General features: G+C 42.9%; 4 protein-coding genes across 6 annotated transcripts; 2 read left to right on the forward strand and 2 right to left on the reverse strand.

The window, feature by feature from the left end:
• Window positions 1-17,039: 17,039 nt before the first annotated feature.
• On the reverse strand, window positions 17,040-20,868 carry GPR83 (G protein-coupled receptor 83). Its single transcript, XM_009817461.2, has 4 exons — window positions 20,482-20,868; window positions 19,607-19,732; window positions 18,475-18,608; window positions 17,040-17,664 (listed from the first exon to the last, which is right to left on the reverse strand). Exons 1-4 carry the CDS (start codon window positions 20,866-20,868, stop codon window positions 17,040-17,042), a joined length of 1,272 nt encoding a protein of 423 aa, XP_009815763.2.
• A 3,899-nt stretch (window positions 20,869-24,767) lies between these two features.
• MRE11 (MRE11 homolog, double strand break repair nuclease) lies at window positions 24,768-45,502 on the reverse strand. Of its 2 annotated transcripts, XM_059825924.1 has the most exons (19): window positions 45,477-45,502; window positions 44,827-44,959; window positions 43,763-43,923; window positions 43,043-43,130; window positions 41,964-42,105; window positions 40,146-40,260; window positions 38,903-39,088; window positions 38,255-38,426; window positions 37,445-37,525; window positions 36,791-36,917; window positions 34,818-34,921; window positions 32,818-32,991; window positions 31,558-31,620; window positions 30,382-30,598; window positions 29,351-29,434; window positions 28,261-28,316; window positions 27,736-27,803; window positions 27,271-27,349; window positions 24,768-26,206 (listed from the first exon to the last, which is right to left on the reverse strand). In XM_059825924.1, the coding sequence occupies exons 1-19, from the start codon at window positions 45,494-45,496 to the stop codon at window positions 26,156-26,158; spliced, it is 2,121 nt and encodes a 706-aa protein (XP_059681907.1). In that variant the 5' UTR covers window positions 45,497-45,502; the 3' UTR covers window positions 24,768-26,155. The 2 variants fall into 2 exon arrangements, with proteins under 2 accessions (XP_059681907.1, XP_059681974.1); XM_059825991.1 differs by lacking the exon at window positions 29,351-29,434.
• Window positions 45,503-46,428: 926 nt separating this feature from the next.
• ANKRD49 (ankyrin repeat domain 49) lies at window positions 46,429-49,257 on the forward strand. 2 transcript variants are annotated; one of them, XM_059826149.1, is made up of 3 exons: window positions 46,429-46,469; window positions 47,195-47,465; window positions 48,306-49,257. In XM_059826149.1, the coding sequence occupies exons 2-3, from the start codon at window positions 47,208-47,210 to the stop codon at window positions 48,762-48,764; spliced, it is 717 nt and encodes a 238-aa protein (XP_059682132.1). In that variant the 5' UTR covers window positions 46,429-46,469; window positions 47,195-47,207; the 3' UTR covers window positions 48,765-49,257. The 2 variants fall into 2 exon arrangements, with proteins under 2 accessions (XP_059682132.1, XP_009807155.1); XM_009808853.2 differs by lacking the exon at window positions 46,429-46,469 and having other exon boundaries at window positions 46,861-47,465.
• Window positions 49,258-68,026: 18,769 nt separating this feature from the next.
• Window positions 68,027-69,310, forward strand: FUT4 (fucosyltransferase 4). The gene has a single exon (XM_059823895.1). It carries the CDS (start codon window positions 68,027-68,029, stop codon window positions 69,308-69,310), a length of 1,284 nt encoding a protein of 427 aa, XP_059679878.1.
• Window positions 69,311-71,078: the final 1,768 nt, after the last annotated feature.

Here is a 71,078-nt window from a genome sequence, read left to right on the forward strand (position 1 = left end):
GGGGGCTTCATACGACCTCGCAACTCACAAATGACATATTTGAAGTGACAGTAGGTCAGAGACAGCAGGATGTCACTAGAAGCTCATCTTAATTCTTCTGCTATAACCTAAAAAGAACCATGAAAGAAAACAATAAACAGGAGAAAGCCTGAGGCAGTGGGTCAGGTGGAACTAGCCATCAGTGACTGCTTGACTTTAGCTCTTCATCTCCGTGTCTGAGGTAACAGTGAGACAAGTCTCATCTCTCCCGAGAGACCCACCGGTTACAAATATTCCCTGAGCTGTTTGGCTGTCACCACTTTGGCCCTTTGGTGAAGGTAAGCAGTTCAGTAGTCATTAAATTCCCAGTTAATTTGCCCCATTTGTGGTTCTGTGGTATTCTCTTCCAAGAAGGTTCAACCAAGAAGCCCTCTCTAGAGGAGAGGTCAGCTGGGACATATGGTGCAGCAGGGGAGGGACTGACAGTTTACAGGCAGGTAAAAAACCAAAGGGAATGTAATGAAATTGTCTGTCATTTAAGAGCAACTGAAATTCCTTCCCCCTGCATGGCCCTCGAGTGCCTTTCAGGAGGGACTTGTTCACTGCAGAAACCTTGAACCTGCTTGTCCCTGTTGCAGCAAAAGTCTTAGGGACACTCTGCACATGCTCAAGAACTGTGCAGGATACGGCCTTTTCTTTAAGGAGGAAGCTCCACTGAGGAAGACTTACAGCAGGATCTGGGAGCCGCTATCAGCTTGTAATACTAGAGATAAACCTTTGAAGACATGTTGTATTTTGCAAAAAAACCCACCCCAAAACAGGGCTTTTATATTTCAAAGAAGACAAGGTCACCTGGACTGTTCTCATGCCCCTTGAGGTTAATGTTGTTAAGCTGCTGAAGCAACCTCTGCAGGGAGATGACAACCATTTGGAGAACAATAAAGGAGGCCTGGGAGATATTCTGGCGCATTCCTATTTGAAAAGCTCAAATTGTTCTCCCTATTACTTCGAAGATGAAATTTGGTATAGACTCAGGAACAGGCTTTGTGCAAGGGCTGTCTGTGTTTTTAAGCCTTTTTAAAAGACTGTACTTTTCTTGTGCACAGGAAGGTCGGGGAAGCAGATGAAGAAATTCTATGGGGAAAAACCAGCCTTTGCTGGATTAGGGCAAAATGACTGCAATAAAGAGAAGGAAGAATGGAGAACTGGCTTGGAATGAGAAGCCAAAACTTGGGAGAAGACAATGCTTGCAGAAGAAGATGGAAAAGGTGTGACCCCTTCCAAGGTCTGGGAGAGTCCTAAGTCTCATCATTTCTCTGCTGTTACCAAACATTCAAATCCATAGGTAAAACTTCCCATTCTTGCCATGTTTGTTAGCTACACATGAAGGACATCATCCTACCGTTGTTGTCAGTTAGATGGATTAGAAGAGGTGATTCTAATGAATCAATGTTTCCAGCCTTTCTGAGAATATATCCAGGCATCAATAAAATGACACACAAAAGAATTTTTACTTATTTCTTTGCATGTTTTTGAACCATGTTTCTCTCAGACTCTCGGTTCCAGGCATCCTGAATATAAGATGCATTTGCTCTTCTCTCTCTGTCTCAGTTTCCATTTTATAAAATAGGGGTGATAACACCACTTCACCAGATGAGGGCATTCTAAAAAACTGTTAAGTGTCAGAATATGCAAATATTTCCTCAATGTCATTGAGTGCTACAAAAAGCACTCTGAAGAAAGTGCACTGAAGAAATTAATTCCCTATTCAGAGCAGGGTTTGAAAAGGATACCTGCCCATAGTTGATAGAGACGAGAAAGAAAATATTAAATAACCGCTTTTGAGCACTGTCCTCCTGTAAACCAGATAAGCAGGACATAATGAAAAACTAACATGTAATCCCATAACTGAAAGTTGTGTCATTTATGTACACAATGGGAAGCAAAATTAAGAGTAAAATGGTAGTTTCACTTTGTAATTACTGTTCTTTTAAAAGCTGTGTTTATTATAATGTTATGCAAAGTTGTCTTTCCATCAGCATCGGAGAAATATTGACTCCAGAGAAACATAATGAGAGAAATGTTCATTTATCAAACCTTGTGTTAAAGCAATGGGGAACTGTAACAGAGCATGAGATTTCAAGCAGGCTACAGTTGCCGTAAACATATTTGAATTTTAAGCTGAGATATAAGTTCCTCTATGGCAATTTTCCAAAAGTTTTAATCCATGAGGCTTTTCTCAAAATACATCAGCATTGTTATAAACCCAGCCAGTTTTAGTACATGTTTCATAAGTGAATTGAAAAAACCCCTCTGTTTTTAAAATTCCATATATTTAAGTAGATAAGACATTTTTTCAGCCATGTAAAAACAGGAAATAGAAGGTGAAAGGTGACTTTTTCTTTTATGTAATATTCTTCTGAAACGAGTCCAGAGGGGTCCAAGGCCAACCGGTCTAGAGAAACATGACAGCAGGTTCATTATCGTCTTTGGAGGAATATGCTATTTGCGTATTTTGCTCTGTAGGTATCAGAAGATCAACCAGCCAGCATGGGCTATGATATGCTGCAGACACAGGCACAGATGCACAGAAATGCAAATTTAAAAAGTTATGAAGTCAATAAGCCTAACATTTTACTGATTTTAGTTCCAGTGTGTTTTATGATACCCACATCTCCTTTCTCCAGCTTGTCAATTTGGGGATTAATCCACATATTGTGAAGAGTTAAGACACTTGCTCCCAGTTGTACAACGCAAGTCTGTGGGTCCAGAGGAGGTCCAGAGGACTGTGTATGTGCTAGCGGTGGTGAGCAGACCCTTCCCACGCAGTCTGGTTCTCCTGCAGGATAGTTGCCCTGGAAGTCATGGTGCTGAGGCTCTCCAAAGGGGAGAAACTCATGGGAAGGAAAGAAAAGGGCTGGGTGCAGACCATTCAAAACAACACCTCAGCCCTTCAGATTTGCTTTCCTTCCTGCAGCTGGATGCTTCTGGGGAGCGTTGGTCTGTTGTAAGGGTGAATGCTGCCTAAAGTAATGTGGTGAAACCTGAAACTCCATCTGTGGTTCCTCCAGGAACATCCGCAACATCATGGTTTTCACATGGCAGGTAAAATCCTGGCATTTGTTTAACTATTATTTCCTAAGGGATTTCTTGAAGTGTTTTGAGGATTGTTATCCTTGCACACAAATGGTTTCTTTATTGTTTTATCTTTGCCCTGTGAAGTGACTAACACTTAGTCACCTCTCAGGAGATTATCCGGTTTGGCAAGTGTGCAGCCCACAGAGTTATTTGATCTAGCTAGTACAACGATGAGGTACCAAGACTATCACATTTGGAAATGCAGATGGTGGCAAAGCTGTCCAAAAGTTAGTTATTTCTCTCAGATTTCCTCTAGAGGGAGATGCTCTTTGAGAAAGAACTGAGCAGGGTTGGGGATGAGGCAGAATTTGGAAAACAAAGTGCGCTCTTTAGAGGAACATAATAGTGAAGATGATACCAGACAGCTTGAGGAAGCAGAGATCTTCTGGACATCGTTGCAACTGTAAGACAATCACATCGCAGCCAATGCTGGATGGCTGAGAGAGAAGTTATCAAAGCATTGGATTGGAATTTGGCTGGTTTTTCCTTATAATAGAATATTTTACTGAATATACTAAATTACTAGTATAAGTTAAAAAAGTCATTATTCTATCAAACACTAAAAAAGTATATTTCTGAAGTGCCACAATGTAATGAGAAGAACAAACCTATTATGGCTTTATATCATTAATTAGTCACACATTCATTTGCTTAAAAACATTTTCGTGTTATCAACCCTCCCCTGAAGGACTGTGACACAGAACTCACATTATAACACTTGTATTGTTTTAGGCAGTAAAGTTTGCATCCTCTCTTTTGTTTCTTCAGGTTTTTTTATGTGAGTTGCCTTCCCTGTTTACAAACTCTTTCTATCATTGAGATTAACCAAACACCTTCATGTAAATGAAATTCCTCGCCTGCGAATGAACTCCCACCTGACTCAGGTACCCGCTGAATTAGTCCTCTAAAGTCAGAGCCTCGCTTCCCCACATAGACCAGGGAAAGTGGTAGGTGCCTTTGAAGACATTTCAATGGGCAACCAGTCCAGGGACAAAAATAGCCTGGGGTCACTGTGTTTGTGCTACATTTTTACGTGCTTTGGCTCTTGCACACTTAAAAACTTCAAGCACCTAAAGCAAGGGAAGTGAAATCTCTCAACCAGCAACAAAAGAATTGGAGTTTTTGTTTGCTTTTTCCCTCTTATTCGTGCTAAATTGGGATGAGGGAATTACAAGGTGCTGCACAGTTCAGAACAACACCTCTGTGCCAGGAGTCTGAGCTGCAGGATGAGAAACAGACCCGAGGGCTACTTGTTTGTTTGACATCTAGGAATGTGTTCGCACTGCCGGATAGGAGTGCCAGGGACCCAGCTGTCCTCGTTGTTCAAATGTTAGCTCATTCCTGAGCCCTGCCTCGGGCTTTCTCCAAGACAAATTCTGGGCAAGCCTCTGGGAACAGTTCACTTCAAGAGCAGCTCCCAAAAGGCAGTAGGGATGAGACCATACCAATCTGGTTCCCACCACCCTTCATGTCCCTCCAACATATCCCATCAAGTTTTGCACCTTCAGAGACTCCGAGGGCATGCTTTGAGGACATCCGATACATGTCCTTAGTTTTATGTTGTTAAAAACTATTCTGGTAGCTTCTGGGAAACCCATCACATTATAGTGCTTTCAGCTGAAAAGCATACAAAAAATGTAATTATGTCTTAATACCCCCATATCCCTGTGACCCTAGGGGCTCAGAGTCACGGACTCTGTACCATGACATAGCTGGTCTGCTCTAGATGGAGCTACCCCTACACACTGTGGAAACAAGTGACTTGACACCTTAGAGCCAGGAATCACTTGTAGACATTCAATTATTTAGTTGGATAGGCACACTTGCCTAATCCTAAAAAGCCCTGCCTGCCAGCCACAGCCTGCAGAGAAAAGGTACACCTAAGATGTGGCTGGGAGACTGATCTGAAGGAGGTGGAAATCTCCATGCATTTGTTTTGTAGATGAAGGCAATTTTTCTTCTGGTCAGGACATTGCCGAGATGACCAGGTTCATCCCTGCCTCTCTAAGCATCATTAAAAGGCTTTGAGCCTAAGGCAAAAGGTGGGAGGTTTGACCCCACCGTGACTCACAGTGGCTCACAGAAATCCCTTCAAGCCTGCAAACCAGAGGACAGGCTGTGGGGTACACGATTCCCAGAAGAAGAAATGATGGACCAAAGAATTTCTCTGTTTCTGTTTCTTTAATGCCAGCCCAAACCTGTTTCCCAGCCCACCGTGTCCTCCCTGGGAAGGAGCAAGAGCTGCCCTTCTGCTGGGCTGTGCAGGATGGGGAAAACAGGGGAGAATCCCATCCTCATTCCCCTTCAGTGGTATAAGGAAGATCAGGAAATAAGAAAGCAAGCTACCCAGCCATGACGTACCAGAGACAGAGGCTGTGGGAAGGTACGAGCTCTCTCAGCCAAGCCTCCGAGAGCTGTTATTCCCTGTGGGTGCCTCCGCGGGTGCAGACTGTCACAGCCTGGTGGCTTCGACACAAGGCTGGCAGACTGCGTCAGCAGCAGAGCTGGCTACGCTCTCTCACCAGCACTCAGGAGATTTATGAATAAGGCAGTCGTGAATAATCGTTTTTCCCAGTCTCCTGGGAAACTGCTATTCTAAAGCTCTGTCTATGTGTCCATGTACAGTTTCTAGGTCAGTCTATTTAGAGGGATAAGACATCCCTGAAGCTCTTTAAATGTTTTTCCATTTTATAGTAGCTGTTTATTGCTTCCTTTTAAGTCCATGAAGGTCTAATTTTAGTGGGAATACCTGCCCGTGGCCCTGTGACAGCTGTGCTTGCAGCACACAAGTACAGAAAACAGCTGAAAATCACCTGGGAAGTCCACACATGGGTCATGACTCAGTGCTGTGCAGATGTATCTACTCACATCCAAGAGCTGTATAGCTTCAACCAACTGCTGCATGGGCTCACAGCTCAGTAGCTTCACTGCACAAATGTAGCCTGCATCTTGGAGCAAGCTGGGCAGTCTCTGCTTTCACAGAGCAGGCAAGTCTGTAGCTGGCAAAGATGTTAGGGTATCGCACTGCGGTCCATTAATGACTTCTGTGCAGGACATAGCCAGACTGTTTTAATCATGGTCTATGCAAAATACATCAAAAAAACCATCTTGAAGTTTTACATTCAATATGCGAATGTTTAAGACTCTCAGTAATTAAACGATGGGGATGAGTAACTGCTCTCTCTTTGTGGTACCAAAATGTAGACAATGTTATCAACCTTTCTTAAATGCTTTGAGCTCCAGAGTTAAAAACCGTGTTTGTATTAGCTAGGAGTGGCTAGATAAATACCTTCATTACGGAAATTAGAAGGAGGTTTATACTTATCAGAAAACTGTGATTTTGAAATCTCTGGAACCCCCAGTATTTTTCCCATAAAAGCAGCGGAAGTAAAGCTAGTTTGGAGATGGTGCTGATACCCTTGGAAAATGCCTGTGAGACAATGGTATTAACGTTCCTGAAGCTCCAGGAAATTACTATATTTTTAGTAGCCCTCTTCTCATCTCCATTAACTGAGAGGAGAACATATTCATCCCCATTCAGCCCAGGGGTGGGCTGTCCTGCAGTCAGAGACAATACCAACCAAAGCTGAAGTTCATTTCTTCCGTGCAGGAGATGTCTGACATCTTTTCCTTGGGTGATGATCTCAGCATGCTTCAAGGAGTCTTGGCTTCCTCTTACATGTTATAGCAAGAGGCTTTGATTGTGCTATGCGCTGTCAGTTTTGCCTGTACTCTATGAAATATCCCTCTAATGGATGCAGATACAATGCTTCAGCTATTCCTTGCTTTCCTTTGGATGAGACAGTCTCTGACTTGGCTTGCTGCTAATTATGGCAAGCATAGCAAAGCATGTGTGAAGAAAAACCCCTCCATTTTTCTCCACTGAGGAGCTGGCCCTTGCTGTTTTTTGGCTGCAACAGAAATTTCCCTGTCACAAAAAAACCCCACGTAGTGGAATAAAGAAAGTTGTGGATTTTTACTGCTGAGCACCACAATGTCTGATAGCAGTGGCAGCTCGTGCTCTACTGCTAAAGACTTTGAGACTGACACAGAACTGGCCTGCTTCCCATAAAACTATTGCTAGTGCATGTTAAATACTATGATGAAGAGTCTGGAGAAGGTTTGAGTTCAAGGATTTAATTGGGGAGACACTGAGTGGGGCCCTGCAGTTTTGCACTCTTCAGTACTGCAGTGGTTGATGGACTACTGAGCACAAGTCATTTGAGACGTGGCCTTAACTCTAGTATAAGGACAATTGCAAAATGAAAACCACACTTAGGAGGGAGAAATTAAATGGGGAATAGTCAGCTAGGCATTAGGAGAAGATTTAAACTCACCAAATTATCTCTGATGCTTTTGCAATCCCAACTCCCCCATCCAAAGCCCCCATCACTCTGGACTACCACAGGAGGAATGCCAGGTGTAAGGCATGGGAGATGGCTCACCTGTTCCACTTGGGACAGGGCAGGGAGTACCTGAAATGTTCTGTTTCAGGCATCACTTTTCAGGAAAAATGCATGCAGGAAGTAAAATCATAGGAAGTAGAATCATAGAATCATGGAATGGTTTGGGTTGGAAAGGACCTTTAAAGATCATCTGTTCCACTCCCTCTGCCATGGGCAGGGACATCTTTCACTAGACCAGGTTGCTCAAAGCTCCATCCAACCTGACCTTGAACGATCCCAATGATAAGACATCCACAACTTCTCTGGGCAACCTGTTCCAGTGACTCACCACACTCATCATGTCTTCCTTATGTCTAATCTAAATCACCCCTCTTTCAGTTTAAAACCATTGCCCTTTGTCCTGTCGCTACAGGCCCTGGTAGTAAGTCTCTCTCAGTGTTTCTTACAAGTCCCCTTTAAGTACTGAAAGGCCACAATAAGGCCTCCCTGGAGCCTTCTCTTCTCCAGGTTGAACAACCTCAACTCTCTCAGCCTTTCTTCATAGGAGAGGTGTTCCATCCCTCTGATCATTTTGATGTCCCTCCTCTGGACCTGCTTGAACAGGTCCATGTCTTTCTTATGCTGGGGGACCCAGAGCTGGATGCAGTACTGCAGGTGGGGTCTCACAAGAGCAGAGTAGAGGGGGAAGAATCACCTCCCTTGACTGTCTGGCCACCCTTCTTTTTATGTAGCCCAGGATACGATTGGCTTTCTGGGCTGCATGTACATGTTGCTGGCTCATGTCCAATTTCACATCCACCAGTATCCCCAAGTCCTTCTCCACAGGGCTGTTCACCATCACTTCATTCCCCAGACTGTATTGATACCAGGGGTTGCCCCAACCCAGGTGCAGGACCTTGTACTTGGCCTTGTTGAACCTCATGAGGTTCACATGGGCCCACTCCTCAAGCCTGTCAAGGTCCCTCATGGATGGCATCCCTTCCCTCAAGTGAATCAGCCGCACCACTCAGCTTGGTGTCGTCTGCAAACGTGCTGAGGGTGCACTCAACCCCACTGTCTATGTCACTGATGAAGATACCAAATAGTATTGGTCCCAGTACCAATTCTTGTGGCATCTGCTGAATGCTGAGAAGATACATGTCAGCATCATATTATCACCTACTTGTTCATTCCATGCTGAAGTGAATGAAAATTAGTGGCATTTGGGTTTCTAAATCAGTTTTTGTGCTTTTGAAAATCCTACACTTCTCTGTTCCCAAGAGGCAAACCCACAAGGGTTGTTACTGCTTAACAGAACTGTATTGAACATTTTATTCAGCCTAAACTTTAGGCTTAAAATGCCCCTGAGAGTCCTTTTTAATATCTATGTTTGTCTTTTCTGATTCAAATGCTTAGTTATCGTATCTCTGTCTTTCTCAGTCTTGAAATGATGGCAACTAGCTCCTCTCCTTTGCATTTTTTAGCTACTTTTCTACTATAACACCTTTTTTAAGAGAGATTTTCCCTACCTGCTAAGAATCTGTAAGCAAAGTGCTGGTGTAAAAAACACAGCACCAGCCTTCCAAACAGTGCAGCTGCAGGCGACGCGGTTGGACCCCAACACGGGGTATACTAGAGAAGGCATATATGCGAGGTACCAAGTGAATAGTGTGTCACAGAGATAAAAAACAACTGTTATAGAAATAAATAATAATAAATTATACATTATTCTCAATAATAAATCTTTTCCAATTGTCTTGTCCTGTCTCTACAGTCCCACAGTTACTCTATCTACACTCCAGGGCAGTTGTCTTCAGGGAGATGAACTGTTTTTTTTCAAGCCCAGGAAAGCCAAAGGCACCAGACACTAGCAGTGCATACAGCAAAACCCAGCAAAAGGGCAATGCGTGGCTAATCCAGCAGCTGCACCAGCACCAAGGGCTTCTCAGACAAAACCAATCATTCACAGGTCTTGGTGAGGCATTGCCCCCTTCCTCCCCTCAGGCCAGACATAGGGTAAGGGGTCGCAGGGCTGCAGGGAACAGATTTGTGGTCCTCCTGTCCATCTTACATTTACATCTGGGGATAACTGCAGCATTTCAGCTGGCAAAGTTCTGGATCTGCCCTACAGGAGTCACACATTGTGGTTTCAGTCTCCATCATGACTAGATATGCTTTTATGACACACTGGAAATGACACGTAAAAGCCAGCACTGAGTGACCACTGGATGCTCAGCACTGGCATCAGCTGGTGCCCCTGGGATTCATAGGAAAGAGTAGTGTCAGTAAGCAATTCCCTTTCCCTTCCTTCCATCCCTGTCCTGTTTTTACAGGGAAATCCCAGGTGGAGTTTATATTTCATCAGTCAAAACCAAAGTAGAAACAACGGATCTACAGGCAATTTAGTGATTTTTCATAACAATTAAGCTTAGAAGGCTTGGAGGCTTAGAAAATGGCATCTGCAAGGGGAAGCTGGAAGAGCTCTGATTTTTGTAGAAGAGAGTGGGGAGAAGTAAGAAAAGTCTTCTCAAAAGAAAAAATAGTGAAGGACAGCTCTTCACAAAGGACATGAAAAAGAACCCAAATTCATTTGCAAAACTGACAATTCAGCTTAAATGCTCAGGAAAGGCTTTACTTGCAAAGCTGCAAAGCCCTGGACTGAGGCTACAGTTTATCTTCACAACACTGATGCTAGAAAGTGTCACAATACCAGTCGTGGTGCCATGGACCACAGGCCTGGGGACAAGACCCTCAAGGGAGGGAGGGAGGGAAAGAGGGAAGGAATGAAAGCTGGAAGCTAAAAACCTCACCTGACATCAACCAGTGCAAGAAAGGCTTCAAGGATTTGTTTTCCCCTGAGTGCTATTCAGAATAGCACAAGATGCCAAATACAGCCTGGCATTGCCTGTTCCCTTTCAAGGTCTCTGCATAATTCTACATGGAGAAAATGAATAAAACACTAGGTACATTGTTAGAAACAGGGAATTAATATTCATGAATTCATAGAACTTGTAAGTTAATTTTCATAGGCCTGTTATCTTACAATATTTTTCAAGGAAATAGAAAAATAAGAAAACAGTATTGTCAATACGAATAATTTCACTTTTGGATAGAAAAAACACAGCGCTCTTTAAATCGTGAACATTGCAGAGGCAACCACTCAAGGTTTTGGAGATGCCAGCATTAACTTTACCTATGTGACCTTAATCGAGTTCCCTTATTCATATGCCAGATGATGCATTCTCTAAATGCAATTCATTTTTCCACAAAATTCCTGTGCTCAGGCTATGTGGATCTCCTGCAATGAGTAACTCTTCAGCGCCTTGCGTGCTCTTTGTAGACACCACTCTGCCATGTTCGCATTCTGCCCCAGAGGCACATGTGTGAAAGCTCCAGAGGAAACAACTGAGCCGGGTTTAAAAAAATGACCTACACTGATAACCAAGGACATGACTGATAGCAGTCAAACTGGTGAACTCTGGGGAACACACTACCCCAGGGCCAGAGAGCTATGCTCTGGTAAAGCTGTGAGCAGAAGACCTGTGGTGTGATGACAGGAGGATGGCCACAAGGTCACAGCACATCACCTGTGCCATTGCTCTTCCTTCACCCCAACAGGAGGACAGTCTGTATCTATAAAGACGCTGAAAAGGAGGGAAAAAACCAGCAGGCATTGCCTAAGATTCATGGAAGAAGAAGCAGGCAAGATCTTGAGGGAAAAGATAACAATAATAATTGTTGACTCTTAAAGAGTATAAAACACCCATCCAGAATCTAGTTCATTGTTGTCAACAAAAAGAAACCCAAAAGACGTAACGAGGAGTCAGTAGCCAGCATCCCTTGAGCTCTGTGCCACACGGGAGTCAGCCTGGCCAGGCTGCCCGGACAGACATACACAGGTCTTGGTGATTCTGAGGACGGGGGTGTGAGAGTGGGAGTGGGGAAAGTTGACTTGCTTAGAAAGTCAGATAAAACAAGATGACCTCCCCTTTCCACAACACCTCCCGTTTAGCTCTGATTCATTATATTGCCAGAGGGGAAAGAAAAGCCTCCCGACAGCATGATCCTTACCATGCTCCAGAGCAACCAGTCCCTTCCCACACCGAAGTCCCCCACAGACTTGCTCTTGCAGATATGTTTTCCAAGGCTAGCTACTAAACCACCTGTTTCAAATCCCTGCACAAGACCAAAATTCAAAAGGTAGCAAAAAGTCCAGCTGCAGCAGGCAAACACACACAAAAGGGAAAATGAACGAAGGTCATGTCCACCCTGTACACATATCTCATTTTATCATCACTCAGACCATCCCTTCACATCCACTGAGGCTGCATCTGAATGCAGCTTACACACCAATGGCTGTATTCACATTTTAAAAGAACCCTCTGGTCTGCAAGAGAGCTGGGATAGAATGAAAAAATACCCATGAAGCCTGGATGACCCATTTAAATTGCCCAGGACGTGATGTTTTTAGAATATTTTGCATCGTACTGCACTTTGTGTGCTCAGAGCACAACGCCCACTGATTTCAGCAGCACCGGTGAATGCAAAATGTTTCTCCAGAATCCCAAACCAGATATGAAGGAAATGAAAAATAGCTAATTAGGAAATGCTCATCAGAAATTGCCATGTACCATGATAAGTACATTGTAGCACAGTGTATTACGTATGGCTTTCAAGGGCACCGTTTCTAGTGCTTTAACCGTGTCCTTCTCTTGCACGCTTCTGTCCTGTTCTCTCTAAAACTTGTACTTCTGCTGGCCATGGGCCACTAGTTCATGCCTGGACTGGCTGTTAAGGCTCGCTGTCCAGTCTGCCTCTTCTTTTCTTTTTACAAGGTCCACCCCTCCGGTTCTCTGTAATTAAATCAAACAGCTTCAGCACTTCTTACAGCTCCTCTGTGCCCAGATCCAGGACTGGGCAGAGCCTGGAGAAGAAAGACTTTCCACCCGGCGCAGGGGTGCAGGATGCAGGAGCTCTGCTCAGACCCACCTGGAGCATCTGACTGCACATTTGAGGATTTTGTCTGCTGGAGTTACAGCAAGGTTTGACATACGTAGCTGTTTGAAGGATGATAACTGCACCCAAAGGTGATGAATCTTAAGATGTTACCTTCAGCTTCAGAAAAAATATCTTACTGAGTTCAGACCATGAGACCCTGGTCCCAGACAAAGCTACATGCAAGGATCTAGCTGCATATATACGTGCTTGAAAACAACTGCACCACATTCATTGAAAGGGAAAAAAAGACCTCCGATATAAAATATGGCTCAGTCCAAATGGTTCTGGCTTGGCAAAGCTGTATTGAAGTGTTGGGTAGGCAGAGCATCACCTGAGGCTCACCTCTGCTGCCAGTCTGTCCATCAGCTCCAATCGACCATTTACCTTCAACATCCCTCACGCCAAAAGCTCCCTCAGATGGAGCTCCCAGTACATCCAGCAAGGCCAGTAGGACCAAGGTCCATACACCAGTCATAGCGATTTCCCACGAGTCCCCAGCATGATGGGATGACGGCTGATGCAAGAGCTGTCATGGCAGTGAGTCCTTCTCCGGCAGGGAATCTGAGAGACTTTTTGCCCTCGAAGTTTTAGGCCCTTTGGTGCCTGATCAGTCTTGTGCCTGGGGGATGCGCAGAGTGTAAACTCCTGCCTGTGTTTGATGATGATGAGTATCGCAAATCAAAGATACCATTCAGACAAAACTCTGAAAACACTCTGAAAGCAATGATTTATGGGCAAGAAAGAAACTTTGGACATCTAACTCAACCCAGTCGTCGTCAGACAACAAAGAGAATAATCAAAATTGAAGTACGTATTTGTGCTTGAGTCTTTGAAGCTACAGACTCACTGGAAAAAAAGAAAAAAATAAAAGACCTGACAGAAAAAAATAAAGCATTAAAGCATAAAAAGATGAATCCAAAGCGCAAAAGAAAATTTTTCCCTCTCCTCTTTGATAAGACTGACAACAGCAGGATCATACTTTGAAAATGTTTTGCTTTAGTTTTCTGAGGAGAGTCGTCCAGCCCCGTGCTCACTCCGCTCTCCCCAGCCGCAGGTGATGCTGACAGGACAGAGCCACGGTAGTGGTGGTCTGGCAGAAGCCAGGAGAGGCACGTGGCCATGCATGGGAGTGGAGAAGCTTTGAAAGATCAGAGCGGAAGGTCAAGCTACTAGCAAAATCTAACTTTCAGAAGTAGATTTCCAGGCAGACTTCTTCTCAAGTTGTTCGTGACCAGAGAAAGTATCCTGCAAAATATTGGATACTATAAGAAGATTTGAAACGTTGCATTTCTCTAAGGGCAGACTCTTAAAAAAACCCCCAAACCCACAAGTAAACAGCGTTTTCCTTTCCTGAAGCCAGGTGACTCTATAGGTAAACCCAACCGTAGCCTTGACCTTTTACTTCCCTGAGTGAAGAAAGGGTGCTTTTGGGAAGGGTCTCTTGGTCTGCTCTCACTCTCCTATTTTTGCCCCAGACAGGGAAGTGCTTCTGTTCATTACTAGCTTAAGCTGAGTAAAGCCATTCCAGAAATCCAAGTAAAAAAAAAAATTATTAATGAATACAAAGTAACAGATGTGTAGCCTTCAAAATGTTCAACATTTACAAAACCTGTGACAAAATCAAGGTGGGAAGATGGCGTTGACTCCCTGTATCTTCTTTCTTCACGCCATCCCCTTCACTTGCGTCCTGTCTCCGAGTCTCTTCTTCCTCCCGCTGCCATCACATGCTCCCTCCCCTCTCAGCTTCCTCCTCACCGCTCTTCTCCATCCTCTTTGCTACCAGTGAATGAACACTTGCTGCTAGAAACCGCAGGTAAACACAGACTGTTTTCTATGAAGAAACCAAACATAGCACCTAATTTGTTGCTTTATCCCTTGCCCATATGTGCATGCACACATTTGTCCTCTCCTGCGGAAATATTTTAGTATCTGGGAGAAATGTTTAAATGGTTAAAAAGTGATAAGGATGACTACAAGGAGTTATGAGGGACTCCGAAATTGAATTGGAGCTGCATAATTACAGGGAAGGAACAGGGAAAGGGAAAAATGAAAGGATAACATCCACTGAACGGACATTGGAAGAGATGGGCTAAGTTCCCAAACTCTCATGAAGAGAGTTTTCCAACACTACCAGACCTCTCTCTCTTGTAGAACAGAAATTGGTTGAGGTCCCTGCTTCTCTCACGTGCTTTGGCATGTCAATTTAAATCTTCTTATACTGAACACATAGGTCAGATCTTGTGCAACTGAAATCAGGGGATGGGTCTGATTTATAGCAGTTCAGAGTGTGCACAAGGTTACTGAGGTTCTAAAAATACCCCATCACTGCTTTCCTCTTTGAAGTGCTTAGTATTAGATTTTTAGGTACTCATAATACCCAAAGGTTTATTTCCTGGTAAAGAGTTGGGATCTGCTGTCACTGGACTGTGAAGCGTGGTTCACAGGTTTGGGATCTCGAGGAGAGGGGAGGGGAGGGGAGGGGAGGGGAGGGGAGGGGAGGGGAGGGGAGGGGAGGAGAGGAGAGGAGAGGAGAGGAGAGGAGAGGAGAGGAGAGGAGAGGAGAGGAGAGGAGAGGAGAGGAGAGGAGAGGAGAGGAGAGGAGAGGAGAGGAGAGGAGAGGAGAGGAGAGGAGAGGAGAGGAGAGGAGAGGAGAGGAGAGGAGACTATTTCAGTTGGAAGGGACCTACAAGGATCATCCAGTCCAACTGCCTGACCACTTCAGGGCTGACGTGTTGCAAATTTTAAAGGAGGAAATGGGACTTGGCTTAAGGGGTCAAAGCAGGCAGGAGAAAAGGTTTGATTCTGCATATCACTGATACAAAGTACTCTGATTCATGGGGCCTTGATAAAGGGTAGTAAAATAGCACTGGGTTCAAAGTGAGAGACTGATCACACCTTGTGAAAGGACAGGCTAGCTGCAAGGAGTGGTAGGCATTTCAGTCTCTTTAAATACTCAGGTGTGAAGGACCTACACAAGGCTTAAAATTATTTGAGAAATGTAAGTTTATTACAGGACACTGGGAAAAACAGTTTATTTTTTTTTTTTTTTCCATCTATAGTCATTTATATAAGGAAGATTTTTCTTGCTTCACTGCTGGCTGCTGCAAGCTGAATGTGGAATAGGGCACCCTGGTGTGACATTCAAGCTAATTTCCATAGCACATGGATAGTTATTGCTTTCCTGTGAAATACAAGGTACAGTTTTTGGAATGCCCATTTTTTTCGTTATTCAAAATCAGATTTTCTTCTGCTAAGAACATTAAGTTCTGCAAACTACTCCAGACAGCTGCAGTCACATGAATTTTCTTAACCACCCCAAGAAGGACACATCTCGTTCATCTTTAAATGCACCAAAATTGTGCAATCACCAGAGGATATCTTGCAGAGAAATGTTCCACTTTTATTACTTGCTATCAGAGATACAATCCGTTCTCTCAAAGCAGTTCCTTTATGAACTGATCCCAGAGAACTAACATCTTAGTTGGGATGAAATGTCCCAAATGTCTGATCTGAGAAGTACCCAGGTGCTTTACAGGATAAGAAAGCAACATTCAAAGGCAAATCAAAAAGTCAAACTGTGGGATCCTTTAAATGCCACTTGACAATAACACAAAGATGCTCTGATCAAAAGGTCCTAGTCCAAACTCAGAGTGGTGTTTAATTACCCATTCCCCAACTGTGGATGGTATGCCCAACATTCTCCAAAGTAGCTTCTTGGGGTTTAGTTCTCTATTTGAAGAAAAGCTTTCTGAATATTCATGACTTTATCTTAGGAAAGCAAAATTCTCTGTGATTTAGCACTGGCGGCAGATGTGGAGCTAACAGGTTGGTGTTCGCCATATACTCATGCAAAGAATAGGCATCCATTTTTCTTCAACTCTACCTCAGAAAAAGTGTCTGTGATGTAAGAGACTCCTCTATTTATCAGTGTCCATCTTACCCTCCACTTCTCTGAGGGTATTTCCACGAAAAAATGGACTTGTGAAATATATCTGTTCATTCATTCTGAACAGATCTTGACTTTTCAGACCCCAGTTCAGAAGGGATGCCTTCCTACCCACTTGCGCTGGATCTAAGCCAGCAACCCAAAGGTCTACCTCTCAACCATTTCCATGTTGCTACAAAGAGACTTAGAAAAGGGGGAGGGAGGCCTGATGTGATTAGACTGTTGCTTTAGTGTTTAAGTACCAGCAAAACATACACGCAGCCCCAGTGGTAAAAAAGCTTAGTCACGCAGATAACAGCGATATACGTGCAGAGAATCCCGTCCTGCAAGCCGATCCAAAGTCAACTTGACAAAGACAAAGAGAGTTCCTTCCTGGGAAGAGTTTGCTTTCTCCCCTTTAGGGGCTCCACACCATTATCATCAGCCTGCATCAAACACGCAGCTCTTTCATACTGCCTCCTGCAGAACCTCCTTCTTGGTTTTATCACGCGTGGTTGCACGGTCCCTAAGTAGACCAGGGCGCCGCATCTTCCCACCATTTTAGCTCTAGCCAAATCTATGTACGGTCCTTATAGATTTTCCAAGGCCACCATTTAGCTCACAGCTACTATTGGCTCAACTGCAGAGATGTCCGTCTTTCCTGACTGGATGTTAGAGGCTGATGGAAGGACATGGGAGGCCTGCAACCTCTTGAAGTTGCCGTTTTCTGGCCAAGCCAGTTGGTAGGATGGGACTGTGGAAGGAAGCCTCTGTTCTGCGGGCCCAGCGGGTTTTCTGCACATGTTGAGCAAAGCCTTCAGTTCTGATCGGAAGCTGTCATTGAGCCAGCAGTAGATGAAGGGGTTGTAGCAGGTGCTGCTCATTGCGAACCAGTGAAAGGCGAAGTACAGGGCATTGTTGGTGTGGATGGTCTGGCTGGAGAGGAGGACGACGTAGCAATTCAAGGGGAACCAGCAGACTGCAAAGAGGATGACAACAAGCATCAGCATCTTTATGGTCTTCTTATTCTTTTTGCGAAGAGCGAAGTACTGCTCAGTGGTGACGTCCCCGATGACGTTGCGCAGCCAGAGTTTCTTGGCCACTGTCACGTAGGCAGCAGAGATGATCAGAAGGGGCAGGACATAGAGCAAAATGAAGGTTGTTAAGTCGAGGTACTTCCAAAAGAGGTCAGCAGGCTCGGGGAAATCTGGCAGACACAGGCACCGGGTAACCTCCTCACTGCAAGTGGAGATACCGGACAGGGTTGAGAGCGCATACGGCCGGGCACCGCAGGAGAAGTACATCAGAAACAAGGGGGGAGGAGGGAGAGGGCTCATGCCATAAAGCCTGGAGGCAGACCCTTCGTTTATGCACGTGTCACAGTTAAGCGGAGCTCTGCTGTCCAGGGATTTGAGCCACAGAGCAGCCTGTGAGCAATGCGGTGATAATTTCTCGTGGGCATCCATGACCTTATGATAATTCTATGAATTTCATCAACTACAAAATTTCCAGCTGCACGGAGGGAGGTTTTTATTCTCTGTCCTTTGGCAAACAGAAACACAGTCTCTGCACATATTGAGGACCTTTCCCTCATTAAAGCACTTTCCAAATATCAAGGCTCATTACAGCATTTTATGGAACAAGCAGCTGAGGCAGATTTTTTCACTTTCCCAGGGCTAAAGAGTAGATTAAAACCTGTTAGGTTTTAGGGTTTTTTCCCATTTCTGGTCTGCCCAAACAGGTCAGATGATAGACAGGTACATTGTGTAAAATGCCAGTGGATATAGATAGAGCGTCCAGGCCAGAATCTCTAACTTCTTAGCCTATTTCACGCGATTAGTGTGACAGAATAAAGATAAAATAATTAAAAATACAAACAAGGACAGGATATCAGACATTGCAAAAGGAACCCGATGAAAATTATAGACTAGATCCATATTTGGCTGACCTCGACATAAGCTCAGGGCTTTCCGTAGAAAATGCCAAAGTATGACCACTGAGAGTCTGGCCTCCAGGGAGACTGTGGAGGAAAGCAAAGCATGTCCTTACCTGTATTCAAAAGTAAAGAGTTTTTGGTAGATAGCATGCGGTAGGGAAAAACAAGTTGCCAGGATCCAGATTACAGAGATGTAGATAACACCTTTTGCAGTAGATATGCGAGGTTTGAGAGGGTGCATTATAACCTGTGCAGAATAAACCAATATTCAGGCTTATGCCATCTCAGGAAATAATTATATCATTTTTTCATATAAACTTCCAGCCTTAAATCTATTACTTAATGTTGAAATTCAGCGTGCAAGCAGAACTGTCTTCACCCACCTCCCATTGATTGTAAGCTGTACACAAAAGCCTGAATTTTTCCTCCATGGAAATGAGTAAAGTCAGATCCCAGTCCTACCCTCTCATTTCAGTATTTGCGCCTAGGTGGGGAGAACTGGGTACCAGTGGGTCTTGCAAACATATTCATTTCCAGGTTCAATTTACTTAAGAGCACAAAAAAAAAAAAAAAAAGAAAAAAGGAGAAAATAGTCTCAGACTCTTCAGTAATTGGTGACCCAAAGAGCCATGGGTTTGTGATTTAACCAGGCAGAACATGTCAACTGTACTGCTCTGTTTTGCGTGGTTGTTGGGTGACTCCAAACAGGTAATGCCTGACTGCCCATGGTTTTGAGACCATTATCAATAGCAAGCCACAGCTCTGCTTGTGACAAACACCAGCATGGTACAGTCAGCTCTCCAGTATTCGGGGTAACAAGGGGTGAGACATGCCAGAGCTAGGGGAGACAGAGCTGCGGAAGCTAACCAGGCTGTCCCTGCATCCACAGTGCTGATCCTCCATGGACCAGACAAACCACCCCAGCGGAGCACTGCCCATATGAATTCTTATCAGGATCTTGGACTTTCTCCTCGTTTGAGAGCTACTGGATTACCCACCGCAGAAAAGCTCCCGTTCCCCAGTTGGAAGTGATCGCAGGGCAGTGGACATCTCCAATCTCCCACCTTGCTGTGGGCTTGAAACTACTCTTTCCATCTGACAGCAAGAACTGCTCCCCTACCTTGTCACCTCTTCGTGCATTTTATATTAATCTGGGAGCTGAGAAGGAAAGGACATGGGATCATCCTTTCTCTTTTTAATTATGCCCTCCCAAGCTTTTGGCTGGCTGCTTCAGGGAGTTCTCACCTGGTGCCTGTCCACGGCAATGGCTGTGAGGGTCAAGGCAGAGACATGGAGGGAGCAGTACTGCACAAACCTACTGACGTGGCACATCCCTTTCCCAAATATCCAGGTACTGTTCACAAAACGAGCCTAAAATCAGAATATCATTAGTTTTGTGCACCTCCCTACACCTCCACATGCTTATAGATATCTGAGACATCTCTGGCACATAATTCCTTGTGCTATGTAAAATATATTTTTCAAATAGCAGGTTCTTTGTGCAATTATATAATTTTCTGGCTTCCAAACCCTGAAAAGGTAGGTTAGTGCTGCTCAGTGGCCCAGCAATATCCTCCAGGACTACACTTCAGAGCAGTACCAAAGATGTTTGTTCTGTTTTATTCACAGCGTGTGCTTCTGTAGTCTAACTATTGAGCCAACACATTCATTTTTCCCTTTTCAGCCCTCCTTATAGGACAGAGCTGACCTGCACCTTATCTCACTTCAAAGCAAACTCAGCTTTTCAACACAGCTTGTAAAATGATGGTGAGCGTTAATGTTTTTTTCAAAAGGTTCATAGTATTACCTTAGAAACACTTCAGAGAAGGGAAGGAAAAAAAACAGACCAGATACGACAAAGTACTAAGTAATCACTGGGAGGTTATTATCGTTCAGGTGCTATCAGGGACACTTTTAACAAATGGATAATTTCAGATCTTCAACTAGATAATAGGAATTAGAGGAGAAAAAGATGTGGAGTTTTCCAAAGATAACTCCAATCACAGTTGGGACTGGACAGGTATGTGCAGGACATTCATGCACTGCTTATAGTGGCATAAAGAAGAAAAGGCCACCGAAGTAACTGCAAAGCCTTTATGGCATCTCTGCCCCCGTCTTACCAGTGTAAAAGGTGTGTTGAGGAGCGTGATCATGATATCGGCTACAGCCAGGTTCACAATGAACAAGCTGGTGGCGGAGTGCATGCGCTTGGTCTTGATGACAACATGACAGACCAGGACGTTGCCGAAGAGGGAGAAGATGATGATGAAGGAGTACGCCACGACGAGCAGGGCTTTCACCGTGATGCTCTGCGACTCCGCTCCGTACCGGCTCCTGCCCACGAAGCTCTGCCAGTCTGCCAGGCTGTTGTTATCCCAGGAAAAGAAACCCGAGATGTTCGGGATTTTGAAAGGCTCCTCCAGACTCCCGTTAAAGGGCAACTTGCCTGGGGTCGCAAAGGTGTTAACCAAGTCGGGGAGGGAGAGCCAGACAAGACGAGACAACATATCTGAAACCCCGCTCTGCTCCTCCAATTTGGAAATAGCTCATTTGTGAGCGAGCAGAGCTCACGCCATGTGCCGGGAGAGCTGTCCTCCCCTCGCTCAGCCCAGGTGCGCCTGGGGGCTGCAAACACGGCGCACAATCAGCAGGAGCGGGTGGATGCTCCTGCCTCCCGCAGCGTGCTTCTCTCTTGCTCCGCTCGCTGCTACTTTTGCTCCTTCAGCCGGCTTTATACACCCACATGAGCTCCGAGACGGAATCTTCTGCAGCCATTGGGCTGCATGACATTATTTCTGCTCTGACGTGCTGCTTTTCCATGCAGTCACGCTCCCCCAGGCGCTGCTCCAAGATAAGTACATCTATGAGAAAGGCAAAATCAGTCTCTCCAGTCGTCAGCGTCCTTTTTCTCTACCAGCAGCCCAGGTCATGCAAATTCTGTGCTGTTTATAAACCAGCAGCATGTGTGGCAGCTCTGCTGTCTTCCAGGACACAGGTCAAATTTAAGCTCAGTTTTAAAGGTCTGGCAGGCAAGTTTCAGCCTATTTCACGGCATTACACTTACTAACTAGCATAGAATAGGGGGATAATAGATGAGCTGTGAATGACAAGCTGGCTTACTGTATTCACAGTATTTTTCCAAAGACCTTTTTTCCCTCAGAGAGACAGAGAAATACTTAATCTTGCCCCTAGCAGGGATTTCCTCTTGGCTAAGAGAATAAAAAGTTTGATGTGAAACTGTGCTTTTGAGGATTTGTAGAAATACAGTGAGAGTTAGGTGATTATAAGGGAAGGGATGTCCCAGCCCAGTGAGTCCAGTATCCACAGCAAGAGGCAGCCGTACACCGGACCCAAGCACTGGTGAGATGGCAGCATGTGTGTTCCCTGTACCTTCCCCCAAAAAACACAGTAGGAAATTTAAAATCAGTAGCAGGAGACCAAGAGCCACAAATCCTACACAGCACAGAAAGACGTGCCCCTCCACGAGTGCACGTGTAAGGTGCTGCCCCTCTGCTGGGGACAGATCTGCTTGGGTAGTGTCAACTAACCCTGGCCAGAGCAGGTTTTGTACAGCAAAGGCTTTATTTAACCATCAATTAAAAGACCATTATCTGAAAAGCTTATATTATAAGCTGGTCACTCACTGATGAAAACAACACTTCCAGAAGATGCTTGTGACTCCCCCAGTGAGCCACTCAGGCTGCTTTCTCCTCACCACTGCTCAAGAGTTGAACACACCTGGACAAGCACCATGGCCAGCCCATAGTGCTCCTCTGCAAAATGCTGCCAGCATCAATTTCTTCCACAAAATTGTCCAATTTGAGCTCTTTCAGTAGCTTGCCTGTCTCAAACCTGCTGGAGCTGCTGAGGTGGCAGTCACCTGTGACCATTCAGAAAGAAGAAAGAAATCTGTGTCCGGCTCAGAAGCACTTGGCCATCAAGGATGTCCCCTGACCTGATGCTGCCAGGAACATATGAATAGTCTCACAACATAACATAAAGGCCCAGGGAAATGGCAGCAAGCGGGACACGGCAGCATTCTGCTGTGGGTTTGGGATGAGAACAGAGCGCTTGGTGGCATACATCCCCCTTCTCCCTGGGCTGCTCCAGCAACTGCCCAGTCCCACCCCCTTTCAATGCTGCTGGCCACTGCATAAGTGTATTCTCAGTCTTCTGACCCTCACACTCCAGCTCTTATTCTTCCATGTCTATCAGATCCTGCTCCCCTGTTCTATAATCCATATCCCAGCAAAAATTGTCTATTTACTCCTCTTGATTTAATTCTGTATTTCTAGCCGTGTACCCTTACGTGTGTAGCCAGATCTGCCATTGCCTTTGAAGACCAGGTGCTTCCAGGAGAGCAGAAGGCCTTCTCCTCACCTCCTGAGCCAGGCTGCTGGGGGGAGGATGGGAATCTCCTCCCACACAGCTCAAGCCCACCCTCCTCTGAGCTGGACTCAGCGTCTAGTGATCCAAAGGAGGAGGTCCCACTGCACACCGGGCAGGCCCACACGAAATACCCACAAAGGGTCATGGAAAAAGCCCAATGGAGGCTCCCTGGGTCATGTCGCTCCCATGTTGCCTTTCTCTGCCTCACATCACCCTTTTGGTTTAGTTTGTATTTAAACATACCCCCGTATGAACTGCCTGAACAGCTCACCCACGTGCGGTTGTTACTAGCGAGCAGGCCATAGTAGATTTGTCAGCTTGGTACCTGCTCCTGCTGACTTCAACCTTCTCCCACCATCCCTGGCACTCAATGACAGCAAAGGAAGCAGCTGCACAGGGATGTCAGGATTTGGTACGCTGTATCTGGTTTTCGTAAAAGGTATCTGTGAAATGATGTAATTTACACAGTATCAAAGTATTTAGAACATGTTTGAAATAAAACTCTACAGCTCATGAATTCAGGTAACCAAAAAAAGTCATCAGAGACATCTGTGCAATAGCACTCAACTAAAATTACAATGAGTTAGGAAAGAGGCCCGGTGCAAAAGAGTTATAAGAGGAATATAAAAAAAAAAATCCCCCACCCAGACATACTAAAAATGCAAATTTGTAACATTCAACAAAAGGAATAATGCCTTTTTTTCTTTTTAAATACACAGCAGAGGGTGCATCTCTCTCCACCATTTCCCTGGGAACAATCTTTCTTTAACTACTGTGGCTTTGCTGAACAGTTGAGCTTTCCTGGGGCAGGTGGATTGGAAGTTACATGAGTGAGAAGTGACTTTTCAAAAACTATCTGGTGTGATCTCTGAGAAATAACATTGATTTTCCAAGCATCTCACCCCCCCATATAACAAATCACTTTCACAATTAGAAGTATGTTTATAGTACAGTCTTTCTACACACACCAGGTTACATTTTCCCCTTGAAGTGAAGGATGCCATCTTTATCTTCTACACAAGACAATTAGAGAACTGCTGCAGTTTAACACTATAAACAAAGCCACTGTGAATTTGACAGTTGACTGGAAAAACTTTTGAAAAAGGTAGAGAAAACTTTTGATACGATTCCTATTAATCATACATATTTTGCTAAAATCTTTGCCTACGATGTGCCTACAGCATTAAAGGCAGAGTCCTCTTAAGACCTTAATGAAACACTACACTAGGTGACTTTGAAGCCTTTCTAACAAAACAGGTTTAATTTGGTGTGGTGGGTCGACCTTGGAGGGTTGCCAGGTGCCCACCAAGCTGCTCACTCCCTGTCCTCAGCAGGACAGCAGGAGAAAATACGATGAAAAACTCACAGGTCAAAATAAAGGCAGGTTAATGGAAAAAAAGCAAAGGTTGTGTGTAAAAGCAAAGCATAAAAAGAAGATTTATTCTCTATGTCCCATCAGCAGGCGATTTCCAGCCACCTCCTAGGAAGCAGGGCCTCAGTACGCATAGTGGTTGGGTTGGAAGACAAATGCCTTGATAACAAATGCCACACCCCCACTCCCCCCTCCTTTCCCTCAGCTTTTATTGCTGAGCACAACCACCATACGGTATGGAGTATCTCTGGTCAGTTGGGGTCAGCTGTCCCGGCTGCGCCCCCTCCAAACCTCTTGCCCAACCCCAGCCTACTGGCCTTTGCAGGGGTGTTGAAGAGACAGCTTTGATCCTGTGGAGCACTGCTCGGCAGTAGCCAAAACCTTGGTGTGGTATCAACACCCTTCCAGTTACAAATGCAGAGCACAGCACTGCATGGGTGCTACGGGGAAGGTTAACTCCACCCCAGCCAGACCCAACACATGCGGATAGCAACATAAAGCAGCAAAGCGTTTTAAAAATGTCAGTCTCTCAGATGCAATGTAGTCCATACAACCGACATTCACGATTTACTTAACAGAAATAGTTTATTTTAAAAAAAATATCTAAACCCTCATCTTGAAGGGTATTTACAGCAGCTTTTTAATTGCACAGGTAATGTTATAGCTTTGACAGCCCTTAATGAAAGGAAAGAGCCAGACTACCAAATTATTTGCTGATACCGTAAGCTATCGCACTGCTTCGTAAGTTGCTACTAAGCCCTACACTAGAAATTTGCAGGTCTTGATCATTTTAATGGAGGTCTTCAGGAAGCTGAAGGCTCATTTAGGTTCCCTGCTACAGCATATATGCAGGCAAAGTACCAACAGTCATGTTCAGTGAGAGCCAGAGAAACAGAACTGCCCAATCCCATCTCTCTGAAAGGGAAAGTAAAAATGCAAAGGCATGGCTGCAGATACTCAATGTATTTAGTGATTCTCTGACATGCTGGAGCATTAGCTGACGAACACTTCTGCCCTTTTCCTGGATTATCTCTAATGGCTGTAGCTACAGAACAGCACTTTCTGGGGAGTGGGGTGTACAGAGGTGGAAAGAGAGAAGAAGGAATAGGTCTAGGTCTTGGCTCCTTCAACAGAAGGAGCGGTTCCCCCACTGTGAATAAAATACTGTATTTTAAAAGCCTCATTTGAAGAATATTTGGAAAATAGTGGTGACATTTTAGGAGGGTTACTGAAGCAGCGAGCTGAGGAAACAGATACCTGAAAAATGTCAGCTAAGAAAAGGTAAGAGGCAATGTCCTGCCTTGATTGCTTGATTGCTTTATTCTTCAGGCAGCATTCCTGGTGAAGCTGTAAGGTTCTAGCCCTTACATCTTATTTACAGGGTAAAAGCTGACAACACCATTCAATCTGAAGTCTTTGGCACTTCTTGAACTACAAAGCAAAATTCATTCCTGTATACTATGACATTTAATAACAGTGCAATAGTGGGTTTAGTTCTCATAGTAGAGTTGAAAGAACATTTTCCACCTTCAATACTGAAAACTGTATTTTGGGTCAAACTATTACTCTTTAGAACTTTCAACTGTATCCATAGAAAATTACAAATAAGTACCAGTTTTGTTACGCTAACCGAGTCCGTGTCCATATCCATACTTGCATACTACTATAAATTTACTCCTCTGCAAAATTCAAGCCCAAGAGATGGAGTTTTCTATAAAAGATATGACTGTTATTTACATTATAATCCCAAAAAGAAAACAGGCTTTTAGAAGTTTTAGAAAGAACTTGCATTTCAGGCAGTACTTCAGAATATTAGATACCCTCTCTAATGCATCAAGCAATGCCAAAACCCAAATTATACCAAATTTGGTGCCACTGAAAAAAAAACAACCAAATCAAGAACATTTCATAGAAGTGAAAATTGAAGGCAAGCCATCCTTTACAGACAAATGTCATATAAAGAATGCCTTGCAAACTGCTTTCCATTTTCTTCACTAACTTTCACTTTTCTCTCTTGTGCAGCGAGCCAGAAATCACTTAGTTCTTCTTGATGTTGCAGTGCTTTTGAATGGATCGAATTCATCCTGCAATTTGTAAATAGATATGTATTACTAGAACGAGCATGTATTCTGAGTCATAAAAAGTCAAGTCACATTTAGATTAAACTAGAAAGTCTGGTCACATTATTCCATGTTTTCTGACAGACCTGTTTTTGTTGGTTTTGCTATGAAAGAGGTTATCCATTGATTTAGAAGTCCAGATCACAAATATGCAGAGAATAGAAACTGAGTTTACGTCAATATGATCAGAAGAGCTACTCTGAAATGAGGAACAACCTGTATTTCAGGTGTGACCGAGGAAAATGTTATCATTATGAGCAGCACATACCTCAGTGAAGTTATGCCCATATACATATGATTTACTGAGATTTGCATGAATCAAAAATACTGTTTCTTTTTGCGTGCTCAAGCAAACATGCAGTTTTGTATTTCAGGTACAAGAAGAAGACATAGCATAGTGGAGAGAAAGGACAAGAATATAACATTTTCTCTGAAGTGGCTAACATCTGCCATTGATAAGGCTGGGATCCTGACCATATATGACAGCCTGCTAGTCTGTGAAAATAAATGGCACAGTGGTTGACAGTATAATGAGTATTCTATTCAGTGCAAAACTGTGAATAAATTTCTACTTGTTTGATTATGGAAGAAACCATTTCCTAGCAGTTCAAATATATACTGCAAGAACAGGCATCTTAAAACTTGAAGATACTGTTTTCATTTTTTTTTTTTCAAAGTGTATTTACACAATTTGCAGCAATAAAACAGTAAAGTGCCCTGGAAAACACCCATTTTTAAATGCAAAACAACAAAATTCCTTCCTTTTTAGAAGAATAAAATACATAAACAAATGAAAGGACATAGCCAAGCACTAGAAGAGATTATGATTACTTTCTTCCCCAGGCAAAATGAGCTATTCCACACATTTCAGGAATGACAATTAACTGATTAAGAACTTAAGGGAAAAAGGACTGGATATTTTCCTGAGGTCCCTTTTAGCCTTACTTTGAAATGCTTTATTCAAATAGCTGTAAAACAGTAAACTATAGAAACTTAAACAAAATAAAAAAGACCACTATATACCATACCTCATCTGACTCAAAATCAACTCCTCTAGATGTTTGGCTTTGTGAACCTCTTTTACTAAGTGAAGATGTAGTTGGCAACCTTGAAACATACAAAGAGAAAAAAAAAGGCATCAGCATGTTCTCAATTACCAGACATTCCAATAACTTTCCCTTCAACTTAGATTTGGACCACCAATACAGAGATTAAGAATGAATAGAAATAACAAAAAGAACAATTCAAATTCTCAAACTAACATTAATTTTGAAGTTCTGACCTAGCTTATCTCAATCAGTAGACCAATTTATTGTTATAGAAAGGTCATCCACATTAATAGATAAAAATTTATATAAATTCTCTAAGTAGTGTTATGACTTTCTTAAAAATCTGTTTTTTCAGGTAGTGGATCAGATCCCTGGACTCTGCTGATTGCCAATCAGAAATAAGGCAATCATGGTAGCATTCATGAAGTAAACAAACATACCGACCTTTGATTTACTTTGGAAGAAGGAACAATAGAAATGTCTTCTAGATCGGAGTCATCATCTATAATAGCCTGAAAAAAATGATATAATTTATAAAGCTTTTTCATAGAATTTGTTCTTACAGAGCTATAGTGCATAATACTACAGTACTATACCATAGAACCTTTGGGTTTTTTTCCAACTATATATCTACTTAGTTATAATATACACCTGATAGGGCTCCAGGCTAGAACTGTTTTGCTCTTCAGATCTTTGATCTTGCAGAAACCCCAAAAATACTCATGTATATACACTCTGCATCTTCAACTATGGTCACAAGTAAAACAAGGTCTTTGTTTTTCTCAGACAAACCCCATAGCAAAAAAGGGTACAAAAGGTCTACAAATTTAACATGCAGAAACTTACTGCTGGAACTGTTAGCTTGGGACCATCTGCCAGTTTAGGCTAATGTTTTGACCATATATTTATTTTTCATATCAGAAGACAGCAAAAGGCAGTGCAACTTCACTCATGCAAGATGCTTCTTACCTCAGAGTAAGATTTAGATGAATTCAAGGTGGGCTCTGGTTTCAAAGACCTAAAGGCTAGAATAAAACAAATGCAGTATTTTTAAAGTGCTCACACAATAAAATGCAAACAACGTTATATCATTCTTTTTATTTAAGACCTGACTAGCATGCACTTCCTCTGCCAAATACCCTGCTAAAACAAACAAGCAAAACCCCCCAAACCCAAACCAAAACATAAATTAAGCCTTAATTCTGACAACCCAAGGGACCTAACCCTCTGTACAGCAGCAGGTGCTTCCCAGTCTGGCTGGAAAACCTTCAGTAACTTTAGTTAAAAGGAAGAGAAAAATGTTACTATAATTGATATTCCTGTACGCCTAACAGTTTAGACATCAACACATCTGCTAAAATTCATCTCTCTGCAGTATTTTAGGTCATTTGCTGACCAATTTAGAAGTTAGGTAATTTGCTCATTAATTTAAAACTCGCTCTACCTTCGGGTATTTTGTGTAGGATTCATGTATAGATTTGTGAGCAGTATTTTTTTTTTAATACTCAGATTACCTATGCTGTTTCTGCAAAGCCTGTCCTCTGCAGCAAGGAAGGGCTACTCTCACCTGCGATTTAAGCCGCGTATGTAAATTTTTCTTCCCTAGTAAAAACTGACATTTCTAAAACTTGCTATAATGTAAGACTAAACGGATTTGCATTAAAGCTTACTAGCCTGTAAACATCAGTCAAGTTTAAACTTTTTATCCACTGAGGAATATTCTGCATAAAATAGATGCTATTAAGTCACATTCCTTCCATGCTTGTTCATTAAGGAACTGCATACAGTAAGATGTTCCCTACTTCCATTTCTACTCAGAAGTTCCTGACACATTTCATTTTACCCCATGACAGCAGGATATCACTATTCTTTTTTTTCCCCTCCCTTTTTCTTTCTCTCATCACTGTTAGTTATTCTATTTCATTAGAACCAAAAGAATCTCTCACAGCTGAACTGGACTAATAGAAACAAAGACAAATAAGGCACTTCATCATTAAATAAACACATTCATTACAATTTGAGAGAGCACATTAGAGTAATGGACAGATGGAAGGCCTACCATCCATGATAGACATATTCTTGGCAGGCACAGATACAGGCTTGTAGGTTCTGCTGCTAGTAGCTGACTCTTGGCTAGTGGTTCCTGTAGCGATAATAAACAATATGCAAATGTGTTCAGTGTTTTTTGTTGTCCCCCCCCCCCCCCCCCTTTAGTCTATCATTACTGAGTGGGAAGTCACTTAAAAACCTACACTACTCTTTAGTCCTTCACTTTCTTCCTTGAATCAAAGCTCTCCTCACATGCAGAATTGCTCTGGGTCAAGTGTTGAAAGCTTCACAGACACAGCCTCTCAACACACGCCCCTGCTCTGATGGGATCACAACAGTGTTGGAGCACATGCTCATAGAACTAGTTTAAAGGCACTAACCAAATCAGTCCTAAGATGACTGCCTTTGTTTCAACTCATTCTGCTCTTAGAATGTTGGGCATATTACTGAGACAACTCAAACGAGTATATTACTGCAAGACCCCATCTTTTCTTTTTTACTTAGATATGTATTGACATATAAGGGAAATATACATATAATGGAAGTACTGCTATTACTGTAAAGTGCACAATCACACATAGCCAAGCAGCTATTTAATTCCTTTTGCTTAGGAAACACTCCCCATTTTCTCAGTCACTAGAAACAAGGAAGTCTCTTGTAAACTGCATTAGGATAGAGACAATCTGTACCTCCTCTCTGTACTGATCAAACGCATTACCATTAGCAGTAACAAAGGTTTATCCATGCACTTCATAGCACAGACCTTCCCAATAATGCATCTTTTAAGAGTCTACTATGTTTCCATAGCTGGGAAGCAAGATATTTTTCTTTTAATCACCTTGTGAAAAAGTCATAACTTAAGCCTTGCAAGGCAGTCAACTGTATGTAATATGATACCAAAAATATTTGCGAAGAATTTTTTTTCTAGTAGGAGTCCTTAAGCAACAAATTTCCACTTGATGGAAGCATCAGGAGAGAGTCCTCTTTTAAAGAAAAAAAAAGTCCATAGCTGCAGTACAAAGAACATGAAGTCTTTCTTACCTCTTCCCCTTCGAGATGAACCTCTTGCTGTTGAGTTTTGTCCTCTTGCACCCCTTGCCCTACCTCTTGCCCGACCCCTTCCTCGGCTTAGTGTTGCAGGAAAGCCATCATCTGAATCATCAGTGCCTTTCATCCCCGTATCCATGAGTTCTTCATCACTGGAGGCTGCAACAAGAACTGCATCCTCAGATCTGTGGGCTCTAGCCCTGGTCATTGCCTGAAATGGAACAATAAGCACTATAAGAAAAAGAATCTCAAATGATGAAATGCACCAGTGTTAAATCCTAGTTATGACACATATTTCTAAACCACTGAAGCTTAGAAGACCCAAATCCACAGCTTTATGGAAGCCAAGGAAGCCTGTCAAAAAGCAGGGACAGTATTTAGTCTATTTAATTTAGATGGATACCTATAAAGTAGTTAGCTAAGCTCTCAGACCAGAATGGAGCTAGTTAATATGATGCATTGTCAGTGGAGTTTGGTGAACAGTTCAGGTCATCCTATGTCAGCTGTGTACATCTGCCCAGAGGAAGCACCCTCTGAGCTCCATTGACCTGATCTTCACTGATGACAGCGGGTGCATAAAACAACTAGTTCAAGTGAAGATACCTCAGATTAGGAGAACTGAATCTCACCCCAGGTGTCCTTTTTCTCAAAATTTCATTCCAGTCTCACATAGCTTGCAAAGACAAAGGAGCACCAATGCTGTCAGTGGTTGGCAATTCTCTTTGGAAAGACATATGCAATCTAGATATGAATCTCTGGGAGATCCAAGATTGCTGATGAAGACAATAGTACCTAAAGATTTACCAATAATACCAGTTTGTTCCAGTAACATTACAGCCTATCCACACATCCACTGGTGATGGGATCACAAATAGTTTAAGATGACAGATCTCTGAAGGTCACCTGCCTGGTCTAACCTTGGTTCAAAGCAAGAACAATTGAATATTCAGGTTCACAAATTTGCACAAGAAAAGAGATCTCAAAAGCCAAATCGAGCAGTGGCTTAGGCTCATATTATGCCAAGGAAGATTTCAACAAGACTTACTAAACTTCCCTAGGCAGACAGGGACTTTTTGGCAAGGACAATGTTGAAGTATTGCTAATCAACTTCATTCATATGCAGAAGTCACCATTCCATTCTTCAGCCTATTCAAAATTCAAAGGAGTTACCTCACGAACTTCCTCATCCTCTTCTTCAGTATTCTTTTTTCTACTCTCCCTAAATTTTCGCACCTGAATAAAAAAAAAGAGTTCGCATCAAAATAACAGTTAATTTCATACAATAATCAAAACACAGTAAGTGAGAAGTCTTGATCACTGAATCATTAAGTCAAGCTCATGTGAGAGGTGAAGAAGAGTGCAAGAATAACTGAACAGTTTGTTTAGAGCCATTTCGTGCTGTGCTACAGTTTAAGAATCTCACATTCTATTAATAACTGGAGCTACATCACTGGGGAGAAAAAAGCTTGGGACATGATGAAAAGTAGGAGATACTATGTTCAAGAGAAGGAGAGTATACGTAATTTGACAATAAGAGACAGTGAAATATGAATAACTGGAAAAGATGGGGTAGAGATGAAGAAGCAAGACAGAGAACAATGATACTGAGAAGAGACGAACGTTGCAATACATGTACAACTAAGAAAGCTCAACTTGTCAAGTATGGAAAAAGATAATGATGGGTGAGAGGGAAACAAGATACTAGTCTAAAAGACAAAGAAAAAAAAACCCCAAAAGTGGCACAGAAAGCCTACAGGCACTGATTGTTTATGGTGTCTTTCAACCCCTCATGAATTAAAGCAATCACGAGAAAACAGGTAGATGCAACCTTCCTCCCCCCACCAAATTATTCTTTACACAGTGCAGTTAAACTGCAGAACAATTTGTCATACAATGCTTGAATATTACAATTGAATACATGGGCTTATGTGGAAGCTCAACAAGTTGACAGAGAAGTTTATTAAGGGTTACTAGATAAACATAAAAGAGGTTTGTCTCTGGGAGACCCTGAGCTGCAGGCAGTTAGAAGCTAGTTGAGCACCCAAAGGGTAAGTTTCCTTTATGCCTGTCCTGTTTCTGTACTCTTCACTAAGCCAATATGAAAAAGCTAAGAAGAGATTGTATCTACCATATAATACGTAGAGATACATATACTTCTACATATATTAGAGTGACGAATCTTTTCTATGCAATGTGTATGCAAATAAAGTGAGAATCAGTATAAGCATACCTTAACTCCATTTTCAATACAAGCTTTTAAACTATGTATTTGAAACTTCATCACCATATATATTAATTCCAGAAAACTACTAGAGGTGAGTGTTGCACATGCTCCATACACAGGCAAATCTATTAAACCAGGTTTGAGCGCTGTTTTTTCTACTACCTGTCTTGACCTCTCCTAAGGAATTAACAGTAACAGAATATTACCTCCTCGTCTATTTTTTCTTCCTCTGCATCAGTGCGACGTTCCTTAAGAAACCTCTGTGTTTTTTCTAGTTGAAACTTCACCAACTCTTCTATGGCATCTTTTTCTTCTTTGTCCACGAACTCCTGCACTGCTTCCCCCATTCCTCTTTCAGTTAGAAGTGAAAGCTGTACTTTCTTTATAATTGGGGAAAACATTTTGTTAAGAAGCATCTGCCATCAAAGAAAGCAAGTAATATTCCTGCTGTTTCAGATAAATATTACATTAAGTTGGTTCCAAAACCAGTAATGTGCATTGAAGATTTCAATCAGTGAAAAGCACAGCAATAAGCAAACATGTTACTTGTCATAATACAGTTACAACCCTTTTGCTACTAGCATGTTACACGTACTTACTTTCCAGACTCGTCAAAGAAAAGTCTCATAAACAGTAAAGAAACTACAGTGCTAGTCATATCTATAATAATTTGTCTGAAATGCACTGCTGAGAGAACAGAGAAGGTAAACTGTATTCTTCCTAGTTCCTCTCCCTTTTTTAAACTAAAGTTAAGATCAACTTGCAGAGACATAAAAACGCTATTAAAAACAGGCCCCGAATTATTACAGATGCTAAATTACTTAGTTTTACTGTAAAATTCTAACATTAAAAAATGGCAGTTACAGAGCAGGGCAAATTATTATTATGAAGCATTAAGAGCTATTAAGCAGAAGTCTACTCTATTGAAATGTAACTCCATAAATACCAATAGTTCTCCTACGTTCATCAAGTGAAATGATATTTATGAAGATATTCTACATTAAGATATTACCACAGACACTAATTAGTAAATGTAGTAGATGCTCCTGGTGGTGTTCCGCAGCGACTCTCTTCTCTACCCTGCTTCCCGATACAGTAAGGAGAGACATTCTGAGAATGAAACCCCCATATGGACAGTAATGTTTAAATAGCAGCCTCTTTTGTCTGTAAACTGCAGCACAGATAATTTCTTAGTAATAAGCATTACATATGCTTATTAATGATTTTTGATCCTTCCAGGTGTCCTTTAGGAACTGTTTTGAGGGTTGCATTGGAAGCATAAAACCTTCCCTGAAATAATGCCGCACAGAGGAATAAATTTTACAGATGTTATAAAACAAGAAGTTTACAAGAAAATAAGATAAGCACCTCAAAAGAGTGACTGATTGTAATGATGCAGAATGTTCACGCTGACTTTCAGCAATTAAGCTTTCTTCCAAAGGAAAAAAATAAAAAGCTTGCTAAAGAGACAAATAGCAGTGATTTTAATTCCCAGGCCTGAGCTTACCAATAACACTGGAACTGAAGAGAGTCTGGTACTTGTTAGACATTTTTTGGCTAACATTTTTGAACATCCAACTACAGCCCTGTGCCACCTCAGGGTCCAAGGACTCTTTTGTTTCCCCACTCAGACAAGATCAGGTGTCTAGCAAACCCTGAAGCACAAGCTATCTTAACAAAATGTTTAAGATCCCTATCATCATTTTGGGGCTTCCTTCTTTCTGTTCTGCTTTAAATATAACGTGGAATTGCACTATGTCTGAGGACACAAATATACTGCAAAGTAACAAGTGACTCCAAGTCAGCTAGTACTGTCTCACATTGGTACAGTCTCACATTGACCCTATAGTAAATTAAGGCAGCTTCTCGCTCAGAGCATGTTGCCTCATATTCTCCTCCTGTAAGAACAGGACACATCATTTAGTACAGGGCAGACACCGCAAGTTCACATGAAGAGTTATCATAATGTTCTCAAACCAGCATGTGTTCACATACCCTATACAACCTATATACAACAGTTACTTGTTAACCTAAGACATATACTTCATACAGGAATTCACATACAGTTATACAGGAAATAAATTCAGTTCTTGGTGAATGTCAGAGTCTTTTCAGGGTACACTACTTCCATTAAGAAAGCAAAAAAGATAGAAATATTCTATTCCATTAAAAAAAAAAAAACAACTCCTAAAAGGTAGAAAGATACCTTCTCCGCTGTCTGAAAATACTGCTTTACGAGATCTTCCACCCTCAGTGTCATCCCCTCAGAAGCAGGTCTGCTAATCAGTTTTCCAAAATTAAGATCACTGTCTAGAATAGAAAAGCACAATGGCACTGTCACTGTTTGCAGCTTTTAATTATTATCAACCCACTGACAGTAATAGGAAAAAAGGTTAACATAGGCCTCTTAAGAATTGTGGTCTCTTATATGTAAAGGGTTTTTGTTCTAACTGTAGAGTCTATTGTCTGGAAACACAGGTAAACATAATGGATGCAGTAATTATACAAGACAACTCCACCTCTAGCAGATACAAAGTGTTCTTTCAACTACCACATGTCTGGAATTATAAATTGAACACTATGTCCTGAAAGTTATTATAATTGAACTCTAGCAGATCACAAATGGAAGAAAATCAAAAGACCTATCAAAGCACTAGGGTCTTTTTATAAGTAACTCTGTTACTAGAGCAGAAATTTTCCTCCAAAGCATACTAACTGATTTTCAGTAGAAAATGTTCATTGCTCATTAAGGCTGCCCCTCATCCTTGGGCAGCAAGGTAGGCATGACAGAAGAATGAAAGGGTTATCAACTGAGGTTACCACATAGCACGCAAAATAATATAAAGTGACTACAGACTGCTTCCAGACATCTGCCACATGCAAGCACAAAACATTGTTTTGTTAGCCTTGTTACATAAGCAGCTATGACAAAAGAAACAGTAACAACTTTTGAACTCATGAAGTCTTAACATCACCTGTACTGAACCATAGCATTATGGGCACATGTACTGAAAATTTTGACTGCTTTATTAGCCACCTCCCTTGTATTAGAGGATATCTAATAAAGCAATGCAAAAAACCATGGTATTCTTTTTACATTGCCTTCCTGAAGCTAAGATGCACGTTAAGTAGGAAAATTAAAATGTACTGATGAAACATGGTGACAGATGTGGCAGCTATCTTGTATTCTGAAAACGTTAATGAGATTACACAACTGTTAAAAAAAAACAACAAAGCAAAATAAAACAAGATCAATACAGCATAATTAATAAAACCTCACTAAAAGCAGTTTTTATTCATGAAACATGATGTTTTGAACTTTATAAAACTGACAGTGTAAGTAAAAACTGTCAATGGAATTGGAGTACTTACAATGCACTGATGTGAAATATTATCCATTCTTTAGCACAGCACGTTCTTGTGCAAGCTGTATCTTCATTAGTGACTATTACAAATCCAGTATTTGGACAACATCTATCTATTAACCATTTATTAAAACTTCTAGGCACAGTGAGAAATGCTACAATAGTAACAGCTATTATTTGTTTTGCACAAATGCTTGAATAGAGACATACCTGGAACAGACAAGCCAAGAGCACCTCATACACGTGATTAATTAGGGCAAACAAAATGCTGTCGGACATTCGGACCTTTTTTTTTTAAAAAAAAAAATAAAAATATACAAACACCTCTGAAGCCCATCCCCTCCATTACTATTTTAGGTATAAAAAAATTAATTACTACAGCAATAAAATTAAAAACCAAAAGGGAAAAAGCACAACAGCTATCTCTCTCCCTGCAGAGTGCCCAAAACCAACCACCTCATTCTGAGAAGTCTCAGGAGTGAGATGTTTAATATGCCTTTCATCATAATTATCATAGAATCATGAAGAAACTCAGTCTGGTGTGGGGCTATGTGTATTACTATAAGCAAAAGAAAAAGGAACTATTTATGAATAACTGTCAGAAAATGCTGTGCTGAGTATCAGAATTTTAGACAAACCCAGAAATAGAACAGAAATACTTGTGCAATATATACACTTAAATGAGACTATGCATCTTTACTCCTCCTATAACACGTTAGATGGTAGACACCAAGCTTTGCAAGTGCTGGGTAAAAAAATAAAGGAAGAACAATGAAAACCAAGGCAGGCCAATGACTCCTGCCTTTATAATTACCATTTTTCTCTTTTTGCTCACGATGCCTGAAAAAGTGTATGATGTCTTTTGGGTTAGCCACCCTATCCACATACTTCTGACTAAAACGATGGACACTGAATGGTTCGAAGCCACCTGTATAATCAACCTAAGAGAGGAAAGGAAAAATTTAAATATAAAACAAACAGAAACAGAGAATCCACACAAATCAAGATGATTTTATTACCCCTCAAAGGAAAAATTAAAGTAAAAAATAAGTCAACCTAAAATGAATGCTTTATCATACTATGCAGAATAGTTAATGGATAATAATTAGTTAACAGCCCAGATTCATATCTTGTTCCTAACTTGTTTCATTTACTCGTCTTCGGGAAAATTTCCATAAATCAGGTTAGGAACAAACACAGTATAATATGACTTAAGAAAAACTTCTCTGTAAACAGCTATTTTTGATGGCCTTACTCAGATCAGCATGAAGTGACCAATCTCATCCTTTATCGTAGAGCACTAATTATACCACAGATAAACAGAATCCTGGTATGAAGGTGATTTATATTTGCCCGTACACAGTAAGAAATTTTATATATTATGTGTTTATACAAAAAGCATGACTTGGCTTTGAAACTTTTCAGTGACCTTTCAAAACAAAGCAATCCAAACTGAACAATTTCTTACCCGTAATCTTATGAGAGGCTTCTCTGGCTGCTGTGGATTTCCCAAGCGTTCTCTTTCTGCATTGTCCAGCATCAATTCAACCTGTGAAGCAGAATTAGAAATTACACTTTGTTCTCTTACAGATGCCTGAACCCTTCAAGTATAACTTAAAATACATCCAGCTGCAGGGGGCAGGTATAAAAATAAGTGCTTATAGGATGTGCTCTCATTCCTGAACACATATATGTACCAGGATCCAGCCAAAAGCCGTAAGAATGAATGAGAAAAAAGTCACAATGAAAGGCTTATCTTTCAGATATAGTGTAGTCCAGCAGTATCTACATCACTGATCACGCACACTATTTTACTTTATAGCCATTATCCTTTGCTAAATTTCTAGTTCCAGGGAAATGCAGGAAGAGACGTATACAGACCTAAGAACCATGAGCAACTAATAAATCTGCTTAGTTACTTCTGCCACTTCACACTGCACAGCCCAGCTCTCAGGGTTTAGGTGCATATATTTATGCAGGTTCCGAAGTGCACATCCAACACTGCCCCATGCTTAAGTGGGAGTTTTTGTACAAAGATGGTATGGACCCCTATAAAGCAGTCTGAGCTTACTTTAATAGGTCATCCCAGTCAAGCAATCTGGGAGCCAAGGCTGCAATGAATGTCATGGAATTGGCTTCCTATGGAAACACTGCCTAAATCCATCTCAAATAATATGGGGAGACACAAGATTTCTCATCTTCCAGTCTCAAAACCAGTCACAGATCCCACTCCCTGCCCATACACTGTTATCCATATACTGTTAGCGTTGCAAGTTACCTTTTCCATGCAGAATGCTTGTATTGCCTGAGTTACTTTAGGATCATCAGGATTAAAAAGATCTGGATGATCAGCTAGAACAACATCCTCCATGTGGAAAGTTCGCACCGTCTCTAGAGCAATCTTCTGCATTTTCATTTTTTTCCCTTTAACATGAAGCAAGCCAATGTGCCTAGAAGGAGAAAGGTAACTTACTAGAAGATAAACTTAAGAGAACTGTGGTATAAAGATTTGTTTTAATTTCACGTTTACTTTTCAGGGACAAAAATTTAAAAGCTACAGAAAGTTCTTGGATCTGTACTTTAGTGTTGGCCCTGCCAAACTTCAGTTCTGTTATATTTAGATTGTGCTTGTTCCATACACAAGCACATGTACACAGTTCCTTGTATACCAATTTATCAGCGTGTAACTCCTCTTAGATAAGTTTCATTTGTTTCAAATGTTAGCTTTAGTCCTAAGTAAAGCAAAAGTTATTCTAGGCACTGATTCCATCTATTTTATTTCACTTGTTATGTCACACTTTGAAGCTAATCCACACTATAACACAAGTCCTTTCATACTTAATAGAAGTATTTTTCCTTTCTCAACATAACACACGAGAGACATAAGGCAAGAGATAAACAAGAACAAAAAGAAAAGATTACACACTTCTTCACAGCTTCTCCAGGGGACAGAGATGTCACCACTGAACTTCCTGGCTGAGAAACATAGAAACCTTGCTGTTCATTTTGGAATGGAGCTATTTTGCACTCATGTTCATGACCCCACACAACAAGATTAATAAAGTCATCTAAAAACTGCTCTGGAACGTAGTTGGTAGCTCCATGTTTGCTCCTGTTTGAGAAAAGAGAAAAATAATTAGAATATGTACGGTCATGGGTGGGCAAAGGGGGAGTAAAACATGAGCATGATTTATAGTGATACAGAAACTCCAGCAAAAATATCTGATGTACATTTCATATCAGACACTCCTCACATTGATCCCTTATGCAATTGTTTAAAGTGTTTGGTTAAACAAAAAGGGAACTTACACAGCTCTTTCTTTTCTGCTCCCCTCCTTTATTTGGATCTTCCTTTTCTTCTTACTTGGCTTGCAAGACTTTAGGGCTTTTTCCATATGAATGCTTTTATGGCCTCTCATGGCCTTTTTTTGGTTGTTTGTTTTTTTTTTTTTTAAATGGTGGGGTAAAACCCACTGAATTAAACAGACATGGGACACACCACCCCCGATCCCCTTCCAGAAGATAAAGGAGATGGAGGAGGAGTGAGCTCCTTCAGCCTACTGGACAGGGATCAGTACACAGGGTTATCTGAGCTATATTTGTTTACGTCTGCCTCACTGTTACCTGTACATGAGGACTGCACTCTTATTCAGGAAAAATTGTAAGAAAGGATTTGGAAAAGAACTCTGCCTGTTCCTACTACCACTGCTGAGAGAAGTGTGTAGGCAGAAAGAACACATGCTACCTATCCTCTGTTGAAGAGAAACTGCAAAGTATAGCGGTGCAAGTGAAGATACGGTACTTGTCAAATTATGGTTCAAACAAGGGTAGAAAATACAATAAGAAGTTTAATGCTCTTTCAGTTCTAACAAGCAGACAAGACTTAATTATATGCATATTACACTACAAACCCTCCGCTGCCCCTAACTATAAGAGTTTGGGAAGGGATTTCCCAACATTCCTAACTCATTTATTTCAACTCTTCCCTTGTGATTCTTTTGTAAGAAGAGCTGTAAAACTGTGCTTTCACTTGGGAAAATCTTAAGAAACCAGCTACTCACAAGAAGCACCCACTAGCATAGCTCCTTTATTACCTACTCTTTTCAAGGGAGTTTAATGAAGTAACACAATAAGTTTAAAAGTCACCATAATTCATTCAGTACTGCTACCTATTTTGATGAATCACAAACAAGTTAAACCAACTATCTTCATCCTCCTTTGGTCTCAGCATGGTTACTTGTTTATTGACAAACATACGATACAACCTCTCATCTGGAATAGCTCCTGGAGTGGACAAAACAAAACATTAAATCATTTTTGTGTGGTAAACCAACTCTTTATTTTATATCATTTTTATTAGCAATTCTGTTTAAAAAAGCATGAAGAACACAACTTTGTGGCAAGATCAGATCTTCATTTTCATGACCTAAGAAGTCTGAGGCATGATTATGAATTTGAACAGATCAAAGTATAAATTGGCTATTTTACTAGATAGACTTCTGAAAATAAGACCTTTTAATATGAAATCTACCTTTAAACAACTGCTAAAAGCAGTTTCATTAACTACATCTGGTTTGAGACCTCTTGCCAGTTTCCTGTGCCAAGCAACTGATTATGGGCAGAATTAAAACTATTAGAAGAGGTGTTTTGTTTCTTGTTGACAGAGTAAGAAGTATATTTTGTTTTAAGGTGGAGTCTAAAACCAGATACTACTGAGAAGAGATGGAGTTCTTAAACATACTTTGACATTCTCTACAAAACAAGAAATAAACCATGAATTCTGCAAAGTTTGTGCTTTCCCACACAGCAGGAAAAAGTCTGCAGTACTTCTGAACTGTTTGTCACTGATTATTTCCTTGATGTTTTTAACAAGGAAAAAAACCACAAAACCATCCATACCCAGGGTTCATGATGCATTTCAATAAAATCCCATATGGAGTTTACATATTTTGTATAAGAACAAGTGCTCTCTAAATCAGAGAAAGTCAAGAGGGTATATAATCCTGGCACACGCTCGAAGAAACATCTCATGAACATTTTCATGCAGCAACACCCATACTTTAGAAAGTTGTTGCATTTCCCAGTAACGATTTTGGGTATTAAAAATTCAAATGTTTTTTGAAAACTTTTATATTGTGGTATGGAACACTCACTACTAACCCTTAGGACATCTAGCAAGCTTTTAAAGTATCTCATTAAACACATGAAATCCTGGCCAACTAGGTCTTAACTTATAGCTATAAAAGTTGCTTGGAAAGAAGTGTTTAAGCAGTCATGACTGGACATAAAATAAGGGAAAAAAAAAATCTTAATAGTTAGCTTCTCTAGACAGAAAGCAGTCAAAAATAACCATTCTAAGTAAGAAGTGAGGGTAGAGGAGAAGGTGGAGGAGAAGATAGAAAGAGACAAACTGAAGCTGAAACCCACCATAGAACACCTTTAAAATATGGAACTCTTTCTAAGTTTCTTCAAAGAAACTGAGGTTACCTGTGACAGATGTTACCTGTGAACCACTTCAGACAGACATGTCAGACATCAGGTTTCTGCTCAGACAGTTTATGTTTTTAAATATAATCAAAATGGCACGTGAATGTACAGTGTTTAAGTTTTACCTAAACAGGAGGAAGTAAGCTTAATACACAACAGTGACAATTTAAGAGTGTGACTGCTCTGACTCAATACACAGGCACTATCTACGGCTAACTTAAGCAGGGTTCATTTAAGACCAATAAAAAGACAGAAATAAAGTTACTGAAGGATTTATTTTAAAATTTAAAAAAAAACCAAAGAAAAAAACGTGTCAGCCAGTGACAACGCAGCAGGAGGAGAAATCTGACACTGTCACAGAATTGATAAGCTTTAATGTAGCATTACTTAGACCTTCATGTTTGTTGCGGCACTATAGGTTTGTTCCAACTTAATTTAGACCTATTGAGCCTCAGTAACACATTAACAGTCTAGCCACAGTCTGGCAGACTAATACTTACCCAAGCCATAGAGAGCAATTTTTGTTCTACCCTTACGCAATAAAATGGGACTAATATCTATTTTCTCCACAGAAGTTGAACGTCCAAAGTGATTCAACAATCCTGCACAGCTTAAAATATCCAACGCACACAGTGCATCTGCCTGTAGAAAATATTAAAAAACAAATATAAAAACTTTGAACAGAACATTTAGTCTTTGAAGTCTAAGTGAAACAGTCTCAAAAGGGAGACAGAATATCTCTCCTTAAGTAACTTCTGCAGTTGAAAAACCCTGCCACATATATTAGCTTTTTTTTTAGTACCCACGGGTACAGAAGCAAATCTAATTTCCTTACAAGTCTTGCTTCATTTGAACAACATGAAATTAAACATTAAGTCATTCAAAAAACCAAAACCAAAAAATAAAAAAAACCCAAACAGCCAAAGTCTCTAAACTACTACAGAAAATTATCTGGTTAAGCTAACTACTTCATAGTAGGTCCAAAGTTAAACTGCTGTTGTTGAAACACCCATCTCTATGATACACAGCTATTTGATACAAAATGCAAAATTATTAATTCAACACACACACTTCACTGCTTTCCAAATGTCCTTTTCCTGCTTATTTTTAGTTGTTAATTTTTAAACTAGCGTTTCATCATTATTAGATTATTTTCCTTAGAAATACAAGATGCGTATCAACTGCAGATGCACAAGTCAAAGTATCAAAACTCCGCTTCTTTAAGAAAAAAGCCTTCAGTCTCTACAGATAGAATTTGTTTCAGAAACTTTCTGAAAGGCTGCCATTTCTTGGCATGAAAAGTGATTCTGTTCTCAGTTACAGAAATCTACGTAAATTAAGAATTTAAACATAGATCATATGGATCCCTTAACTTCTTTCCATTCTCTTTTTTAATGTCACGCTTAACTTGTTGTCATTAACAGAATTCCTAAAGATACACAAAATATTTATGTGAAGAGTGGTGCAACTGATTAAAACTAGCATGTTCTCCAAGAAACGTATTTCTATATACAAGTCTCTATTTCTATAATGTTATTTTTGTAATAGAACAGTATAGTACAATTATGATAGTAATTACCCCTGTGGGATCATCATGATTGCCATGAATACTGAAAATTGGAATAGAAATGTTGAGATTTCCATCCTGATAATTCACCCATGGGAACCTGAATAAGACGAGGAAAAGAAAGTTAAACTGTATCTTCAAATTTGTGGACAATTCCCAATATTCTCTTCAAATTAAAATCATCACAAATACATCATGACAGCAGCACAAATGAGTACTAAGTGGCTATGAGTAAGCTTGAGCTGCACAGCATAAGAAGATTCTTACTCATGGACTGGAATGGCACTTCCCTCTGGGAACAGGGTAGCAAAAAGTTCCCATTTTTTTTTAGAGCAAGCCTGTGAAAAGAATTGTACATGTCGTGTGGTACGTGCAAGCGCAGTGGGCTGCGCTGTGCAACCTTTGTTTACATGCAAAGAACTCTGCTGATTTTACCACAGCAATTCATGTAAATTGGTTTACTTGCACTGTACCTGCAGGATAGAAACTATATATTACACAAATATCAAATGTCACAACACACTCAGAAGTTTCTCAAAAAAAATTGGGTGTGTTCCTTTATAGACTTAGATTATAAAGATGATAGGTGAAGTCATCCTGGAAACTGTCGCACACAAACAGGCCCAAAACTTCAAGGTTCCAGTCACGGAGGATATAAATCATAAAAATCACAACACGGTCACCCAATACACAAACCAAACCTTACACCATAATGTATAGGAACATACTTACTTGCTATAATGAAAATTAACTGCCTGATCACTCAAAATTTCAAACTGAACGGGACGATCACCCATGCAGTATTTTCTTAGTGACGCCAAACAAGAGTGTACTGTTTTTCTGGAAGGTTTGTTTTCATGAAAAAGGTCCCCACCTAATAAAACAAAGTCCACCTGTATGTAACAAAAAGCTCTATTATTTTAATACAACATTTTGCATTACCTTGAAAGACTTCTAAGCAAATTGTTTAAATTATTTCTTCTAAGGAGTTCCACATATCTCCTCATATCTGGACTTCTACGTAAAACAAGTTGGTAGCTGCAGACACAGTATTTAATTTCCTCATGAAACAAACATTTAATGAAATTATTCATTAAAACAAAACCAAACCCAAAAAGACCCATTCATGAAGACCTATAGGAGAAAAGAACTGATAGTGTTGAAAAAAATACCAGTGAAGTGTTTTAATAAGGGTCTCCAGATCGGCTCCTGAACTTTTTCTTTGACAGGCATGAAAAGACACATTATCTTTTCATTGCTGTGGTACCTAGTGGGAAGAAATCAGCAGCTATCTCAACGTTACTTTGAGAAGGTACTAGTTGCAGTTTTTGTATATATTTAGCTTTTGAAAAAGCATTAGGAAAAAAAAAACTTCATCAAATTTACAAATAATTTGACTAAGAAACATTCAATCCTTAAAACCAGAAACACTTTAAAAGTTTCTAACTTTTTTTCTACTTTCTGAGTTGGCTGAAGACTTTATATCATGACCCTCATTCTCCCCAATTATCTTCCCTTCTTGCAGTGACAAACCCTCTCTAAACACCACCGGAACCGGTGCAGGCAATCTGAAAAAAAACGTTAATGCAACCAGGGTCGTAATTTAATAAGAACGCTCTCACAAAGGAATAGGCATTCCGTGTACCAAAACAGAAACAAAACCGGTTGCACTAAATAGTTTAGTCATTCAATTTGTTATTACTAAAGATTGCACCAGGACTAAGCTTTATAGCTTCTGGCAGGTTGGAAGGTATTTTCCAGTCTCACTCCTTCACTTCGGAAAAAGCAATACTCACTTCTTTTTTTTGAGCATGGTCCAGAATTTCATTAAAAGTTACAAATGTATCATTTCCACGCACTGGATCCTTCTCCAAATAGCCAAGATGAATATCAGTAGCAATAAGTATTTTAAAGGTATCTTCATCATCCCTGAATAAGATAGGAAAATTTGTGTTAGAGAGCAATATACTTAAGAATTTTGACACAAACGTTATTAAGTTAAGCTGTTCTGTCCAAAGTAATTAAATACGCAGGAGATTTTTTATAAAACTCTATCAAAATAACATTCCTGTAATATTCCCAAAACATTTCACTACTTTTACTGCAAATAGCACTGCACCAAACCAACCAGATTGAAAATTTGGTTATCCCAATCAGTCTGCTCTAGTAAAGGTAGATGCCGCAACCATCCCTCTGAAGTATCTAATGAAAAACTAAAGAATCCTTTGTATGTTTTCTGCCTTTAAAAAGACTTGGTGAACAAACACTCAATTTCATGCTTTGCACTGGTAATCTACGTGTATATGAAAGCAAGGATGATGATCATAAGGACCCGAGGGAAAACACAAATGATGAGCACAGTTCTTCTTAACTCATTCCAAACATACAGAAGACTTGCTATCTGATAAGACAGAACCGCACAGAGCTGCAGACGACAGGAGCTTACTGTGAGTTGGTGGTACTCATCTTCGTGCCAAGACTCCTCACAAAAAGGTTCTGGACACGGCTTAGTAAGTCAGGTCAGGAAGTCAGTTTCTGTCTTCATAGATGCTACATAAAGCCTAAGAGACAAAAACGGAAACGAATTAGAATGAAGGGCAGGGTGAGCTGAACGATCAGCTACCCAGTCTTTGACTGGCAATTACTGCTTGCAGAAAAACCTCAAGGGAAGGCCCGTGCTGGGTTTAACCATTTACTGCTGCACAAGGCGCCCGGCTACCCCGTGGGGCGCCTCTAGCCCTCTCACACCGGCCGCCCGGGAACGCAGCGCTGCTCCCGACGCCTCTCTCCTCGGCAAGGCCACCCGGAGGCACGCAAGGACCGTGCAACTTCACGGGAAGCGGCCGCAAAACGTGACTGGGCAGGAAGCGGGGCGGATGGAAACGGCGGCACCGGGATCCCGGGACGAGCACGACCGCCATCGGGTTCAGCACCGGGTTCCGCACGGTAACGGCAGCGGCAACCGGCCCGTTCGCCCTCAGGGACAGTGCGGGACAGCAGCCAGCGCACGAAACGCACCGGGGCGCTGCCCCGCTCAGAACGGAGGGCGACGGGGGAGGCCGCAATCCCGCACCGAGGGCCCGCGGCCAAGCAGGAGCTGAGAGCCGGGCCTCACCCCGCGGCCTAGCGCTGCCGCCTGCCACCGCGCGCCGTTTCCATGGCGCCGAGAAGGGCGGGGCCCGCCGCCGCGGCCCACACGCCGCTCTCGCGAGAGCCGCCCCGCTCAAAGCGCGCGCGCTCGCTCACCGCCTCTCCCGCGGGGCCGCCGCGGTTGGTCAGCCGAGGGCCGATCCCGGCAACCGCGGCGTCACGTCCGCTGCCGGACGCGGACCGGAAGGACTCCTTGGGCGGGAGGTGGGCGGGCGTCCTCCGGCGGGCGGCCCCGCCCCGCCCCGGCGGGCAGCCCCGCCCCTGAGCGCTCCGTTGGTGGGGTCAGCAGGTGCGTTCGCTTGTGCGGCGGGTGGCGAGCGAAGCTAAGCGGGGCCGGGCGGGTGGCGAGCGTGGATGGGGAACCGAAGGGACGGCGTGTGCCGGCACCGGCCGCCGGCAGCGAGCCCGGCAGCCTACAGGCAAGGCCGGGGAGGCGGGGGGCCGGGGGCGGTGCCGGCCCCAGCCTCGGGGGCGGGCTCCTGCTGGGCGCCAGTGGCGCCGGGGCGGGCGCTGAGGCCCTCCCGGGGTGGTGTGGCCCCCGCAGAGGGAAGGGAGGCCGGTGCTCCCGGGCCGGGCCCGGCTGGGCCCGCCCGGCCCTCGCTCGGGGCGTGAGGGGAAGGGCAGCGAGGAGCGCTGGGCGGGGCGGGCTCCCCGGGGAGGAGCAGGAGCACGGCGTAGAAGTCTAGTATTTTCTGCAAATCTTTTGTTTGTAAATCGCGTAGCGTTCGGCGTGCGCTCTGGAAAACCCGCGCTCAGCCTGGCACTGCGCGTCTGAGGGTGACGCCGTGTCTGGGCCGGGGCAGCACAGCGCTTCCCTTCCGCGGACGTTAACCGGGGATTCTGGCAGAGCTGGCGAAGCCCGACTTAGTGGAGGAACACGGAGTTCGCCCTTGAGTTGTGCTGGCGGTGGTGTTGCCGATGTTTGCCTCATCCATCAGATGTTTTTATTGACAACTAGTGCACGGGTAACAGTAAAAGTTACTATAGATGTCGTTGTAAATCTGCTGCTTACAGATGCTAACTGAAAATGAATAGAGACAAACAAATCGATGAAGAAGATGATGACAGCGAGCAGTTCGAAGACTTTACAGAGAATTTTAACCAACTCGAACTGCTGGAGACACACAGGCATTTGATTCCTGTGGGAAGTCAGAGCTGTTGGTCAGGACAGTCTGATGATGATGATGAAGAACAAGAAAGAAGTGAGGAATGGTACGAAATGCAAGAAAAAAAAATGGAAAAAAATCCAGAGAAATTGCTACTCTGGGCAGCTGAAAACAATAGGGTAAGGCATTTATTCTGTTCATATCACTGACAATAATGTTATTTTGAGCAGATATCCCCAGTTTCATCCACAAACAAAAAGTTAACCTACACTTTCCTTTATCTCTCTGAAGTATTTTGATCCAGTTTTGCAAGCCACTGTATGTAAAACATCTCCCTTTGTAGCCCCCCCCCCCCAAATATTTCTGGATCAATTAGCGTTCAGAACAAAAGCCTTGATTGTAGTTCCAAGTTAAAGTAATAGCACTCTTAAACTTCTATAAACTGAAAGCATGCCAGGCTCTTTTTTCATGACAAGCCTTTTAACTGGGGTGGAGAGCGTGTACCTGAAACTTTATTTTCTTAAAAGCTCCGTATGCAGAGAATGGGTGACTGTTTTCCTGTCCCTTTACAGGGAGGGGGGAAAGCTTTTTTTTCCTCGGCAGTAAGGGAGACATGACTGAGATTCCTGTTGTGCAGCTTATTACACCCCTGTGTACATTTATTTTCATTAGTTGCCTTTCCTACACACACAAGCTCCATCTACAGTCCCGTGGAGGTACTTCTGTCTTCACAGTGAATGGGGAGAAGTGTAAGGTAAAGGTAGTCCTAAGGCATTGCAACTAACGTTCATGTTGTTTCTCATTAAAAACAAAACAAAAACCCCACCCAAAACAACAAACAAACAAAAAAACCACAAAAAACCCCAGTAACAATAACTGATTTCATTTTAAAATTTCTTGTTGCACTTGAGCTTTTTTGAGACTGACAGAAATTGCTTTTCCATAAAACTTCAGAACAGTAAAAGCCATACATCTTGTCTGCAGAGTTTCATATTGAATTACCTGTTTCCTTCCAATAGCTGAGTACAGTGAAGAGGCTCCTTTCCGAAAAGCTGGCTCCAGTTAATGCTCGTGATGAAGATCAGTACACTCCTCTCCATCGAGCTGCCTACAGCGGGCACTTGGACATCGCACATGAACTGGTTGCCCAAGGGGCAGACGTTCATGCGCAGACAGTGGACGGCTGGACGCCTCTGCACAGCGCCTGTAAGTGGAACAATACAAAAGTGGCCGCGTTCCTACTTCAGCAGGGCGCAGACATCAACGCGCAGACAAATGGTTTACTGACACCATTGCATATTGCTGCAGGAAACAAAAACAGTAGAGAAACCCTTGAACTCTTGCTGATGAATCGCTACGTGAAACCAGACCTGAAAAACAACTTGGATGAAACTGCCCTTGACATTGCTAGGAGGACTGATATATATCACTACCTTTTTGAAATAGTAGAAGACTGTATAAATGCTGTGTCCCCTTAAAAGCTGTGGTTAAACTTGTGAACGTGAGGTTTGCTGCCTCTTGTTTGTGTTCTGCATGCTCATCAGTGGTGGTCTGTCCCTTTGCAACAAGGTTTTCATGCAAGACACTTCAGTATTCTCCTCAGGCAAAATGTCACTTCTTGCAGCTCAGTGGTCTCGCCCATACTTTTGAAGCGTTGCTACTGCTATTCAAGGTATTCGGAGAGTCTCGGTAATTTCAGTGAGTCTCCATTTAGTTAGTGCAAGTTTGGAGGGGCTTTTGTAATTGGTCTATACTGTCAAAGCAGGAGGGAAAACTGGAATATTTACTTGATGTGAAAGAATTCTGGCTTGGTTTTGCAGAGTTTATTACAGCTCACTTGAAAATTATTTTTTGAGAAATGTAACTTTTTTAAAACTGCATGAAAGCTCAGAATGAATGTAACTTATTTGGGTGATACACAAAATGTTTCGTGATTCTGGTGTAAGGCTTATTATAAAATAAAATATTTAACCCTAAGTATTTTGTTGTCGTATTTTTAATTGAAAGCTCAATTATCAATGCAGTCGCCTGTTCATAAATCAAAAGTGTTATTCATAGGATGATAAGTAGTTTCGGTTTATTTTTTTCCGGATACTTTTCAAGCAAAAGACTTTCTATGAAGATCCTGTTTACTTTTCGCTTGCAAATTAAGTTGAGGAGTAAAGTTTTGCTGTCATGGCTACGGCATTAGTTAGAACAAGTAAACCTCAACTGTATGAGGATAAACAGCCCTCATATTCTTGTGTCTGATTTAGTTACAGCTAATTTACTGCAGGACACACTCAACAGTGTTTCTCTTCCACTTTTGAATCCCCGAAGGGAATTCCTCATTCTAACTCAAATATTAGGACATCAGCATAGTTTAAAAACTTTACTGGTATTTTTCCTCAGAATTCCTTAATTTCTAGACCATTCATTTATTTTCTTTTTTGACACCTTTTTAATTTGTGATAGCTTGTATTACTAATCCTAGGCATTCACATCTGAGTCGGGCTTCCAAAAGTTCTGACAGATTTCACTGCCATCCTCAAGGTGGTGGGGGTGAGTTGGTTGGTTTGTTTCTTAAGATTCTGAGGCTTTTGCATGCACATAAGCGCAGATTCTCTCTGCAGTGATGCCAGCTAGATTTTCACTGGTTTGCAGTGAAGACTTGGGACGCTTCATCTGAGGCATTCTTAGCACTGAGTACTATTTGGTTTAACTTAGCAGAAAAATGTTAATTAATGCTACAAATTTTCACAAGAGACATAATAGGCTGCTTCTGTTTGTCAGTTCAGCCTTTCTGCTAGCAAGTGAAAAATTCTGTGATTTTTAGAGTTGATTTGAGAGTTTAATTTACTTGTGTTACTGTTCACATCAGCTGTATCAGTCTGCATCTCAATCTTTCAATTTCTTTTGGAGAATCAACATCTCTGGATTATTTAGCAATCCAAAACTACTGGAGAGGTCCAGTAATACACACCTCCTGTTTCTTTTTTTTTTTCTTTCCCCCACCTTGGTTCAAGTGTAAGTTTCGGCCAAAAATCACTACTAAATGCAAGTATTTAATAAGTGAGTGTTTTTAAGTACCTGTATAGTACATCTCAAAACACTTACTCTGAGCAGGTAGATTTTTTTTTTGATCAATAGTGGTTTAGAAGGATACTGGTAGAACTTCAGCAATGCTGACAGTCCAGCAGATGATCTGTATTGCATGGGAATTAGTACACTAAAGATTCTCCCATGGTAATGGCATGCTGCGTGATTTTGAGCTTCAACTTTACCGTCTGTGATTGAGGAGTGGAGAAACTTGCTTAACTATGTTAATCAAATTGAACTGAAAATTGAATGTAAGGCCTGAAGTACTGTTACTCAGTATGAGAGCTGTAACAAAACACTTTGGTGCCCTGGGCAGATGCCTTACTGAGTGATCCCAAGCTCCTTCCAGATACCACCAACAGAGCTGAAGCACGTTTATAACAGCAGCAGCAGGGCTGGGGTTTGTTAGCCCACATTTAGTGCTCTGATCAAGCATCTGTGGAGGACATCTCTTTCACCTGCCTTTCTAGAAGCCCCGTTCAGTACTTCTGTTAGAAAATAGAGAACTGCCTCTGAGCTATGAATGGTACGAGATGATTTTTAATGTTTATTATTTTGAAAGTTTAGTTTCAGGACATCTGTGGAAGATGAATATGCCTTGAAATGCATCAAGAAAAAATACAAAAATGGATTACATCATGCATTTGTGTAACAAATACATTTGTATCTTACAAATTCTCACTACTGTATGCAAAGTCTTGATTTCAAGGAAGCCTACTGTGGGGCAAAGCTCCTGGCCAGGCAAACGTGACAGCTTCCCCATGTGCCCACCGGCAGCATTATCCATTGACTACTGTAATTGCCAGCAGCTCTTCTTTCTCAAAACTTTTAACAGTGGCAAAACAAGGAGAGTCAAGGCTACTTCAGTCCTATAAACAGCGTCTCAAGATGCCTCGTCTTACGAAAAGCGTTAATAAAACCCAGGTAGTACTTTTGAGTATTAGTAGATCTACATCATCCATCCAGTTAAACTGGACTCTCCTGTCTTTAATTTCCATCAGTCTGCCATTGCCTCAGGTGAGGACAAGCAGGCATCCTTTTGTAAGGCAGGCCAGTGGTGACACCCCACAGGGGTACAAAAGATTCGTGGTGCGCGTGCCCGCTGCCGACCGCCGTAACGCTGACTGACACGAACGAGGAGCTGTTAATGATACCCAGAGCTGACACCCACCCTGTGCCCTAAGTGGGTGTGAGGTGGCCGTGGCCTGCTGTCCCCTGGGGATGGCGACTGGCCACACCTTGCCACAGAGGCCCCCCCGCTGTTAACCCTGGCCCGTGGAAGGGGTAAAAGACCCCAGCTGTGACTTGAAATGGCGGACCCGACCTGCCCCCCCCGACACAAGGCTGCGAGGGGAGCTGGCCTCCCTCCCTCAGCGACTGGCGCCCCCGCCGAGGCGCAGCCCCAACATGGCGGAGGGCGGGCAGGGCGGCACCGCCCGCCCCGCCGAGCCCCCGCGCTCTCCGCCGCTCAGCCGCCGCTGCCTTCTCTTCTTCCGGCAGCGGGGCAGAGCCGGACCGCCCCCGCCCGCCCCGGCTCCTGTGGCAACCGGCCCGCCCGGCTCTTACCTGCCCGGGCGCGGCGGCGGCCATGAGGGCGGCGAGCGGGGAGCAGCCGGCGGCGGCGGCGGCCGGGGAGGCGGGCAGCGATGTCCGCGGCGAGGCGGCGGGAGGCGGGCAGCCCTGTGAGCGCGGCGGTTCCCCGGCTCGGTGGCGGGGCCCGCCTTACCGCCCGTCCCCCCTCCCCGCCCGTTGCGGCCTCCGTCACCCTTCCCCAGCTCGGCACCGTGCCCCCTCGGGGGAGCCGAGCCTTTCCCCCGCAGCTCCCCACTGAGCCCCCGCGGCCACGCTGCGGGGTGGCCCCTCGCCTGCCCCGGCACCGTGCACCCCACCACGGCGGGGGTGCGGTAGTGCCCTGTCAGGCAGGGACTCGCCTGCCGCCATGAGGTGCCCTAATCCCTCTTCAACTCTTGGGAGATCTCCTTCAGCCATGACATCTCCTTGGAGACCTCCCCCGTCCGCGGCCCTGCCTTGGGTTGTTCGCCCTGGGGAGACACAGTGGCTATGTCTCCTCGAGTGCCCTGGGGTGGCCCTGGCTCCTGCACGGGAGAGCCACCTCACCGCGCTGCAGCCCGCCAGCACCCCCCTCTTACAGTCACCCGCCAGCACCCCCCTCTTAGAGTCACCCACCAGCACCCCCCTCTTAGAGTCACCCACCAGCACCCCCCTCTTAGAGTCACCCACCGCCCTCCCCTCTTAGAGTCACCCACCAGCACACCCCTCTTAGAGTCACCCGCCAGCACCCCCCTCTTACAGTCACCCACCAGCACCCCCCTCTTAGAGTCACCCACCGCCCTCCTGTTGCGAGGAATCGCTCGATGTTGAGGAGCAGGGCCTGGCTGAACGCTATTGTATGTTTGTGAATGGTTTGTCTTAAAGTGTATTGAAGACAGAAGTAGAGCAGCGTAAAATGACATTACATTCGGCAAAGCATGTTAGCATTCAGGGGATTTAAAATAACGGGTTCTTTTGTAATATGTTTTACTAACAGGGAAGAAATTGGTCTATGTTGAGCCATCTAGGAGAGTTAAAGAAATACTTCAAGAGGAGCTTTATTTTCAGAAAGAAGCATGCCAGATTAAACATCCAGCTGCAGGTAATCCTCCTTATCAGCAAACGGCAAGTGTTTGTCAGGGCAAATGAAATATAAATTGTTTTGAGGAACTGTAGCAAAATCATTATTTTTAAAAAACAGCCCAGAACATTTATGTAATAGCCTGGGGAACATTTAGAAACAGAAGAATTGCATATAGTCTTTATTACTTTATTTTTTTTTAGTCTGAAATTACGGGACTATAGAGAACATGGATAATTCCATATGATCTATGAGTTTAATAAAACAGAAACAAATGCCAAGCAGTAGGGAGGTTTTGTTACCTCTTTCTTTGAAAGAGGTGCTGTAGTTACTAGAATACTTTGTCTCCTGCTGCTGTTCAAAACTGAAGGTGGTGTTGAAAAGAAGGAGTTGAGGTAAGAATAATAAATAAAGGACAGGGAAACAGTGAAAGCAATTAGAAAATCAGTCTGTTTAGGCAGCTTAAAGGTTACGGAGAGACATGATTACAGTAGGCAAATGAGGAAATGGAAGCCTAAGAAGGAACAAGGTGTTCGGTCTAGCTAAACTTAAAAGTTCTGAGAACTGGAGGTAAAAATGAGATAAGATAAGATCAGAGTAGAAATAATTAGTGGTTTTTAACAAAAGGAGAACTTAATGTTGGACCAATTTAACAAAGATCGCTTAGATTCACCATTTTTAACACACACTTTAAATATTTTGTACTTAAACTGTTAGTCCTGGTCCAAGCTCATTTGCTAGTCTTGGTGCAGGAATGAGCCTGAAGCCATGTGACCCATATAAGACAAAGCTTACGTCATGCTGGTGGTCTCCTGCAGCCATAAGATCTGTTAATCTAATTGTAGAAAATTAATTTTCAGAGGTTTGTAATGTTTAAGGATAGGTCACCTTATCTCGTTGACTACGAGGTTTTATTGCGTTTATCAGCCAAGCTATTGTATTTTATTAGGTACCTCTCTGTAGAGTCCACTGAGTAAAGCTGGTTATTCAACAGCTTCCCTCATTAGTTTGTTCTAGTGGTTCGTGTATTAAAAAAAAAAAAAAAGCCTGATTAATCATTTGGATTTGCATTATTCAGCTCCTTGCTTTTCTTGGGTATATAATAGTGCTTTTTTTAGTATCCAGAAAATCCTGGATTTTCTTCCAGAGCAGGTGTGTATACACATATATTTGGGTTTGGCTCTTTATATACTCTCACCAATTGTTTTGCCTCCTCTTTTAAAATGTGAATACCAAATCGGATCATGGTATTTCAGGATTTGTATCACTAGTAGCTGTAGAGAGAGAGGATCGTCTGCTTAGTTTAGAGGTAATGTTAGCACTAGGACCTTGAACTGTTTGTTGACTGTTACTCCTAAATCCATGATGCTTTTGCACCACAATACACAGTTCCCATTCTGTAGCCCCACATTCTCTTCCATAGAGTGAAGATGTTCCTTGGTTATATTATAATATATTTTATTGGAATAAGCCCACCACTCTATCTCCTAATTATTACATCCTCCACACATGTAATAAGGGTATTTTTGCCTTTGTTTCCAAATTTTGGAAAATTTTGAAAAAAGTCTGGTTTCTCTTACGTAAGATTGAGACCCAGGTCTAAACTCAATCAAAGTTAATTTAAAACAGTTGGATTCACAGTCAAAAATATACATGTTAGGTGATGTAATCAGTATCCTGTCAGATATAAAGAGAATTTGAACCTGCAACTCCCTTACTGTGATCAGGCTCCTTAGGCAACTACACACACTACCTGCAAATGAACGACTTACGTAGGCTCTGTTTATAGTAAATGGAGAGAAAAAGGCACTTTAAAAATGCAATTCTTCTGACTTGTCCTAGATGCCTACCATTGCATGTGTTGTGCTCTAAAAGTGCCTGTTCTTTTCCCATTGACTGTAAAAGGGTTCTGGACAAGTAGCTGAATTGCAGATATTAACATTGGTCTGCTGGATCTGCTCATGTGTCTTATGTTACTAAGAGCTGAACACAACTGTATTTCACTGCATCCAGCTTGCCAATGGATCAAAATTGTCTGGAATATTTCAGTCTGATCATATAAATGGATGCTACCATATACATTCTCATGATTTCTGGGGAGTCCCCCCAATGAAATGTACATTACAAAGGCTTAAAGTACTAAAGATAATATAGAAACACTACAAAAATATTCATTACAGGAATGTATAATATGGATGTATAACAAGCTCAGTATATAAATGCTATGTATAGCATTATGTTATATGCATAGCATAACAATGCTATGTATAAGGTCAAAAAGATGCTGGTGTACAGATTATTCAGCGAGTACCTAGTTCCCTTTTCATCTGTATACATCTGGGGAATGAGAGATGCTCCCTAAGTGGCCTGGGCTCTGATAAACAGCAGTTGTCACGTTGGATGGTTACTAATTTACACAGTTCAGATGATTTGTAAGTTTATTGTTTTACATAAATTAGATGGTTAGTAAATTGTAACCTTTCCACAAAATAAATTAGCTTTTTTTGTTTTGTTTGGTGATGTTGGTTTTGTTTTAGTTTTTTGTTGTGGGTTTTTTTTGGGGGGGTGGTGGTGGGGTTGTTGTTGTTGTTGTTCTGTTATCTTTTTAGGAGGGCATTTGGTATTCCAGTATGACCAATAAATCATGCTGGGTGCATCGATGGTATTACTGCTGTTTCTTATATATTACAGATCAGCTGCATCCTGCTTCAGTTAGGAGCCTAGTAGTACTAAGCTGTTCTACAGGCAGGAGAGAGCGTCGTATACCTTTAGCAACCTGAACTGCTCTCTGAAGATGTCAATCTCTTTTAATTAACTATGGAGGAAGATTATAGTATTCTGCTTGATTACTTGTAATTACTGTATAGACCGAAGGGACTGTCTATAAAAGTTACATTAATTCTAGAACAAGTTGAAGTAATCTGTTATAACAGTATTATTTTGACAAATTATTAACAGTGGCTCTGGAAGGAATTTGGAGTGTGAAAAAGAATTTCTCCATTGGAAGCCTGAAACCAGTGTCACAGAACAGAAACGGTTTACTTTTACAGCCTCGATTCTACTCAAGGCATGCAGGAATGAAAAGTAAGGGTCAATAATAAGAAACTTTCACTATAAAACCTCATTTTAAAATTGCAGGGTAATATTATTTTATCATTCATAGACATCTCACAGGACTGTAGATTTATTTTGTTCAATATTATTTTTTCATCAGATTACCTATCTGGTCTTATAGTAATCACCTCTGGGTGTCTTTCTGCAGAGCTAACCCACCTCTTTCTTTAAGTAGCCAACAGACTTGAAATCTTTGCACAAGAACCCTGTCTAGGACTGCTATGTTGAGTCACCTTATTTCATATGCTGAAACCTTTTGTAAACATGTGGAATAATCACTTGTTTCCTGCTGATGAGTGGTGAGTGTTGGTTTTGTGTACATAATGAACCTTGCTTGCCTTTCTTAACATCCAACCTTAAACAATTCAAATGGTTGGAAAAGCTCTCCTTCCAATACACTTCCTGAAAAAAACTTGATCTAGGTACCATTTCAGCATTTGCCTGCAATGGTCAGCTGGTGCTCTGGGGCATGTATTTCTTTCTTTACAGTCAGTGGAGTGTGCCTTTTGTGGAGCAGATCTGTTCCTTATGAGCTGGCATACTTTAGCACAGTCGTCTTAATGTGCCCACCTTCTCTCTTTCAGTGAAATGTATTAACTTTGTAGTGGAAGGTGAAAGCTTCCAACCCTAAGGGAACAAAGTTCATTAGCCTTGTAAGAGGAATATTGTTAGTGCCATGAGCTTGCAGAACATATGAACTCAGCATATTTTGCCATTAAATGAAGCTCCTTCCCATGTTCACAGGGGCTAGTGGTTTAAAAATACAGCTAGCTGCATGACTAGCACCTCTTTCTTCCTATCTTGATCTTCTGAGCTCTGGAGATAGAGGTGTCTTAGTTACAACAGCAGCATGAATTAAGTTACTACTAGTATAAGAAACATTTAACCAGTACAGCCTTCTGCCATGCTGCCTTTACTCTAGAGTTACTACTTGTAGGAATATTTTGGGTATAAAGCAGGCCTAATCTATGCCAGGTATTAACTACAGTCACTTCTGGTATGTACTTAAACCAAGAAAATTTTAGCCACACCATAGAAAATACAACCAAAGAATGCCTCAGAGTTCTGAGACGTTGGCAAAATTTTAAAACTCAGGGACCTGAAGCTTCTAGTGAAGGCACACAGTTTTTAAAGATCCTGATCTCCTCCATTTCCTGTTAAGATCCGTGAAGAAAGAACAGCTTTAAAACAAAGCAGTTCATTCAAATCGATTTAAGTGCTGAAATTTATGGGATCTGTTGGTTTTCCTTTGGGAATTTAGATGTACCTTCATTCCCAGGGACTGCTGCTAGAGACAAGTGGTCCTCTCCTCACTAGCTATACTGCCTGTTTTGCAGTGGAATAGGCAGGTATCATGAGAGAAGGGATGGCAGTAAAGATACAAGACAGAAGAAAAACTGGAAGCAATCCAGCTTCAGCTCCTATACTCTCCAAACCATTTCCATTCACACACCCTCTTCCATGTAAGAATCTGGTGAAGAAATGAGGTGGTAATGCACTAATTGGGAGATGGAGTAGGTACAGGCTATGGAAATGGACAAAAAAGAAGAGGGGTTTCTAGAGAGAAGATGAGCCTACTGTGTTTAGTTAGAGGGAAAGGCACCAGCAAAAGGAAAAGGAAGAAGCACGGACAAGGGGAATGAAAGAGGAGACATAGAACAGAAGGTCGGGAATTCCTGAAGGGAACTGGAGAGAGGAGAACACAGTTCACCAACACAGAGAAGAAACTGTAAGAAACGAAGGGGAAAGAGGTGGGAGAAATAAGTAGAAGAGAGGAAAAGGAAAAAAAATATATACCCATGTTGCTGAATTTACTGAAGTTGATGCATTTATTTTTGCTTCTCCCTTTTACTGCCTTTCCCTAAAACTGTCTGGTGGTTTGGGGGGCTCACTATGTGGTGTCTCATCCATCCTTAGAGCGGATCTTCTTTTTTTACAGATTGCTGAACTTTAGTGCTGTGAAGACATGAGCCTGTTTTGATGTGTCAAATCAAACGTCAAAATGACTAGCTGCCTTTGGAAATGTAGATCTGTATTTCTAAGATTTTGAGGAAAGTTCTGCTTGGATAGGGAGCTATTTCCTCTTTGTTTGTTGTTGTTTTATTCATATACTCAACGCTGCTTTTTAATCTGATGTTAAGTAGCCAAATCTGATCCATATTTCAGCCAGTGATGAAGATGTCACAATCCAAAGATTACAAAATGTTCTTGCTGATGAAAACGTACTACTGTGAAATGACATGTTCATAGGCTTCTCTGTTGCAAAGTGATTCTAAGTTCCAGCAGAAGATTGTAATGTAATTGAAGAGATGCCTTAATACACCTTAGGCTGAGTCCATTCATTAAACTGAGCAGTTCAGAAGCTAAGAGTTTGTGATTCGTTATCTAGCCTGATTTAACAAAGTTTAACATATATAAGCCTTTCTATATATGTAAGAATTATCATAGTGTCAAAGAACCACAGAGGCAGCATGGAACCTGAAATAACCTGTCACTTAACTCTCACTCCTAGCCATTATTACAGCGAGGTAATACCAAATGATCATTAGTTTGTTTTGTATTATCACACCACTTAGGAAACAAACGTGGATCCTTCTAGGTACTGTATAAAACCAGAACAAAAGATAGCTTTGAAAGGTCATGGATGATTGGAGGAGGTACCCGAGAAAGGGGTGACATTTGCAGCTACAGAATAGCTTCAGTGCTGTGGTAGCAGACGAGAGGCTGGAAGCTTTCTACAGCAAAGCATCTGAGCTGGCTGAGCCTGAACCACGCAGGAGGAAGTGAAGAATGATAGGAGTTGGAGACTTGCTGCTGTGGGAGGTGGAGGCTCACATTTGCTGCCCTAACATGCTGTCTGGGGAGGTTTTTTTGGGGCTGAGATCTGGGATGATGTGGAAAGCATGCTGAATCTTGTCTGGGCCTCAGACTTTTACTCCCTGCTGCTCTTCCACGTGGTCACTGATGATACAGCCAGGGGAGACATGGAGCATATCAAGCATGACTACATTGCTGTAGGGCGAGTCAAAGACATATGTGCCCAGGTGGTTTCTCCTCAATCCTACTGGTGAGGGGGTAGGGCTGGAGGAATGGATGGATCATGTAGGTCAACTTGTTCGCACAGCCGGTGCTGAAAATGAGGAGTTGGCTTTTATGACTATGGGATTTCCCCTCTTTGAGGACTAAAAACTGCTAGGAAGAGGTGAGATTCACCTCAACAAGTGGGGAAAAAGCTGTGTTTGTACCATATCTAGAAGGATCCGTGATTGTTTCCTAAGTAAGTACTGTGGTAACGCGAGAAATACATAGTGGTGATCACTTCTGCCTGGCCAGCCTGGGGAGAACTGTAAGTAGGAGGGAGATGACAACCCACGATCAAGTGAGGAGGTGGTGGACCAAGTTGGTAGGCATGATGTGTCCTGTCTTCATGTTTAACAATCTAACTTGATCAGTCTTTGCCATATTTCTAGAATAATTGTAGCACATTCTTTTCCAAATTAATAATACTTAGCACTTACCCTACAGTTTTCATTGCCAGAATTCTTCCCAGACATGACTCTAGCACATTTGTGGGATAAACAAGTGTTACTGTCTTTTTGACAGAGGGAATCATATTGTACACTGAAAAAAATGAACTAGGACTGATGGATAATTTAAAATTATAGCTGAAAAGCTCCATATTCCCAGTTATACCTCAGACTGATAATTCACATCTTTCCTAAGGTGTGATCCTAAGAGTTGGAGATGGGATTTGTTTCTGGGGCTCTCAGATCATAAGGAAGTATCTAAACCACACTGAATATTGTTAAAAAGGAAGAGTCTCGGTGATAACTTTGTGAAGCTAGACTTTGTTTCCCTTTGCTTTTTTACAATTATCTGTGAATGAAGTGGGATGTTTGTTTTTTGATTGTCTGGAACTCTTCTCTGACACTAAAAGTTTGGTTTTATTTTTGTATCAGTGAGAAGGGCAAAAAACCCCCAGACCTTAGTTGGCTCCAAGCCAACTCTTTTCAGCATTTCCATTTGACTTCTAAATGAAAAAAATTATCGGCACTGAAAATTGTACCTGAGGTACTAGAGGAGTAGCTGCTTTTGAAAACATTATTCTCACCTTTTAGATGCAAATGTGATCATGAACCACAAAATAATGTTTGAGAAACACTGGGTTTTCAAATAGAGGCTTTGATTAAGCTTGGTGCATCTCACTTCTGCTCCTTGCTTCATTTTTATTCTGCTCCCCTCCCCCTGCTTTCTCATTCCTGGTAAATTTTTTTTTCATGGTTTTGTTTTACGATTTTCCACATTAAAAGACTTTCTGGGTCTATCCTGGATTCCTGCGCTATCTCAGTTTTGCTGCAGCAAAGGCAGATTTGTGAATCTCATTTGCTCCTTTGCTCCCTCTTCCTTTTTGTGCAACCTTGTACAATGGAGAAATGTCTTGTAGATCTTTTCTACTGAATAGTCTATTTCAATTATGAGGCTTGGGTAGTTCTTCGCTAGTCCGATATATTCATGTTCATGACCTTTTTATGTGTCTCATCTTTCATTTGAATAAAACAAAGCAATTTGTTTAAATATAATAACATTGCATAACATTATAGTAATGTTATTAAAATTACTGTGGTATTTATAATATATTTATAATATTTCATTAAATTGGGTGTCAGGTAATTTAAATTAACTGTGCTCACATTTTATCATAGTGACTTTTTACTGTCTAACTGCTCAGCTACCCTTTTCTCTTAGTTTTTTTTACATTATTTCATTTCCAAACTAAACACTACTGTTTTGAAAGACAAATGTTGTCACTGCTTCCATGTATTAATAACAGTGTTCAAACACTGACATCTTTCAAAGACTACGTCTACATTATCAAGCAATGAAGCACAATAGGAGGGGGTCAAGTTATTAAAGCAGTTGGTGTTGAGAGCCCCATAACTAGAGTATACATGGTTTAGGAGATTTACTTCAAACTAGAGCTAGTCTTGTCTCCTGGACTGAAACATCACCTCGATGCTTGAGGTTCAAAGATGCTTGAAGAAAAGCTCTACCACAAACCCTTGCCCTCTGGTCTGGGGGATGCTCATGTGGCAAAATGAGAGCATCAGAGCTGGTTGCACATCACTGCCCATGCCGCTGTTGCTGCATAAGATGCAGTCCAGTGCTCCAAAAAACCAAAGATTGAAATCCATGAAAACTGCTAACAAATATCCACAGAGCCAAATTCGGACTTGCTGGTACACACACACATGTCAAAGTATCTGAGGATCATGTGGTTTTGGTAGTAAAGTTTTCTGCTCTGATTTGGCTCTGGTCTACACTGGTGAACAACAAAGGTATGTGCTGCAACAGAAGGTCGAAGAGCGTTCTGGGACAGGATCCTCCACCCACAGTGTGCACAGCACATATGTTCATGCCTGTGCCTTGACCTGGAAATGTCAGCTTCACATAGTTTTAATCCAACCCTGCTCACAGTCACAAGTGGAACTGTAGCTGGGCAGAATATTTTAACATCACATTTGCTGCATGTGCAATAATGTGGGCTTGTCTGTCCAGAAGCTGTTCATCTAACGAGGGAGGCATCAACTTTCAGGTGAATCTTTTATCTCTGGTCATATTTCAGAATTTTAAACTTCCAAGCAGAAAGATCATAATCCTGAATATGAAGCACTAGGTAATTGTATTGGGTTTGCATGACAAGGTTTTGGTAGTGGCAGGGCTACAGTGGTGGCTTCTGTGAGAAGCTGCTAGAAGCTTCTCCTATGTCCATTAGAGCCAATGCCAGCCGGCTCCAAGATGGACCCACCGCTGGCCAAGGCTGAGCCCATCAACGACAGTGGTAGTGCCTCTGGGATAACATATTTAAGAAGTGGGAAAAAACAACTGCGCAGCGGCAGCTGGAGAAGAGAGGAGTGAGAATATGTGAGAGGAAGAACTCTGCAGACCCCAAGGTCAGTGAAGAAGGAGGGGGAGGAGGTGCTCCAGGCGCCGGAGCAGAGATTCCCCTGCAGCCCCTGGTGAAGACCATGGTGAGGCAGGCTGTGCCCCTGCAGCCCATGGAGGTCCACGGTGGAGCAGATATCCACCTGCAGCCCATGGAGGACCCCACGCTGGAGCAGGTGGATGCCCGAAGGAGGCTGTGACCCAGTGGGAAACCCACGCTGCAGCAGGCTCCTGGCAGGACCTGTGGAGAGAGAGGAGCCCACACTGGAGCAGGTTTGGGGACAGGACTTGTGACCCCACGGGGGATCCACGCTGGAGCAGTCTGTTCCTGAAGGACTGCACCTGTGGAAAGGACCCATGCTGGAGCAGTTCGTGAAGAACTGCAGCCCGTGGGAAGGACCCACGTTGGAGAAGTTCGTGGAGAACTGTCTCTCATGGGAGAGACCCCACACTGGAGCAGGGGAAGAGTGTGAGGAGTCCTCCTCCTGAGGAGGAAGGAGCGGCAGAGACAACATGTGATGAACTGACTGCAACCCCCATTCCCCGTCCCACTGTGCCGCTCGGGGCAGGGGGGGAAGGAGGTAGAGAAAATCGGGAGTGAAGTTGAGCCCGGGAAGAAGGGAGGTGGGGGGAAGGTGTTTTAAGATTTACTTCCTATTTCTTATTACCCTACTCTGATTTGATTGGTAATAAATTAAACTGATTTCCCCAAATCGAGTCTGTTTTGCCTGTGAGGGTAATCGCTGAGTGATCTCCCTGTCCTTATCTCGACCCACGAGCCTTTTGTTCTATTTCTCTCCCCTGTCCAGTTGAGGAGGAGGAGTGATAGAGCAGCTCTGGTGAGCACCCGGCATCCAGCCAGGGTCAACCCACCACAGTAATAAAATTACAGGCATTTAACAATACAGTGTGCAATTTATACAGAACAGAACTTTTATCACTCTTTTTCATACAGGATTTAGGTTCTAACTTGGCAAAAACTTGCATTGAAACCATGGGGACTATTTCTGAAGAAGAGATTTCAAAGTCATTCTTAGTGTCATTTTGGTACCAGATAGCATCCTGCTGCTCTTTGAAGCTGATCGCATTTTCTTAGGATAAAAAACTCCACAAGGTTTCCCTGGTTGACAGAATGTCTGGCTTGATAGCTGTGGCTGAAAACACAACCGCATCTTGCAAGTCCCTTTCAAACTGTGTTTGCAAGACGGCTGACAAATAACTTCAAAGACTTTTCTAGGCTTAAATTCTTCTCAAGTGTGACAAAACAGAGTGAGTCAGAGTAGAAAGGGAAGCCAGCTGGGAAGCTCTAGGTGAAAACATTTACTGCTGTTAGAAACAGCAAACATTTAATCTTCAAATAAGCAATTTTTTTTTTTTTTTTATTTTACAACAGCTTCATTACTAACGGCCAGCGTTTTATTTTAAATTCCTGACTATTAGCAATAGTGGAGCTTACTGTGGTTTCCACAGCGCAGTTAAACCGCAGTTCCCCAATTCATCTATACAGTACCAAGAAGTCTGTGTGGTCCTCAGTCCATGGAGTTATCTCCTGGGCTGGTTTACCTCCAAAGCAGACAAAACCAGGTGTGTTTCCTCTGGAAGGTCTGCAGGCATCTGGTAGCACCTTCATCATGTTGTGCTTCCCAGCGATATCTGTGGAGTTTTTCCTGAGTTAGAGTGAACAAAACTGCTTGACAAAACCCTACCAACTTAGAGTAGCTGATTGTGATCGTGCCACGGACACGCTGTGTCTTACAGCAGAAATGAGGCAAACTGGAGCCGATGTGAGTTACTGTCAGGCTGATATTTCCTCTCTAGAAGAGAAATAAGACATTAAAAAGGAGAGAGAAACTCCTCACCTACACACACGTCTGAGGACACCTGACATCTAACCCTGGTCCTGACAGTGAGGTCATTCCATGTATCCATCACTCTACAGCAACACACCATGTCTTGCTTGTAAGTTTACTACACCAAAATTTCTAGGAGGCTGCTAGACTCTTAGATGAAGGCACACTTAGTGTTACTTTCAGTAGTGACTATGGTGAATATCTAACTGAAATATATTTCTGTGCTATCTATCTCCCACATTGTGAGGGGTTTGAAGGCAGATAGCAATAGCAAAACAATTGGATCTGTAATTTGTAAAAATTCTAAAATAAGCCTTTAAGATAGGTTTTATCATGCTCTAGATATAAATTCTATAAATCCTTTTGAACTAGTGAACTACACACAACATGTAAATGTAAACACGTATTTACTCTCCACAGAGGCAGCTGTAACATGAAAAGGAACTTACGGTGACAGGATTACTCATAGAAACATTTTAGGCTACTGTCCTCTCATCTTGAATTGATCTAATTCTTATTTGCCATAATAAGACAAATAGGAAATGTTATAATACTGGATTTCCATGCTGTATATATCATCGCAACTTACTGTGGATTTCTGTAATAGCTTTGTTCAATATGCAGTGTAGAGCTTTAGCTGATGGTGTATTGATGAATACAGAGAGCCTTGTTTTGATCTCATGCTAAACAATTCAGCAGATTCGTTCCCATATGACAATAGTCTTAAAATGGATGCCATTGCAGTGTAGCCAAACGTCACGCTGAAGTTCCACTGGGGGACTGCAAAAAAATCAAAAGTAACTAGCCGACTCTCGCTATTAACCTTCATAAGGAAAGAACATATTTCTTTTTCAACTTTGTCACTACTTGGCTTGTAAAGACTTCCATGTTGAGTTGTCTTGAAACATTTCGTAAACCCTGAATTAATGCCAACATTTTTGTTGCCTTTACCATTTGCAGGATCAGGCCTGGCATTATCAATGGAATTGGCTAGGCTTTGGAATTGGAATGGCTTAGCATCAAATATTCAAGCAATGGAAATGAAAACTTGACTAGACAAAGACTTCTCCAAAGTCATATATCAATGCTGAAATTTAAGTTCTTGAAAGAATGTAAGAACGGCCATTGCAGCTGATACGATCAAATTTATTGAGCGAATCAGAATTCAACAGAAGTCAATTAAGCTCTCCTGCTGATGTTCATGGGTCCCAAATTTCTCACCTTGTCTGCAGAAATGGCTAAAATTACTAACAGCAGAGCTTTTGGACCACTTTGAATCCTTAATTAAGGCAGACTAGGGACTGTGCTCATTTTAGGTAGTGTTCATTGTATTGGATGGGCTCTGGATTGATTCTAGGTACAGCTCATGTCCTCAGAGGATTTCACTCTCCATTAGGATTGTATTTCTACATTTATTTGCAGTTTTGTACTGTGGTAAAATAATTTTCCCAGATTCCCATTTTGTGACTAAAATCAGTGTTATCTGTCAAGACAGGTCCTGTGTTTATTGCACTAAGAGATTTTTTTTTTTTTGCTACTATTGGCTGTCTCACTATTTTGCAGACAATACTAATTCAGAAAGCAGGGTTGACATCTTGGCTTGTACAACTTCAATTTAGAGAGGCCGTGGTAAACTTGGAGCGAGCCAACAGAAACCTTGGGAAATTCAGCAAGGAGAATGTGCATGTGAAGCAGAAAACCCCTGTGCACTGGTACAGGCTGGGAACTGGCTGGCTGATAACAACCATGCTGGAAAGGACCTGGGGGCTACATGAACATCAAGCTGAATGTGAGCTCTCCTCAAAAATACAGCAAACCACGTGCTGGGCAACATCAGAAGTACATCCAGCAGGCTGAGGAAAGTAATCATCCCCCACTGGTGAAGCAGCACCTGGAATACTGTCTCCAGTTTCCAGCGTCCCGGTTCAAGAAGGATGTTGAGAACATGGTCCAGTGGAAGGCTACCAATATGCTGAGAGACCCTACAGCACACAAGCTAAGAGGAGAGGTTGAGGGAGGTGGTCTTGCTTAGTCATGTGAAGAGGAAGTGATGGAATGATTTAATGGGAGCCAGCAACTACCCGAAGGTAAGTTATGAAGATCCAGACTCTCTTTGGATATAACAAGGGACAACAGCCACAAATTACAGGTTGGGAGGTTCAGCACTGGACGTTAGGAAAAAATTCTTCACCAAGAGGGTGGCGCAGCCCTGGGACAGGCTGCCAGAGGTGTTGTGGAGTCTCTATCCTTGAGTATTCTCAACACCTTGGTGCTAGTCCAGCCACCACCTAGGTGGGCACCTTGGCTAGTGCTGGCAATGGTGCTCCTCTGAGTGGGAGGGTGGATCAGTGACCTCCAGAGATCCCTTCCAACCAACACTCTACGTTGGAGCAGAGGCAGTAAGAAACCGACTATAACCACAGCTGTTGGCATTTCTTATGAGTGCTTACAACCTGGAAGTCTGCAAGCCCTTTTATGTACAATTAGTAAGTTTATGGATACACACGACCCGGTTACTAACATAACAACAACCTCACACACAACTGTTTTTTATTTTGGGGGGTAAACAGGCTTGAATCACTTTTTTTACTAATATAGAGACAAGTGACAGGGCCTTGACCTATGTGGCATGTAAAGCTATGCTGCAGTCCAAATGGTCAGTGAGAATTTATGCTTGGTGTAGCGCCACTGCCTTCAGTAGATCTATATGCGTGTGGATGTGGCATTGTGGGATGTAGCTTGATGGACATGGAGCTGTGTGGTGTTGGGTGGGTTGGTTTTTGGTGTGTTGTGGCTTGTTGTTGTTGTGTGGTGGTTTGGTTTTTTTTTTTTTTTTTTTTTTTTTTCAGGTTGGACTTGATGATCTTACAGGTCTTTTCCAATCGTAGTGATTCTGTGATTCTGTGATTCTGTGATATATGCGAGGACCTTGGATCTATAGCTGTTGGGTATGAAAAGGCAGTGTCCGAGCTGGAAACTCTCCAGTCCTGTACAAACAGTCTCTGAACTGTGTGAATCAATGATCTCTTAGTTCACTGAAGAAAATGACTTGGGAAAAACGGTTTGAGCCTATCTGATATATTTTTTCACACCAGCTCTGTGAAAAAGTGATTTGCTGGTAACCATAAGGTTTTGTAGTTTTTAAATAGCTGTGAAATTTAAAAATTTTAATGTAAGCGTATGTGGTTCTAAGGAAATTTTAAAAGGACAAAAAAATGCTCTTCTTTAATTCTTCTCTTTTAGTTTTCCAAATTGTTAACCCTTTTAGAGGTGCTTGAAACTGAATTTGGCAGGAATTCAAAGCTACTGTGGCTGCTGTCACTTCTTTTTTTTGCTAAATAAGTGATTTATTCAAACCATCTCTCAACATCACTCTCTGAATTGCAACTGTTGTAAAAGAAATTCCCCTGCCTCTTCCAAAGTACTTCTCTGCAAGGCCACAGAATACAGCATGTAAACCGTGGCTGGTGTGGGAAAACCCTTTTGCTGGAGTTTAAAACTTCTGTTTCAGGCGTGGACTAGAAGAAAGACGTGAGGAGGCACATGGGAGGCACGGGAGCAGTCCTGCTGTCTCCTGGGCGAGAGGGCAGGGAGACGTGAGAGCGCGTCGGCCTTCGTGACAGCGCGTCGGCCTTCGTGAGAGCGCGTCGGCCTTCGTGGCGTGCGTGGCAGGGCTCTGCTCCGCCCGTGCTCCTCTGCCCCATGCTCCTACCTGTGCTCACAGGGTGCCCCGCAGCTCCCTGCGAGCCGTCCTCACACCAGGGTCTGGGCTCGGGGCAGAGGGGCCCTTCCCGAACGTGGAGCCACGAATCCCCTCTGCAGCCCCCATCCAGGGATGGGCAACCCAGTGGCCCGGGGAGCAAGGGCTGCCATTGCCTGTCCCTTCCCGCGGCCACCTCAGCGAGCCCCGGGGCTGCCATGGCGGCACCTGCCGCACGGAGGGGCGGGATGAGGCCCCGGAGCCCCGCCGGGAGCCTGAGGACGCCTCTCCCGCGGGCGAAGCGGCGACGGTCCAGCGCGGGCCGGGCAGGGCGGCACCCAGGGGCGGGCCGCGGCGGTGGGCGGGCGGCCGCGGGGCCGGGAGGCGGCGGGGCTGCCGGCCGCCCGCGGAGGACGGGCGGGCATGGCCGGGAGGGGCGGCGGCACCGGCACCTCCCCGCCGCCGGGGCAGGGGGTGGGGGCTGAGGGGCGGCGGCGGCGGCAGCAGCCCCAGCCGCAGCATGCGCTGCCCGGCCCCGGCCCCGGCCCCGGCCCCGCGGCTGCCCCGCGGCGGCCGCCCAGGGCAGAGCGGCGGCAGCGGGCGGCCTGGATGGAGCCGGCCCCGCGCCGCTGCCCCGCCGAGCGGCCCGGCTGCCCGCAAAGGTGGCGCCGGCGGCTGCGCGGGCGGCGGTGGGCGCTGGCGGCCGGGCTGCTGGGCGCCGCCACCGCCCTCGCCCTCTACGCCTGCCTGCCGGAGCCGGCGGCGGCCCCGCGGGCCGCGGCGGGAGGCCGGGTCGGCGGCGAGGTGACCGTGCTGCTGTGGTGGCAGCCCTTCGGCCGCCCGCGGCGCATGGCCGACTGCCGGCGGCGCTACAACATCACGGGCTGCCGCCTCAGCGCCGACCGGAGCCGCTACGGCGAGGCGCAGGCGGTGCTCTTCCACCACCGCGACCTGGCGCTGCACGGCGCCGAGGGGCTGCCCCGCGGGCCCCCGCCGCGGCCCCCGCGGCAGCTCTGGGTGTGGATGAACTTCGAGTCGCCCTCGCACTCGCCTGGCCTGCGGGGGCTGGCCGGCCTCTTCAACTGGACCATGTCCTACCGGCGGGACTCGGACGTCTTCGTGCCCTACGGGTACCTCTACGCCCCGCCGGCGCCCCGGCCCTTCGTCCTGCCCCGCAAGACGCGGCTGGTGGCCTGGGTCATCAGCAACTGGAACGAGGAGCACGCCCGGGTGCGCTACTACCGCCAGCTGAAGGAGCACCTCGCCATCGATGTGTACGGGGCGCGGGGGCTGGCGCTGGCCGAGGGCGGCGTGGTGGAGACTGTCTCGGCCTACAAGTTCTACCTGGCCTTCGAGAACTCCCAGCACACCGACTACATCACCGAGAAGCTTTGGAGAAATGCCTTCGCCGCCAGCGCCGTGCCCGTCGTCCTCGGACCCCGCAGGGCCAACTACGAGCGCTTCATCCCCCCCGACTCCTTCATCCACGTCGACGACTTCCCCAGCCCCCGGCTGCTGGCCACCTACCTGAAATTCCTCGATAAAAACAAACCCAACTACAGGAGGTATTTTGCCTGGAGGAAGAAGTACGAAGTCCACGTCACCTCGTTCTGGGACGAGCATTTCTGCAAGGTTTGCGAGGCCGTGAGAGCAGCCGGGAATCAAATCAAGACTGTACGAAATCTGGCCAGCTGGTTCGAAAGCTGATGTTCCTGGCGGGTGAGGCTTGCCTGGCCAGCCAGTGCCAGCAGTGCACTGCGTCAAGGCGTAGGGAAGGATGGGTCTCACAGAGATCGTTAGCCGAGATAGTACGCAAAAGGCTGTGTCATCAGTGAGAGGAGCACACAGGTACCCATAAACAAGCTGTGGAAAGCGTGCAAAAGGAAGATTTTTATTAAAGTGCAAAATTATGAAAGTACAAAGAAACATCAGGCAAGATGATTCTTCAAGAGCGAAGTTAAATTTCCAGAAGTCGTACAGATCTGAAACCTTTACAGCTCTGCATAGCTCAACATAAGTAATCGATGCCAAGTTCTTCAGCCGTACAGCTGAAACCAATTTTGTTGGCTATGACGGCTTCCTGGACCGTGAAACTTTCTTCTGCTTACGGGGGATACATGATCAGCGTTGGCTTTCTGTACTCTGAAGACAAAGGCGAATATTTTTAACAGTGATCATTATGCATGTGAAAGCTATTTGCAGACAAATTCTGAGCCGCAAGTGTTGAATGTAAGAATGTGATGATACAGTAGCACTTTCTAGCAATGTTTGAAATTGCAGCAGCCAACTAATAATGCTTTGAGCCAAATAATAATTCCATTTAGGAAAAAGCGTATGGAGGGAACAAACAGCTCAGATGATGTAGAGTATTTCTTCCACTGCCTACCAGAACCGTAGGCACGTTTATCCTGTATGAAAGTGGAGAACAGCTTTAAAGTACAGGAAAAAACAGACTGTAGAAAAAAAGTTGGAACATTTCCACCCTCCCTTTTTTCAGGAATTAGAAAATGTTTACAGGAGTCTGTGTGTTTTTTCTCTGCAAAATTACTGCCGTATAGGAAAAAGCAGGGAAAGGCTCAGAACTGCAGGGTTTTTTATTACTATATTGAATATGTACACAGAAAGGCTAACTTATTTCTCTAGTATCATTAGGCTGTTCTGTTGTGTAGCGATTGTTTTGGTTTATGGCACGTGTTTTTAAAAATACTGCTGGGTGACAGACTACTCAGAATGCCGCTTTGCATAATATAATAATAATTGCACATATATGCATACTATAATATATTGCATAATATAATATATTATTATATTATATGTAATATAATAATAATTACCAACCCCCCCCAACTCAAATCCTAAATCACTGCCTTTCAAAAAGAAAATTACTGTATAGAATAAGGTCTAGACTGTTGATAAAATACAGATTGTGTGAGGAAAGAATATGAAAAGGGAAAGATTTACTAATTTTTTTCCTTTGATTTTGAGGGGGTTTTCTGGATCAGTTTTTTAATCAATAGATAGGTTCCTAAGGTAAAACTTCCTTCTCTCAGTGCCTACCGGGAACATTTATGGTAGTTATTCCCTTTCAGACTCTGCCATTTTGCTGGAGTCTTCCTAGTAGTCAGTGTATGGTTATTTTTTGTTACGTGTAATCTTGCTCGGTGAAATCCAGAAAGAAACTTCAATTGCAATTACACATCCTCAGGAAGCTGAGCCCTCCCTGCCCCTTGCAACTATAAGGTTTGGTGGCAAAAAATGATAACCCAAAAGAGTCCTGCACAAATGATTAAGGGATTCGTCCTTAAACAGGAGCTGGATAATCCATGGAGTTACCCAGAGATTTCACTCAGAATAAAATCATGGGCACCGAAGAGGTGGGGAAAGAAGAAAGTTGCAAATAAAAGGTGGGCATCAGAACAGGCCATTTTACTGGCATTTGCGATTCATATTTAGGTTAGAAAAGGATTAGATTTGA

The sequence above is a fragment of the Gavia stellata genome, chromosome 1 (genome assembly GCF_030936135.1).
Source record: "Gavia stellata isolate bGavSte3 chromosome 1, bGavSte3.hap2, whole genome shotgun sequence".
In the NCBI taxonomy this organism is placed as follows: domain Eukaryota; kingdom Metazoa; phylum Chordata; class Aves; order Gaviiformes; family Gaviidae; genus Gavia; species Gavia stellata.

Coding starts and splice junctions, on each gene's coding strand:
- MRE11 (XM_059825924.1), bottom strand. CDS start 45,496: ATGAGTACCACCAACTCACA. Junction 32,992..34,817: donor ATTTTCAGACAGCGGAGAAG/GTATCTTTCTAC, acceptor CCAATTATAAAG/AAAGTACAGCTTTCACTTCT. Junction 30,599..31,557: donor AGGATGAGGAAGTTCGTGAG/GTAACTCCTTTG, acceptor GTTCCATTTCAG/GCAATGACCAGGGCTAGAGC.
- FUT4 (XM_059823895.1), top strand. CDS start 68,027: ATGGCCGGGAGGGGCGGCGGCACCGGCACCTCCCCGCCGCCGGGGCAG.
- ANKRD49 (XM_059826149.1), top strand. CDS start 47,208: ATGAATAGAGACAAACAAATCGATGAAGAAGATGATGACAGCGAGCAG. Junction 47,466..48,305: donor GGGCAGCTGAAAACAATAGG/GTAAGGCATTTA, acceptor TCCTTCCAATAG/CTGAGTACAGTGAAGAGGCT.
- GPR83 (XM_009817461.2), bottom strand. CDS start 20,868: ATGTTGTCTCGTCTTGTCTGGCTCTCCCTCCCCGACTTGGTTAACACC. Junction 18,609..19,606: donor TTGCCGTGGACAGGCACCAG/GTGAGAACTCCC, acceptor TATTCTGCACAG/GTTATAATGCACCCTCTCAA. Junction 17,665..18,474: donor CTCTTTACTTTTGAATACAG/GTAAGGACATGC, acceptor CTCCACTTGCAG/TGAGGAGGTTACCCGGTGCC.